Below are 72089 nucleotides of genomic sequence, written 5' to 3'. Positions count from 1 at the left end.
TGCTGTCACGAATCTGGGAAAAATTCTCTGTAGGTAACTCAGAAAATTATGCCAATTTACGTGAGTGATCCTTAGATATGTACGCAACTTTCATTCAATTTGAGCATTTTCATTTGAGCAAGTCTGGTGCCTCAATAAAATTCGTCAATACGAACTGTTCTGTTTTGACAGATTCTGCCTTTTATTTCGCATTGCCTGTTTTGTTATGTTCGATGGATATTTCGATTCCATTGACTTTCAGTAGCTTTGTGAAATGTCCAGAAGTGTTAAGAATGATTATGTCACCTCTGAACATGTATATTTTGATTGTGCACTAACCCTCTAATGAGTTGTTTTGAGTTTGGTGTGGAGGAAGTTTTCAAGGATCAATAGAGGGAGATGATACAACATGATCAAGGAGAGTGAAAGCTCTAAGCTTGGGGATGCCCCGGAGGTTCACCCCTGCATATATCAAGAAGACTCAAGCGTCTAAGCTTGGGGATGCCCAAGGCATCCCCTTCTTCATCGACAACATTATCAGGTTCCTCCCCTGAAACTATATTTTTATTCCATCACATCTTATGTGCTTTGCTTGGAGCGTCGGTTTGTTTTTGTTTTTGTTTTGTTTGAATAAAATGGATCCTAGCATTCTTTGTGTGGGAGAGAGACACGCTCCGCTGTAGCATATGGACAAATATGTCCTTAGGCTTTACTCATAATATTCATGGCGAAGTTTCTTCTTCGTTAAATTGTTATATGGTTGGAATTGGAAAATGATACATGTAGTAATTTGCTATAATGTCTTGGATAATGTGATACTTGGCAATTGTTGTGCTCATGTTTAAGCTCTTGCATCATATACTTTGCACCCATTAATGAAGAAATACATAGAGCATGCTAAAATTTGGTTTGCATATTTGGTCTCTCTAAGGTCTAGATAATTTCTAGTATTGAGTTTGAACAACAAGGAAGACGGTGTAGAGTCTTATAATGTTTACAATATGTCTTTTATGTGAGTTTTTCTGCACCGGTTCATCCTTGTGTTTGTTTCAAATAAGCCTTGCTAGCCTAAACCTTGTATCAAGAGGGAATACTTCTCATGCATCCAAAATACTTGAGCCAACCACTATGCCATTTGTGTCCACCATACTTACCTACTACATGGTATTTCTACGCCATTCCAAAGTAAATTGCTTGAGTGCTACCTTTAAAATTTCCATTCTTCACCTTTACAATATATAGCTCATGGGACAAATAGCCTAAAAACTATTGTGGTATTGAATATGTACTTATGCACTTTATCTCTTATTAAGTTGCTTGTTGTGCGATAACCATGTTCCTGGGGACGCCATCAACTACTCTTTGTTGAATATCATGTGAGTTGCTATGCATGTCCGTCTTGTCTGAAGTAAGGGAGATTTACCACCTTTATGTTTAAAGCGTGCATATTGTTAGAGAAGAACATTGGGCCGCTAACTAAAGCCATGATCCATGGTGGAAGTTTCAGTTTTGGACATATATCCTCAATCTCATATGAGAAAATTAATTGTTGCTACATGCTTATGCATAAAAGAGGAGTCCATTATCTGTTGTCTATGTTGTCCCGGTATGGATGTCTAAGTTGAGAATAATCAATAGCGAGAAATCCAATGCGAGCTTTCTCCTTAGACCTTTGTACAGGCGGCATAGAGGTACCCCTTTGTGACACTTGGTTAAAACATGTGCATTGCGATAATCCTGGTAATCCAAGCTAATTAGGACAAGGTGCGGGCACTATTAGTATACTATGCATGAGGCTTGCAACTTGTAAGATATAATTTACATGACACATATGCTTTATTACTACCGTTGACAAAATTGTTTCTTGTTTTCAAAATCAAAGCTCTAGCACAAATATAGCAATCGATGCTTTCCTCTTTGAAGGACCTTTCTTCTACTTTTGTGTTGAGTCAGTTCACCTATTTCTCTCCACCTCAAGAAGCAAACACTTGTGTGAACTGTGCATTGATTCCTACATACTTGCATATTGCACTTGTTATATTACTTTATGTTGACAATATCCATGAGATATACATGTTACAAGTTGAAAGCAACCGCTGAAACTTCATCTTCCTTTGTGTTGCTTCAATACCTCTACTATGAATTATTGCTTTATGAGTTAACTCTTATGCAAGACTTATTGATGCTTGTCTTGAAGTACTATTCATGAAAAGTCTTTGCTATATGATTCACTTGTTTACTCATGTCATTTACATTGTTTGATCGCTGCATTCACTACATATGCTTACAATAGTATGATCAAGGTTATGATGGCATGTCACTCCAGAAATTATCTTTGTTTATCGTTTACCTGCTCGGGACGAGCAGAAACTAAGCTTGGGGATGCTGATACGTCTCCGACGTATCGATAATTTCTTATGTTCCATGCCACATTATTGATGATATCTACATGTTTTATGAATACTTTATGTCATATTTATGCATTTTCTGGAACTAACCTATTAACAAGATGCCGAAGTGCCGATTCTTTGTTTTACGCTGTTTTTGGTTTCAGAAATCCTAGTAAGGAAATATTCTCGGAATTGGACGAAATCAACGCCCAGGGTCCTATTTTGCCACGAAGCTTCCAGAAGACCGAAGAGTCAACGAAGTGGGGCCACGAGGTGGCCAGGAGGGCAGGCGGCGCGGCCCAAGCCCTGGTCGCGCCGACCTGTCTCCTGGGCCCCTCGCGATGCCCCCTGACCTACCCTTCCGCCTACAAATAGCCTTCGTCGCGAAACCCCCAGTACCGAGAGCCACGATACAGAAAACCTTCCAGAGACGCCGCCGCCGCCAATCCCATCTCGGGGGATTCAGGAGATCGCCTCCGGCACCCTGCCGGAGAGGGGAATCATCTCCCGGAGGACTCTACACCGCCATGGTCGCCTCCGGAGTGATGTGTGAGTAGTTCACCCCTGGACTATGGGTCCATAGCAGTAGCTAGATGGTTGTCTTCTCCTCATTGTGCTTAATTGTCGGGTCTTGTGAGCTACCGAACATGATCAAGATCATCTATCTGTAATTCTATATGTTGTGTTTGTTGGGATCCGATGAATAGAGAATACCATGTTATGTTGATTATCAATTTATATCTATGTGTTGTTTATGATCTTGCATGCTCTCCGTTATTAGTAGAGGCTCTGGCCAAGTTTTTACTCTTAACTCCAAGAGGGGGCATTTATGCTCGATAGTGGGTTCATGTCTCCGTGAATCTGGGGAAGTGACATAAATCTCTAAGATTATGGATGTGTTGTTGCCACTAGGGATAAAACATTGATGCTATGTCCGAGGATGTAGTTATTGATTACATTACGCGCAATACTTAATGCAATTGTCTGTTGTTAGCAACTTAATACTGGAGGGGGTTCGCATGATAACCTGAAGGTGGACTTTTTAGGCATAGATGCATGCTGGATAGCGGTCTATGTACTTTGTCGTAATGCCCAATTAAATCTCACTATACTCATCATAATATGTATGTGCATGGTCATGCCCTCTTTATTTGTCAATTGCCCAACTGTAATTTGTTCACCCAACATGCTGTTTATCTTATGGGAGAGACACCTCTAGTGAACTGTGGACCCCGGTCCAATTCTCTATACTGAAATACAATCTACTGCAATACTGTTCTACTGTTTTCTGCAAACAATCATCATCCACACTATACATCTAATCCTTTGTTACAGCAAGCCGGTGAGATTGACAACCTCGCTATTTCGTTGGGGCAAAGTACTTGGTTTGTGTTGTGCAGGTTCCACGTTGGCGCCGGAATCCCTGGTGTTGCGCCGCACTACATCTCGCCGCCATCAACCTTCAACGTGCTTCTTGGCTCCTACTGGTTCGATTAAACCTTGGTTTCATACTGAGGGAAAACTTGCCGCTGTACGCATCACACCTTCCTCTTGGGGTTCCCAACGGTCGCGTGCTGTACGCGTATCAAGACTGTTTTCTGGCGCCGTTGCCGTGGACCTGAAGAAAAGTTACATCACAGGGATCTCTAACTCCCACGTCAACTTTGCGCCAGCAACTGTTCAAACTCTTGTTACAAGCTGGGCTGCTCGGTTGCGATCATGGAGTTCAACTGACACGGCAGTCGACTCAAAGCATCCGCTACCACATTGGCCTTGTCGGGGTGGTAGTGAATCTCCATGTCGTAATCCTTGATCAATTCGATCCATCGGTGTTGTCTCATGTTCAGTTCCTTCTGGGTGAAGATATATTTCAGGCTCTTGTGGTCGGAGTAGATCTCGCATCGATTACCCATGAGGTAATGACGCCAAACTTTCAAGGCTAGGACCACGGCTGCAAGCTCGAGGTCATGGGTTGGGTAGTTCTGTTCATGTTGCTTTAGCTGTCTTGAAAGGTAGGATACAACTTTGCCTTCTTGCACAAGTACACATCCAAGACCGGTCTTGGAGGCGTCGCAATATACGTCAAAGGGCTTGGTGATGTCTGGCATGATCAGGATTGGGGCTGTTGTCAGTCTACTCTTGAGCTGTTGAAAGCTCTCTTCACATTTGTCAGTCCACTCAAACTTCTTGTCCTTCTTCAACAGTTGGGTCATTGGTCGAGCGATGCTCGAAAAGCCTTCTACAAATCTGTGGTAATATCCGGCTAATCCAAGAAAAGCGCAGACCTCGGTTTGGGTGGTTGGGGCTTGCCATTCCATAACGGTTTTGATCTTGGCGGGATCTACGGCAATTCCTCCTGCTGACAAGATATGTCCCAGGAATCCTACTTCCTCCAACCAAAACTCACACTTGCTGAACTTGGCATACAACTGGTGGTGCCTAAGGGTTTCTAGGACAGTCTCCAAATGCTGTTCATGTTCCTCTTCGGACTTGGAGTATACCAGAATGTCATCGATGAAGACAACGACAAACTTGTCCAAAAAGTTCATGAAGATCTTATTCATGAGATTCATGAAATAAGCGGGGGCATTGGTTAGTCCAAACGACATGACGTTGTACTCATACAACCCATATCTAGTGGTGAAGGCAGTTTTTGGAATGTCGGTGGCTCAGATCTTCAGCTGATGATATCCAGTTCTAAGATCTATCTTGGAGAAAACTTTGGCTCCGGTTAGTTGATCAAACAAGTCTTCTATCTTGGGTAGGGGGTATTTGTTTTTGATGGTGACATTGTTAAGCTTACGATAGTCCGTACATAAACAATTTGCACCATCCTTCTTGTCCACAAACAAAACTGGGGATCTCCAGGGGGATGCACTAGGTCTAATCAGACCTTTGGCTAACATATCAATTTGTTTCTTCAGCTCCACAAGCTCTGTTGCATTCATGCTGTAGGCTCTCTGGGCTATGGGTCCCGTTCCGGGGATTAACTCGATGATGAACTCGATATCCCGATCCGGGGGCATACCGGGTAGATCATCCGAAAACACATCAGGGTAGCGACAAACGACCCTGATTTGATCCAGAGTTGGCTTGGATACACTTTGGTTGCAGGTAAATTTTCTGGGTAGTCTTTCAGAGACATGTTCTACTATGATACCGGTGCTGCTAGTCATGGTGATGGCTTTCTTTGCACAGTCTATCAAACCATTGTGTTTTGACATCCAGTCCATTCCTAGTACGACTTCCAAACCTTTGGTTCCCAGAATGATTAGATTGGCATAGAAATCTACATCATGGATTTTGATGGGTACGTTTTTGCAAAAATTTCTGGCTTTGGTGGTTGATCCGGGGATTTGAACTATCATAACATGCTTCAAACTGAGGGGTTGAATTTTACTTGTTGATGCAAAGTCTTCAGTGACAAAAGAATGAGACGCTCCGGAATCAAACAACACTCTGGGAGGGATGTGGTTGACAGAAAACATACCCAGTACAACATCTGGTGCTTCCTGGGCTTCTTCGGCGTTCATGTGGTAGAGACGGCCGTTGCGGTTATTGGGGTTGTTGGGGGCGAACTTCTTGCCGGTGGAGACACGGCGTTGCTGCTGAGCAGGTGCAGCGGTGTTGCCTGCGAGCTTGGCGAGCCTCTTGGGACACTCGTTGGAGTAGTGCCCCACTACACCACACTCATAACAAGTGATGGTGGCCTTGTCCTTGGTCGCAACGGGGATGGCGTTGCTTCCGGTTCTGGGAGCGGTGTTGGTGTTGTTGTTGTTGTTGTTGGGGGCTCTGGGCGGAGCGCGGTTGTAGTTGTTGTTGTTGTTGTTGTTGTAGCCTCCTGGCTTGGAGTTTCCTCCACTCCGGTTCTGATAACCGGGGCGCGAGTTCTGCATCGGGGGTTTGTTGTTGTTTCTCGGAGTGAAACCTCCACTTGAGCTGGGGCGATACTTTTGGGCATTGCTAGACCCACTTTGATGCATCATGCGGCGCTTGCGGTTCTCATTGGCTTGGTTCAGCTTGCCCTCCATCTGGATGGCGGAGTCAACAAGGGCTTCAAGGTCGGCGAAGGGGATGTTGACGAGGACAGTCTGCATCTCATCATGCAGTCCGTTCAGGAATCTCTCCTTCCTCTTCTCGGTGGTGTCGGTCTCATCGGGGGCATACCTTGACAGTGTAAGGAACTTGTCGCGGTATTCTACCACCGTCATGCGACCTTGCTTCAGTTCTCGGAACTCATCCCTCATCTTTTTGATAAGACCCGGGGGTACATGGTACTTGCTGAACTTGAGCTTGAAATCCTCCCAAGACATGAACTGACCTCCGTTCATGGCACGGGTGCTTGTCCACCAAGCGCGGGCTGGTCCGGCGAGATAGTGGGTTGCAAATAGCACCTTCTCGTTTGCTTCCACTCCGGCTACTTCCAAGTTGTTCTCCATAGTCTGGAGCCAGTCGTCGGCGTCGAGGGGTTCCTCCGTCTTGCTAAACACCGGAGGGTTGGTGTTCTGAAAGTTCTTGAGCTTGGATCCGGGGTGGTCATGATTTCCAGGGCCTTGATTGGCAATGTTCTGCAAGGCTGCGATGTTGGCTTGGCGTTCAGCTCTTTCTGTCTCCCTATCGGCAAGCAGGGTTTACAGCAGTTGCATCATTGCATCGTTGGTGCGATTGGGAGGGGCCATCTAAAGATAGAGAAGATCATAAGATAAGAGGGAAATTTCTATGGTTTATTTTGGGTAAGTTTGAAAACATTTGAAACTTGTAATCTTTTCATGACAAACATAACATTCATTCATTCATCACATAGTACAAACTAACACACACATACTACCATGGTTTTAAGAACCATTCTCATGCTACGATACAAAGGACGGGATACAACTCACACCTACATAAGTGAAACTAGTGCAACTACTCCTCATCCTCGACGTCGATCGGGACGTAGTCGTCAGGTCCTGCCTCCAGGAACTCGTAGTCCTCCTCCACGGTGAACTCGTCCTCCTCAAAGTCGTCGTCGTCGCTCAGGAAGGCTCCTCCTCCCTGAAGGTCGATACCTCCGTCGTCGTCCTCCATCTCTCTAAGCTGATCCTCCTGGGCCTTGACAGTGGCCTCAAGTGCTGCGATCTTGGCGCGAAGGCGCACAATCGTAGCGTCCTTCTTGGCACGCTGCTGGCGAAGGGCCTTGCGGTCGTTGTTGAGCAGCTTGATCGCCTCACCCTGCTCGACGATGTGAGCATGGGTCTGGTTCGCGTAAACGCGAGTGGCGTCGAGGTCCTTCTGAGTCTGGTAGAGCATGAAGTCCAGGTGCTCAGCATGGTGCCTCAACTGCGGGTGCGGCTGCAGCTCCATAGGCACTCCCATGGCATCACGCCTCACGAGATGCGTGAAGCGCGAAGCGAGGATGCGCACCACGTTCTGTCCATAGTGGCGCGCAAGTGCCTCCTGAAGGCCACGTGCGAGTCCATCGAGCCAGTTGCTCTCGCGGAAGGAGAAGAGGATCCTCTCCGAGGTGGGAGGCTCCATCTTGCCCCTCAAGTCGGCAGTGATGATCCACTGCAACTCTCCTCCATGAGTGTCGTCCACCTGAATCCCGTGGAACTCAGGGTGCGGGCGCTCGAGGAAGTCCGAAAGTGCGTTGAGGTCGTGTTCGAAGATCAAGCTCCATCCGTTCCCAAGCTGGTAAAACTTGGTGCTGATGGGTTCATTCGGCTCCATCTGAAAGAGAATTGGATGAGTAAGTTAGAGAGTGCAAAGTGTGGCAAAATTTTAAGTAGATTCAAATAAGATAGAACATGATTCATCAAATTTTTGGAAAAGTCTCAAAGACAAGAGTGTAAGTAACTTTTCACAAATATGCTTTTCATTTGATTTCAAAATTAAGTTTTTCAGAACGCCCATTCTAACTAACGTCTTCTAAGGTCAAACAATGGCTCTGATACCAACTTGTCAACACCCGGATTTCTAAGTCCGAATGCCTATTATGTCATACATCGCAATCCCAAGAATATTGTTGTTGCGAGGCATAATAGTTAAGTATCACAGTCATCATTCATTACAAACCATCATGTCTTACAATTGGAATCACATCATCCATATTACACGAATAGTTGATCTATTAATCAACGAACAAACACAAGTTCATAGCGGAAGCGTAAGATACAAGGACTCTCTAGTCCATAGGCCAACGCTTGACGTCGGAAGACTCCTAGTTGTCGTAGGCGTCCTGCTGGTCATCTCCTTGTTCATCATCATACTCTGGCCATTTGAATAGCCAGGGACAAAGCCGTGAGTACTTCAAGTACTCGCAAACTAATACTAGTGTAAGTGCTAGACATTTCTAGTAAGGTTTGCTAAGCTCTAGGTTATTTGCATAAAGCCAATTTTAGTTCACAAGTATTTGAGAAAAGCTTATTCAAGTGCTAACTAACTCAAGTGGGAACATTAGTGTCATTCCCACCATTCAAGTGGTGATTTCAATTCAGTTCACCACTTCACAATTCATTTCACCATCATTTTCAAGAATTTGACATCGGAAACTGTATGGCCTTTCCAACCGTCCGTAACCGTGGACGCGGCTATTCGAATAGATTGACACTCTGCAGAGGTTGCACACTTGTGCCACAACATTTGATTTCATCCGTCGGGATTACCCCGAATCATCGTAACACAGTACGCGGATCATCAACCATAACCTTTCACTTATAAATCCTAGTATGAGCACCTCTCCCCATGAGCTTGGCCTCCCAGTGAAGACCAACTGTAGTCCTGGGAACTGCACAGGGCTTGGCCGTACAATTCACCTCAATTCACATCATTTCTCAACAACAAAGACAGCCTCAAGCGTAACCCCTATGATGTGTGTTCAGAGGGAACCCATACTAAAATGCATAAACTTCCAGTTAAGCCCTACCCATAATCAGGTATTGTGGGGGTACTCAATATTGGAAAGGTATCGCATTCAAACCAATATCAGTTTTATCAAAAATCACCATCTTCTCTTTGTCATATTCACATTCAAAAATCATTCAATGGAATGCTTCATCATTCCAAGGTTTCAAAATTCAATTCAAGTCACATTGTTCCCATCTAGAGTAGTCAAGTTTTAATTCATTAGCACTAGCTCTAAATTATGAGGGGTGCTATCTTGCTTTGCTTGATGGGGACTAACTTTACTACTCTAGTAAACTTCTTTCACTTTGACCAAAGTTAACTATAAAAGTAACTCTTGGAAAACAACAAGTAAAACTTGTATGGTAAAAACTTGGGGTAGGCCTATGGTAAGAAAAGGTAAGACTAATGGTGCCTTGCCCCAAAGGGTTTTGCACTTTGCAAGAATATTAGCTTGCCTTGGTAGTTCTCAAAGTTCTCCTCCTCCTCCTCTTGGTAGCAACCTTCTTCCTCCGGGTATTCTCCGGTGCTAGCGTCTAAATTTAAATACGAGTATAATCACTCCACTAATTCAATGGCTATTCCATACATCACATATAATCACACAAACTATTCTAAGCACAGAATTAATCTAATTAAGGGGCATTGGTGGTGTTGCTTGAGGAGATTTAATTTCCTTTTATTTAATATGTAAATGATAGTTTCCATAGGGTTCTTGAGAAATAATTTCCTCTCATTGATATCTTCTTTAGATTTAATTTCTCAAACAATCACACATGAACTTATATTGACCTAAGTCAAACATTCATTATCATCATTTGAGAAAATGATTTAAATGAGGTAGACCACCTCATACCGTTTAATAATGCTACAAATGATTTAAATCTCCAAGTAATTCATATAAGAGAGTTTGGCCAGGGGTCCAAACATCACATGAATTCATTTGGGACAAGATTTAAATGAGGTACAATACTTCATATGATTTGCATAATAGTTTTGGACAATATCACTTAGATAAACTAGCCATATTGTCCATTAATTAAACTAGGGCATGATCATGCAAAGTGACCACACCATTTTCTTGCATAAATAATTAGTGTAAGTCAAATGTGAGCTATTGGAGTTGGAATTAACTTAATATCTATTTTGATTGATTTTTAATAATTATTTGAATAGGGAAAAGTCCCTGCCTTCATCTTTTTATCAGATTAATTCTACACATTATCTTGACATGGGACAAGTGGCATATTGTAGATCTTTTTCATAGCTTTCCAACAATATGAAATTTGCTAAATTTGGCCAAGCCAAACAGATTCTATGGATTTTCAAAGTTGGAGCCAGTATTGAATTTAACTGGATTTGAATTAAATTGGATTTGAATAAATGGGCTGGCGGGAAATGAACTTGGGCCGAAATGATTCAAAAAAAACAGAGAAATCCAACCCAGCAGCGCATCTCGTGCGAGTGGGCCGTCTGACGAGGTGGGGGCCACTCGTCAGCCTCTATTCAAAACCCGAATCGGTACGGGGGCAAACAGACGTTGGATTAGAGCAAGATCGGACTGCGCTGGTGCGTCGTCTTCTCCGGCGAGATCGAGCCACTGGCGCGGCGAGCCTAGGGGGTCGGAGGGCTCACCGAGGCTCCAGCAAGGGTGGGCAGTGTGCGTGATGAAGTTGTGGACGACGGCGAAGCAGCTGGTAGCAGTGGCGGAGCTCGAGGTGGCCTGGATCAATGGCGATTGCTCCAGGGCTTCCGCGGCTCCGAGCTTGCGATTGGCCTTGCTACGACGAAGATCGAGGTGGCTAAGGGGTTGAGGAGAGGCAGTGGAGGATGGGGAACGAGATGGTGCGCTCCATTGCTTCCAGGGAACGCTCTATTTATAGAGGCGAGCAGGTGGTGCGGGGCAGTGTGGTGGTCGACATGGGCGCGGCGATTCCGGCGAGGTGTTGGGCTAGGCAACGGTGCGGCTGCGTTCTCCTCGTCCAGGCGAAGCTGTAGGTAGCAACGGCACGGTCGGGCGGCGTCTGTGGGCGACGCATTGCCTCCGTGTCGTCGGGCGGCGCTCACGGGATTTTCTTCTCCGTCTCCAGCAGCGGCGGTCCAGGTTCTGGTCGTGAGCATGTCTGGTGGCGTCGTGGTGTCACGGCGGTGCTCAACGTCCAGCAAGCGGGGCCAGGGCGAATGCGAGCGAGTGGAACGGCGCGTGGCCAGTGGCGTCCACGCGTGACGCGAGCGGCATCTGGCGGAGACCGTGGCGCGCGATCTCCGGCGAGGCTACGTCGTCTACGGCGAGGTGGTCGGTGCTAGTTGAGGTAGAGGAGCACGGTGGCAACGTTTGACACCAGGGCCAAGGTGGTGAGTGAAGGAGAGGAGGGGTGGCTCGGCATGGTGGCGCCATGGCCGGCATGGCCATGCACATGTGAGCTAGCCTCTCCTCCTTAGGTTTACTATGTGCCATTAAGGGTGAGAGGGGGCAGGGGAACCATTTAGAGTAGGTTGGGGTAGATTAGGGTTGAGGTAGATCACTATTTGAAATAGTGTGTAATAGTTCCATATTTGGAAATTGTGAAATTTTGTCCAAATTTGATTGAATTCAAATGGTGGCAAGATTTGAATTGTGTGTGTTTGTTGAGTTAGAAATGACCAGAGAAGATGAGGTGTGGTGGTGGAATTGTTGAATTCAAAGAATTGCAATTTTGGCTAAGTGTGAGATTGTTCCACTTAATAAAATGTTGCAACTTTGGATGAGCATAGCATTTGATCTAGAAAGAATTTGGCATGGTGATCTTTACAAAAAGTGTTCACCTTGAGGTTGTCTTGGATGAGGTGCAAAGAGTTAGCAAGGTTTAGTTTGAAAAATTTGAATTGCAGGGGCTCAAAGTAGTGATCAGACTATAATTGGCAGATTTGACCATTATCATATGTGAGCCAAATTTGAATTTAAAATCCATTTGATTTGTGTTTCTTTGATTCCAAAAGTTGTAATAAGTGTTTAGTAACATTATTCAACTAATGGTGAAGACCAGATTGGTCTAGGGTCAAAATTTATAAAAATGGCATAGAGCCATATGTGAGGGTTTTAGGGTTTTTCTTTTATTTGATTTTCTTTCTCTTTTTGATTTATTTGGTTGGTGATCTTCTCATGATCACTTTAGGGTTTTAGGGTATAGCATATACACATAATAACAATCACCATGGCATATCACTCAAATGCACAAGTCCTATGCAGGGCACTATATGCACTTTGAAAAGTTTTTGTTGGTTTGAAATTTTGCTCTCTGGAATCTTCTAACTTTCTTTTTATTGAAATTTGGGATGTTAGAAGTGGGGAGGAGGACGAGGACGAGGCTGGAGATGAAGGAGTGGAGGAGGGGGCCTGAGTTGAAGGAGGAGGGAGTGGAAGAGGAGGCCGGAGTTGCATGAGGAGGATGCCTGAGTGGAGGAGGCTGAAGTGGAGGAGGAGGCATGAGTGGAGGAGGCTGAAGTGGAGGAGGAGGAGGAGGGAGTGAAGGAGTAGTAGAGAAGGAGGAGAGAGAGGAGAGGATGGAGGAAATGTATGGAGGGGGGTGAGGATAAGGGTAAAGGGTGGCCGCACATTTGAAATTTTGAAGGAGGGAAACTTAACAGTGACGCACCACAAGGCCCAATGCGTCTGTGTTACCTTTTTTGTGAAGTTTTTTTCCTGAAAACTAAAACATGAAAAACTCCTGTTTTAGTTTTGATTTTTGGAAATCTAAAAATTGGCTAAACTACTGACGATCGTTGAATTTGGATGTAAAATTTTCCGTAAATACATTTTTATCGGAGGTGGTATGCAATCAGAAAAGTCGTTTTACCGACACATAGCGACATTTTGCAAAAAAGAAAGTCAAAATTCATGTTTGTTAATTTCTCTTGCAACTATGTACATCCTGGTTATGCAGAGAACGGGTGTAATTGCTTATTTAGGTAATAAAGCGTCCATTATCGAAAAAAGCTAGAGACGTTGGATGCAAGAAGCCTTCTCCTTCCTGTGTCTTATTCCGTGCATCCCGTGTATGCATATTGCAACAGCAGCCACAGTAATATGAACAACCGAGCTACAAGATCTAACAAGTCTAAGATCCAAGTTCTTGGTGAAATGAAAAATCTTCTCTGTAGATGTGTAGTTGTGCGACATTCTTCTTCATTTTGGTTGCCCATGCTCGGTTGTTTCAGGCTAGACATATGTTTGGATGATTGTAATTCTTGCTTGTGTATCAACACACCGAGATATAATGTCTATGTTTTCTCAAAGCCGTAGTTTTTTTCCAAAGCTAGTGATGTAAGGGTATTTCACCCTTATCCATTATTTTGGTAACGATGTCACCGTGCTAAAGTATTTGGCCTAATATGTTTATAAGTACAATCTCAGGTATTAGGCAATGAGGCGTAAATGGTGTATCAAAGGAACAAGAAGGCTAAAGGTGACCCCCCATTTCAACAACAATCAAAAAGGGGTTACAGGAGAAATCCGGTCACCTGCCCGGTCCAACCGGGCCAGCAACCGGCCAGTCCGGCGTGGTGGCCGGTCAACCGGGCGGCAACCGGGCTCCGAAGGAGGAGCCAGAAGATCCGGTTTGCGCCCGGTCAACCGGGCTCTCGACCGGCGGGTCCGGTGCTCCGTCCGGTCCACCGGGCGGCAACCGGGCGCCAACCGGCCGCCAACCGGAGGAGCTCCAGGACCAGCAAAAGGCGTCCGGTCTCTGGCCCGGTCAGACCGGCCTCTCCGCCGGGCTGTCCGGTCTGTGGCCCGGTCAGACCGGGTTCGTCGAGGAAAAGCTGAGGTGGCAAGTGACAACGGCCATATTTCGAAGAACACTATAAATAGCCCTTCTCCTACCTCTAGACAGTTAGGCACTACACTACAAACTGTTCTTGAGCTCTCTCTCTCATACTCCATTGCTAGAAACACCAAAAGCCTCAGATCTCCCTCCTCCTCCACCCAAACTCAAATCCCTCCGGGGAATCATTAGAGGAGGACCCGATCTACCGTTCTACCAAGCCAAATCTCATTCCCCCTTGTATTCATTGAGAAGCTTGCTTCCTAGGGTTCCTTGGAAACCCTAGGTAGGCAAGAGGAGTCCGGAAGCATCCGGGCTGTGGATTTGCTCCGGGCAAGATTGTGAAGGTTTGGAGGCTACCTCAAAGTCTACCACAAGTGAGTGAGCTATTCCTTCGTGGGATAGGCTCCGGAGAATAGGGTGAGCCTTCGTGGCGCGGGGAATCCTTCGTGGGACCTCCACTCCTCCAAACGTGACGTACCTTGTTGCAAAGCAAGGGAACACGGGAATACATCCTCGTCTCCGCGTGCTATCGGTTATCTCTAACCGAACTCCTTACTTGTGATTTAACTGCATGTGAGAGCCTTCGTGCTCGAGTTAGTTGTATCCTCATATAGGTTGTTTCACCTAGTTTGCATTAGGCTCATCTTTATATTCCGCAAAGCCTAATATTGCAAAGAAAGAATTAAAATTTGTAGAAACCTATTCACCCCCCCCCTCTAGGTTTACCATCTCTATACTTTCAATTGGTATCAGAGCCTGGACTCTTATTAAGGGCTTCACCGCCTTAAGAGTGAGATGGATAAACTCTTCGAGGGTCTAGATGAAGACTCTAACCTTTCGGTTAAAGAGATGAAATCTAGATTCTTGGCATATGAGGCCGAGAAGAAGAAAAAGGAGGATGAGCTACAAAACCAAATGGCAGAAATGACTGCCATGCTTAAGAACCTAACTGCGGGTGGAACTTCTAGTGGGGCTTCGGTCTCTAAGGAGTCCTACCATGATGTTAACTATAACTATCCTAGAAACACTTCACCCATGCCTCATATAAACCATAGTGGGACCGTTCCCCATTACGATGGAACTCACTTTCCACATTGGAAATCTGCTATGGAATCTCATATTCGCAGCTGCAGTGTGGAGCTATGGGAGCTCATTGTTCATGGACATCCGGAGCCACAAGATCCCACTCGGTTGACCTCCACCGAGTTCTACAACCGTCAACTCAATGCATCCGCACGTGACAAGATTAGAAGTGGAATCAACCGCAAGCTTCTTGATCAAGTCGATGACATTGTCTCCGCTAAAGAGTTGTGGGATCGGATCGTAGTACTACAAGAGGGAACCGATTTGATCCAATCAGCTCTCTATGAGACCGCAAAGCAAGAGGCCTACCAATTCATGATTCGAGATGGAGAATCCATATTTGATGCCTATGCTAGGCTTGGTGCTCTGAAAGTAAGGGTCAAGGGACTTGGTGTTGAGAAGTACAATGACGGATTTGAGATGAACGAAGCCTTCATAAAATCCAAGGTCATTGCTATGATTGCCGTCAAACAAGAAGACACCAACCTTGGACTCAACTTGCAAATCATGACCAAGAGTGCCGATCTCAACTCCGATGATCTAGTCTCCTATGTGGCCGCCAATGAAAGCATGGCCAAAGCCGGAAAGAGGCTCAAGGCAATGAACCGTGTTGATGAAGCCTCACACAATCATGAAGCATCACACAACCTTGCTCTCAAAGCTAGAGCCGACCATGAAAGCAAAGAAGACTATGAGATTGAAGAAGATGAAGAGATGACTTCAACTAGTGACATTGCTACCGACTTTGCTTTCTTTGCCAAGAAGTACAAGGCAAAGTTCCCAATGCTCCTCAATGACAAGAAGAAGAAGAGAACTTGCTACAATTGTGATGAAGATAACCACTTTGCAAATGAGTGCCCTTATGAGAAAAGGGTAGACAAGCCAAAGTTCATCAAAGGGGTCAAGCCAAGATTGAAGCCGAACCCAATCAACGATCGGTACAAGAAGAACAAGGGAAGAGCTTTTGTTGGGGCCGAGTACTTGTCCGATGAAGAAGAGGAAGATGAGGAGAAGGAGGCCGGAGTGGCCGGTTTAGCATACTCTAAGCCCGGGTCACTCTTCACATATGACTACTCCAAAGATTACTCCACGGAGAATGATGTTGGCTCTTCCTTCATGGCAAGAACAACTCAAGATGATGACTCCGATGACTCTCCCTCCTCTCCAATCATTGGCTCGTGTCTTATGGCAAGGGAAACCAAGGTAATGGAACCTCCACCTTCCCTATCTAGTGTTCTTGATGATGAAAACGAAGATCAAGAAGAATTAACTATGCTTAAGGAACTCTATGATGTTAGATGCACCCTTCGTGGTGAAGCTCTTGTCAAGTTTGATTTCTTGATGGACTCACTCAAAGAAAAGGATGAGTCCATTGAGGAATTAGAATATCAATTGAATGAGAAGGAACGGAGATTCAATCTCCTAAGACAAGAGCTAAAAACCGAAAGGTGCATATCTCAAAGCCTTAAGCAACAAATTGAAACTTATGAACTTGATAAAGTTAAGGACCTAGAAACTATTGATAGGGCTCAATTATTGACCCAAGCGCTCAATGCTTCAAAGGAGGAGCTTGAAGTTGCTCATGCTTCTCTCACTAGGGATCTTGACCACCTTGAAAGAGCTAACAAGCTTGTCAAGGATGAGCTCAAGAAACTTGGAGAGAATCATGATCTACTTCAAGAATCCTACAAAAAGGCTCTTGGATCAATGAAGGATCCCATTGATGTTGAAAAGCTTGCTTGTTCCTCCATTTCCTTTACTAGTGAGCATGCTAAACTTGTTGAGGAACATGTTCGTTTACAAGAGGAACTTTCTTTGCATGTTGAGACCAATGCATATCTTGAGTCCTTGGTGACCAAATATGGTCTTGACTATCATCCTAATGAATCTTCTTGTGAGCAAGCATCTATTCTTGAGGAAAATGTTAGGCTAACAAAGGAACTTGCAAAGTTCACCACCGCCAAGAACAAGATGGGATTGGATGACCTCTTGAGTAAGCAAAGGTCAAACAATCAAAAGTATGGACTTGGATATACTCCCAAGTCGCACAAGAAGAACAACTACAAGAAGGAGAAACCCGCTCAAGATAAGAACAAGAAGGTCACTAACAATGGCAAAGCCTCAAAGGGCAAAGCCACTAGTGGTGCCCACACGGGACCAAACGATCACTATGCATTATTTGTTGATTATTATGGTGATGTCTATGCTAACTATGTTGGCCCTCCTAATGGCTATGCTTATAGAGAGTACTCAATTTGGGTACCAAAAGATATTGTTGCCATTGCAAAGGAACCCATTAATCGATGGGTTCCTAAATCCTCTACTTGATCTTGTAGGGGTATTCCTCCGGTGGTCCAAAATGGGTGTTTGATAGTGGATGCACCAATCATATGACCGGAGGAAAAGGTGTGCTTGATCAATTCATTGAAGATATCCACAAGAAGTCAAGCATTACCTTTGGTGACAACTCAAAGGGAAAGGTACTTGGGTATGGCAAGGTAGCAATCTCTAAGGACTTGTGCCTTGAGACGGTTATGCTTGTTGAACACCTTGGCTATAACTTACTTTCTATATATCATCTTGCCGATGCCGGGTACAATTCATATTTCACTAAATATTATGTGCAAGTCTTTAGGAGTGACAATCTCAAATTGGTCCTTGTTGGATTTGTGGAGAACAACCTTTATGTGGTTGACCTCTCGAAAGAGAGCCCCTCCTTTTCCACATGTCTAATGGCGGCCAAGCATGACGAAGGATGGTTGTGGCATCGCCGCCTTGGTCATGTTAACATGAGAAATCTTAAACAACTCCTAAAGGGTGAGCATATTGTGGGACTAACCGGTGTTTCCTTTGAGAAAGATCGTGTTTGTAGTGCATGTGTAGCCGGAAAGCAACTCAAGAAGAAGCATCCCATCAAGAGTATTGTTACCACATCTAGGCCTTTGGAGCTCCTTCATTTGGACCTCTTTGGGCCATCACACTATGATACTCTTGGTGGAAGCAAGTATGGACTTGTCATTGTTGATGATTACTCAAGATACTCTTGGGTCTTTCTCCTTAAGTCTAAGGACGAGACCCATAGAGAGTTCATCACCTTCGCCAAGAAAGCTCAACGTATGTATGAATCCGAGATCAAGGCAATTAGGACCGACAATGGCACCGAGTTCAAGAACTACACTATGCAAGAGTTTGTGGATGATGAGGGCATCAAGCATGAGTTTTCGGCGCCATACACCCCTCAACAAAACGGTGTTGTTGAAAGGAAGAACCGGACTATCATTGAGATGGCAAGAACCATGTTGAGTGAATTCAACTCACCCCACAACCGGCTCTTCCTCCGTCCCCTCCACAACAAAACCCCATACGAGCTCCTTACCGGTAACAAGCCTAATGTCATGTATATTCGTGTCTTTGGATGCAAATGCCTTGTTAAGAACAACAAAGGAAAGCTCGGTAAATTTGAAACTAGAACCATAGAGGGTATATTTGTTGGATATGCGGAGAACTCTCACGCCTATAGATACTACAACCGGTCCTCCGGGACTATTGAAGTATCTTGTGACGTGGTGTTCTTGGAGGATAATGGCTCCCAAGTGGAGCAAGTTGTTCCATGTGTTGCAGGTAATGATGTTGATCCATCTAGTGCCATCAAGCATATGGGCATTGGACACATCCGGCCCATGGAGGTTCATAATGATGATCAAGATGATGGAGTAGATGTCTCAAGCACGCCACAAGTAGAGCCTAGCTCAACTCAAGCCGAACCATCAAGAGCAACTCAAGAACCATCCTCCACTCAAGATGAGTCTCAATCCGAAGAACAAGAAGAAGATCCTCATTCCATGGAGCAAGATCATGATGACGATCAAGAAACATCCTCAACTCATGATCAAGCTCAAGTGGTCCCTCATGATCAAGTACTTGCAAGAGATGAATTCATTGATCATGAAGGAACCATTCGGAAGATCAAGGCCGCTACAAGGGCAAGTGACATGAAAGTGGATCAAGTCCTTGGTAGCATCTCAAGAGGAGTGGTAACTCGTAGACACCATGCATTACTTATCACTTATTGTCAACATCATGCTTTTGTGTCTAGTTTTGAACCACTTAAGGTACATGAAGCCTTGGTTGATCCGGATTGGGTAATTGCCATGCAAGAAGAATTGGAGTGTTTCACTCGTAATGAAGTATGGTCTCTAGTTGAGAGACCCAAGGATCATCACATCAATGTCATTGGGACCAAATGGGTATTCAAGAACAAGCAAGATGAGAACGGCATTGTTATACGAAACAAAGCAAGGTTAGTGGCGCAAGGGTTTGCCCAAATAGAAGGTATGGATTTTGAGGATACCTTTGCGCCGGTAGCCCGTCTTGAAGCTATTCGTCTCTTGCTTGCATTTGCATCTTTCCACAATTTCAAATTATATCAAATGGATGTGAAAAGTGCATTTTTGAATGGTCCCCTAAAAGAAACCGCATATGTGGCTCAACCCCGGGTTTCGAAGACCCATGCCGACCCAACCACGTGTATTTACTCCATAAGGCACTCTACGGTCTCAAGCAAGCTCCACGTGCTTGGTATGAGTTCCTTAGGGATTTCTTACTACATGATGGGTTTTGCATGGGTACGGTCGATTCCACCCTTTTCACCAAGCGGGTTAAAGGGGGTGGCCTCTTTATATGTCAAATATATGTTGATGATATTATTTTTGGTGGAACTAACCCCAATCATAACAAAGCTTTTGAGCTATTGATGACTAGGAAATTTGAGATGTCCATGATGGGAGAGTTGAAGTTCTTTCTAGGCTTCCAAGTGAGGCAACTTGCAAAAGGCACCTTCATCTCTCAAGAAAAGTATGTGAAGGACATGCTCAAGAAATTCAACATGACCAATGCAAGTCCAATGAAGACACCCATGCCCGTAAAGGGGCAACTTGGTTCATGTGACGGTGAGAAGGATGTGGACATAAAGGTATACCGCTCCATGATAGGATCCTTGCTCTACCTTTGTGCCTCTAGGCCGGATATCATGCTAAGTGTAGGGATGTGTGCTCGTTTTCAATCCGCTCCCAAGGAGAGCCATTTAGTGGCGGTCAAACGGATACTAAGATACCTTGTTCTCACTCCTACTCTCGGGCTATGGTATCCAAAGGGGTCAACCTTTGAACTCATTGGCTATTCGGATTCCGATTGGGCCGGTGATAAGGTTGATCGGAAGTCTACCTCCGGGGCTTGCCAATTTATTGGCCGGTCATTGGTGAGTTGGTCATCCAAGAAACAAAACTCCACCGCCCTATCCACCGCCGAAGCCGAATACATATCCGCGGCATCTTGTTGCACTCAATTGTTATGGATGAAGCAAACCTTGAAAGACTATGGTGTGTCTCTTGGTACGGTGCCTCTTCTTTGTGACAATGAAAGTGCAATAAAGATCGCCAACAACCCGGTTCAACATTGTCGCACCAAACATATTGACATTCGCCATCACTTCCTACGTGATCATGTTGCCAATAAGGATATTGATCTCACTCATGTGGGAACAACCTACCAATTGGCGGATATTTTCACTAAGCCTTTGGATGAAGCCCGCTTTGTTAACTTGAGAGGAGAACTTGGTATTCTTGATCCTAAAAACTTGGATTGATTAACTTCTTGCTCTATATTCTTGCATTTATCTTGCTATCTAGCCTAGAGGCATAGCACATGTGGGGATAGTCATCTTACCATGTCTTGGTATGATGCATACCTATGTGTGCAACATAAATAGACCCAATGTCATTATATGGACCCAAGCATGTCTCTTCGAGGTCTCATGACATTTGCGCTTTCACATAGGGGGAGTAATCCCCCGCCCCTCATTGAGCCTTCATTACCACTTGATTTGACTATATAAGGCCAAATGATCTTATTTCAAAATAACTTATGATTCTTGATATACACTTCGAATCATGCCCATTGTTGCTATTCACATCTTGTTTGGATTTTCTCTCCAATGGGTATGCCTAGAGAACTTTGTGTTTCCAACCCCATGTCTATGCTCATCTCATCATCATCTATCTATCTATATGTACATGTCATCATTTGAGCACTTACACACACTTACACACAGCATAGGGGCAAAAACGAGGCAAAATTAGACAATGCAGGCTGGCCGGTCGCTGGCCCGGTCGGACCGGGTCCCTGACCAGGATGGTCCGGTCGGCCGGGCGGCAACCGGAGTTTGGACCGGGTCAGCCGCTCACCAGCCCGCTCCGACCGGAGAACAGACCGGTCGCGCGGCCCACTATATATTGGGAAGAGATACCCCTTGGGGTCTTCTTCCCCATTGTTCCCCAATCCCCAACCTCCATGGCCGGCGCCCTCAACACCTCCACCAAGATCTAGGCACTTCCCACCACAAGAACTTCCCCAAACTTCACCACATCATAGATCGGGGCCATTGGAACATCTCCACCGAAGGATTTGGTCCCTCTCCAACTAAGCTTGGGAATTTTTGGAGTTCTTGGGTTCCAAGCCCTACCTTGTGTTCTTCTTGTTCTCTTGATCAAGGAGGACAATGTCTTCGGGTAATGTACTCTCCTTTCCTCCCTAAGTTCTAGTCCTCCTCACACATTGCAAGTTCTTGCCAAAATTTGAGGAAACCTTAGGGTTAGGTTTAGGGTTTGCAAGTCCTCATGCCTTTAGAGTGTCTCTCAACACAAAGCACATTCTCCACTCTATTGCTATAGCATGTACTCAAGTTTTTCGAGTTTTTGCATGAATTTGTGGTAGAAATCTGGGCACAACATCCCAAATCGACAAACCCGGTCTGACGCCCGGTCGACCGGCCGCTCAACCGGCCGGCCCGGCGTGTGGCCCGGTCAACCGATGCAAACCGGACCATCCGGTCTGCTGCCCGGTTTGACCGGCCTGTGCGCTGGTTGCCCAGTTTTCGCACAAATCTCATCACTACACTTGGGTATATGCTATGCTTTTTGGATTCCCTCTTATTGATGACATGTACACTTACCCCACTGCTATCCTTGCTATATTTTCTCATTCACAGGAAGTTGGAGTGGTGAGCCATCACGTGGCCAAGTTGCCAAGCGAGGTCGGACGGCTGATCCTCCCCGCCGTTCTAGTAGCCGTGCACCCCCCCAAGCTCAGCAAGGTGCGACACTGGCAGCTCAGCTCGGGGCAGAACCAAGTCTGTTGCTACCAAGCGCAAGGATAAGAATGTTGTCCAAGAGGATGATGAGGTAGTACCAACCATCAATGTTGGGGCTGCAAACCGTCTTGAGTGGCAGGAATGGAGGACACTGAATCCATATCGCTTTGAGAGGCCAACTTACACTCGTTCGGACAAGGCATTACGGACCAACACACAAGCAGCCCTGCGGGAGGGTTTCTATGATTCTCATGAGTTTATGAAGCATGGGAATATTGTATCACCCAAGGCTATCAATCTGAAGAACTTGCCTTGCACGAAGCCACCAAGTATCGGTTTGTGGTTCAAACCTTGAGGAGTCTGGGATTGTATGACCTTGTGTGCCTCAAGCTTTGATGATACTCAAGATGATCCTACCTTTTGTCCCCTCCTTGTCCGTCAGTTTCACTGCACTGTCTTCTTCCATGAGGATGAAGCCCGCACCCTCACTTGGATGACCGGCAAGACAAAGTACTCATGCTCCTACTCTCAGTTCCGTGCAGCTATGGGTTGTGGTGATGACAGTGATCCAGGGTACAAGATTCATTCACGGTCCAGGCTTACTAGGGGTGACATCTCTTTCTGCTATCCTGCAAACCCTACGCCTGGACCTCCCACCATCTCTGGGATGTACTACTCCTATTTGGTACTTGCCAAGCTGTTCCGGGAAAACCTCATCAGCAAGTCTGGAGACCACAGTGAAGTCCGGAACTATCACCTCAACTTGATGTACTATTGTCATCCCGACGGGGTGAGGAAGATTGATGGCTGTGACCTTATCTACCGTGAATCGAAGAGGGCAATTATGGACCGCATGACTCCCAACTACGCCCAATATGTTCAGCGGCTCATCAACTACATTGTTCCTGCTCCTCGGAACGTTATTGGTGAGAAAGTCATCATGGATACATTCAAGTTCCCCATTCAGGAGGCCACTCGTGAAGACGTTCCCTCCATGATGCCCACCGCTGAGCGCCGCTCCAAGGCACACCATGATCATGATGCTAGCTCCAGTCACACTCAGCGCTCCCAGCATGGGGCCGCTCGTTTCTTCACATGCATGTTCCAAATGTGCAAGAGAACCCATGATGTTGCCCATCAGACCCATAACATGACCCAAGAGACACGGAGGCGCCAGAATGAATTCATGGCCTCAAGGAACCACCCTGTTCCTCCTCCTGGCCCTGAGATGGAGCCTGTGATTGCACCTCAGTGGGAGATGCCTCTTCTTACCGATGAGATGCTCCAGAACTTTGACTTCTCAGTGTACGCTCATGGTGCTCTCCCTAGGCCTGCTCGTGCTCCTCCTGCTGACTATGCTGATGCTGAGCGTGATGATGATGCGGGAAATGATAATGCCGGTGATGATGATGCCCGTGATGATGATGCACGCGAGAGCTCCTCCTCGCTTGGGTTTGGTCACTACTGATGGGTGCGATAGCATCTCTCCTCTTTTCTTCGCCTTTTTGGTGTTCCGATGCCAAAGGGGGAGAAGAGAGTAGAGTCTAGAGTAGAGTCTAGACCACGGGGTTCTTTGCCACAAGCCATGGGAGTTGCTTTACTTGGATTTTATATGGCTTGTGCTAGTTTACTTTGAGTTTTCCAAGAACCATTTGCTATTCGTGTATGGATATGTATGGATGACTATTATGTGTGCTACTCCATGTTAGGATGATTATGCTATGCTTATATATCTTGATATGCACATCTCCATACCATGCTTGTTTCCTAAAGATATTGGGGGAGCTTCTCATGTTTCTCAAATGGTGCACTTTGCATTCAAACGCAAATTCTCCAAGTGCACACATTATGGGGGAGCTTTCGTAATATCTTATATGGAATCAAGGTTTAGAGCTTATCATAATATCTATTTGTGACTCTAGCTCGGTTTGTCATCGTATACCAAAAAGGGGGAGATTGTAAGGGTATTTCACCCTTATCCATTATTTTGGTAACGATGTCACCGTGCTAAAGTATTTGGCCTAATATGTTTATAAGTACAATCTCAGGTATTAGGCAATGAGGCGTAAATGGTGTATCAAAGGAACAAGAAGGCTAAAGGTGACCCCCCATTTCAACAACAATCAAAAAGGGGTTACAGGAGAAATCCGGTCACCTGCCCGGTCCAACCGGGCCAGCAACCGGCCAGTCCGGCGTGGTGGCCGGTCAACCGGGCGGGCAACCGGGCTCCGAAGAGGAGCCAGAAGATCCGGTTTGCGCCCGGTCAACCGGGCTCTCGACCGGCGGGTCCGGTGCTCCGTCCGGTCCACCGGGCGGCAGCCGGCGCCAACCGGCCGCCAACCGGAGGAGCTCCAGACCAGCAAAAGGCGTCCGGTCTCTGGCCGGTCAGACCGGCCTCTCCGCCGGGCTGTCCGGTCTGTGGCCGATCGGACCGGGTTCGTCGAGGAAAAGCTGAGGTGGCAAGTGACAACGGCCATATTTCGAAGAACACTATAAATAGCCCTTCTCCTACCTCTAGACAGTTAGGCACTACACTACAAACTGTTCTTGAGCTCTCTCTCTCATACTCCATTGCTAGAAACACCAAAAGCCTCAGATCTCCCTCCTCCTCCACCCAAACTCAAATCCCTCCGGGGAATCATTAGAGGAGGACCCGATCTACCGTTCTACCAAGCCAAATCTCATTCCCCCTTGTATTCATTGAGAAGCTTGCTTCCTAGGGTTCCTTGGAAACCCTAGGTAGGCAAGAGGAGTCCGGAAGCATCCGGGCTGTGGATTTGCTCCGGGCAAGATTGTGAAGGTTTGGAGGCTACCTCAAAGTCTACCACAAGTGAGTGAGCTATTCCTTCGTGGGATAGGCTCCGGAGAATAGGGTGAGCCTTCGTGGCGCGGGGAATCCTTCGTGGGACCTCCACTCCTCCAAACGTGACGTACCTTGTTGCAAAGCAAGGGAACACGGGAATACATCCTCGTCTCCGCGTGCTATCGGTTATCTCTAACCGAACTCCTTACTTGTGATTTAACTGCATGTGAGAGCCTTCGTGCTCGAGTTAGTTGTATCCTCATATAGGTTGTTTCACCTAGTTTGCATTAGGCTCATCTTTATATTCCGCAAAGCCTAATATTGCAAAGAAAGAATTAAAATTTGTAGAAACCTATTCACCCCCCCCTCTAGGTTTACCATCTCTATACTTTCAAGTGAAAATAGTTGTTTGGATTGTGCCGGAATAACTTTTATTTGTTAGTCAATTTGTTCAAACTTTGACTAACTACACAGGGAAACATAGCATCATTTATGACCCTCAATTTTTATCATTACATTAGCCTTGAAATGTACTTTCATAATATACCAAATTCTACAGGTTAGTCGAAAAATTTAAAAATTGATTAGTACCTCTCCATTCCACTTCATTACAATGAAATAAGGCGCACTTTTTTCAGATTTGTCTATAACTAAAAATTAATAGGTATATAAGACATATTGGATATATAATTAGTATTACTAGAAAGTGTTTTTCAATGATAATCTAACAATATCACTTGTACTATACTGTGGAGATATTAAGCTCATTTCATTTCATCACATCAAATTTTGTCTTAAATTACGGATGCGCTCAAGGATGGCAATGGGCAAGGTATGGGCAGGGTAGAGCAATACCATACCATACCCGTATAGTCGATGGGTACAAACTTCTACCCATACCCGTGCCCATGGGTATAAAAATTTACCCATACCCATACCCGGCGCGTACCCGTACCCATTGGGTACCCGGTGGGTAGGTTAAATTGTACACAAGTCACTCGCAATTTTACATTTATCAATAATAAATTCGATTAAAAAAATAAATTATCTCAACTCGATAACAAGTAGTTTAGTACATAACAATTAAAAAATATGAAAATCTTATTCTCATAAAGTAACTCATAAGTAAACAAAAATAGACGTGTCACGTAAGAAATTGACAATAAACGGGCAGGGTATGGGTATACCCGCGGGTACAAAGCTATACCCGTGCCCTACCCATGACTTAACGGGTAGGGTATGGGTACTACCCATGGGCATGAAAGTGTACCCATACCCTGCCCATGCGGGTACGGTACCCGCGGGTACCCGTACCCGTGGGTAAAATTGCCATCCTTAGATACGCTCACGAAGGGACGTATAGACACTATGGGAAAGACTGACGTTGTCGTGCGGCACTTTGCACGGCAAAGGCCGCTATACGCACGGCAAAGGCTTTGCCGTGCGTGCACGCACGGCAAAGGCTGCCCGGCAAAGTGAGCGACGGCAAAGGCAACGTTGCCGTGCGCACCGCTTATCTGCACGACAAAGACCGTTGCCGTGCGCCCTATTCTTTGCCGTGCGTGCGATACTTTGCCGTGCGGCAGAGCGTTGCCGTGCGTGCGAGACTTTGCCGTGCGCGGTAATATTGCCGTGCGTCTCCTCCTTTGCAGTGCGTGGTAACGTTGTCGTGCGCTGTTTCTTTGCCGTGCCCTTAGCTTTGCCGTGCGGCAGAAGGCCAGCCCGCACGGCAAAGGCCTTTGCAGCAGACCCTCCAGGACCTCCCAGGCGACACAGGTGAGCGCCACGTGGCCCCTTTGCGCGGAGAAATCTAGGGGGGTATATGTCCTAAACAAACCTAAAAGAATGAAAAAAGTACATTGGTGCACCCTCGCGCGGAGAAATCTAGGGGGGTAGACCCGCCGGGGCACACGTTCCGCTGTTTTGGGGGGAGGAGGGGGAGAACGACCGCCGGAGCACCGGAACCCCACCAAATCTTGCATGTGGGCCTATGCTATGTGTCAAAGTGTGGTGCAAGGTGTAATGGTGCAAAAGTAGCTCCCCTAAACCCTAGACCCTAGCCCTAACCCTACGCCGAACCCTAACCAGTAGATCAGGCTCACCGTCGATCGTGTGATAATGGCTCGAGCTGCGGGTGTATGTGCCAAAGGGTCCCAATCTTGGTTCTCCATGTGTATATGTCCTAAAAAACATAAAAGAATGAAAAAGTACATTGGTGCACCCTCGCGCGGAGAAATCTAGGGGGTAGACCCGCCGGGGCACACGTTCACCTCTTTTGGGGGAGGAGGGGGAGAACGACCGTCGGAGCACCGGAACCCCACCAAATCTTGCATGTGGGCCTATGCTATGTGTCAAAGTGTGGTGCAAGGTGTAATGGTGCAAAAGTAGCTCCCCTAAACCCTAGACCCTAGCCCTAACCCTACGCCGAACCCTAACCAGTAGATCAGGCACACCGTCGATCGTGTGATAATGGCTCGAGCTGCGGGTGTATGTGCCAAGGGTCCCAATCTTGGTTCTCCATGTGTATATGTCCTAAACAAACCTAAAAGAATGAAAAAGTACATTTGTGCACCCTCGCGCGGAGAAATCTAGGGGGTAGACCCGCCAGGGCACACGTTCCGCTGTTTTGGGGGGAGGAGGGGGAGAACGACCGCCGGAGCACCGGAACCCCACCAAATCTTGCATGTGGGCCTATGCTATGTGTGAAAGTGTGGTGCAAGGTGTGATTCACCAAATGGTGCATGGCATGGATCCCCGGTCTGACATTCCTCACCTTCGGGCGATAACACTTAACAGATTCCTGGACGTGTACGGTGAAGTGTCCCGCCGCGGGTATATCAGGGGCTAGACTGTGCCAAAGGGTGCCACACATGGTTTTCCATATGTCCATGGACTAAACAAACCTAAACCTATGAAAAGGTATATTGGTGGAACCTCGCGCGGAGAAATCTAGGGGGTAGACCATCCGGGGCCCACAGACAGCCGTTTTTAGGGGGGAATGACCCCCGGAGCACCGGAATGCCACCAAAACTTGCAAGTGGACCTAAAACCTAACCCTAACAAACCTAAAAGAATGAAAAAGTACATTGTGCACCCTCGCGCGGAGAAATCTACGGGGGTAGACCCACCGTCCCGCTGTTTTTGGGGGAAGGAGGGGACCGGTCGCCGGAGCACCGGAACCCTGATATATGTGGGGGATGAACATGGAGACTAATTTTGTATTGCACATAGTGTAATAAATAGTCATCTAAAAGAAAAACTAATTAACAAAATAAATATAAGTAGTAGATGAAATAAAATAGTTAGAAAAACAAATAAAATGTATATTAGCGCACGACAAAGGGAGCAGCGCACGGCAAAGGACCCTTTGCCGTGCAACTGGTCTGTCTGCACGGCAAAGGGCGAGACACGGCAGTGCCCAGGCCTTTGCCGTGCACTGTTTCTTTGCCGTGCGGCTTGCAGGGACTTTGCCGTCCGACTATCATTGCCGTGCGCTGCTCCCAGACTTTGCCGTGAGATATTGCTTTGCCGTGCGCCAAGTCTTTCTTTGCCGTGCGCTGCTCCCAGACTTTGCCGTGTGTGTTGTCGTTGCCGTGCGGTCTGCTTGCTGCGCACGGCAAAGAAATCTTTGCCGTGCAGCGGCTCACGGCAAATATAGGCTCCGCAGCGCCTGATTTTCCCGTAGTGAGACGATACAAGTCGAATTGGAATACGGTCCTACTCCACCGAACAAGCTAGAACAGCGCCGTTGCGACGCCATGTGTCAAATGGACCTCTTTCGCGCCGCCTACACTCACTCTGACACGCGTGGCAGACAACGCCCAAAAAAGCACAACCATGTGGCACAAACTGACTGCCCGGCCCCACACAAACGCCGAGAAGTGCGACTGGCCGCTTCAAACAGTCGAAGTTCAAGATCCCGTCGCCGCCGTTGCAGTCGCAGGCAAGCTACTCCTAGCTAGCTGCTACTTCTGCTGCTCGACACCATGGACGGGTGGCACAACAGCTTCGCCGGCAACGGCAGGAAAGAGCTCATGCACAGCCTGGGCGTGGGCGGCGGCGCCAAGGAAGCGTCGCCGCTGCCCGACCTGTGGACAGGCGGCCTCGTCTGCGCCTTCGAGTTCGTCCGCGGCCACGGCTTCGGTAGCCCGCCCAACCTCTCCCGGAACAACTCCTCGCAGTATCCCAAGGACCTCTCAGCCATGGATCCCAAAACACTGTGTTTGGGGGACGGCGAGGAGCCGAGGCCACGTTGCAAGCAGCACGGGACGGCGTCGCCAGCGGCAGCGGAGTGCTACTGGGCGCCTATCGGGTGGAGGAGGATAACGGAGCTGGTGGAGATGGTGGAGGGTGACTACGCGGCGTGGGACGGGCAGGGGATGAGCGGCCTCATGGACGGCTGCGACGACGGTCAGTGCTGCGACATAACGGTCGCCGACGTTGCCGCGCCGTACTGGCAGCGGCCTGCGGGGCCAACCTGGTGGTGCCACGTCACGGCAGGGCACCCGGCGGTGGACGCGTGGCTCGCCGGCGCGCGGTGGCTGCACCCGGCGATCCGCGTGGCTCTCAGGGACGAGAGCATGCTCATCAGTGAGAAGATGAAGCACCTGCTCTATGAGGTGAATTGTAACTACTTTGGCTTGGCTTATTTTCTTTTGTATAGGTTTGTCACAACTTACAGTTAGCTGTAGCTTCTTTCAGGTCCCAGTTAGAGTTGCAGGAGGCTTGCTCTTCGAGCTATTGGGTCAGTCTGTTGGCGATCCAGCTGGTGACGAAGATGATATTCCCATTGTGCTCCGTGCATGGCAAGCTCAGAATTTTCTTATAACAGCCCTTCATGTGAAAGGTTCTGCGCATAACATTAACGTTATAGGTGTCACAGAGGTTCAGGTAGACATTTGCAGTAAACAGTTTCGGTCAGAAACCATCTTTATTCGGTCAATTTTCCTCTTCACCTGCATGGTCTTGCTCTCTTCAGGAGCTTCTTTCTGCCGGTGGAAGCACAGCTCCTAAAAGTATTCATGAAGTTATAGCGCATTTGGCCTCCCGGCTTGCTCGATGGGACGACAGGTAAAACCAAATGTTTGAGGAACACAGCTACTCAGTGGTCTAGAATTCTAGTTACCAGTTGTTGTAAATTATGCTCAAGGCATTATGTTTACATATCACAGGTTGTGGCGCAAATATGTGTTTGGTGAAGCTGATGAAATTGAACTCAAATTTGTAAACAGGTAAGTTATATTGTTTGGTTTCCCCAAATCTCTTTCATCTCCGCTGACAGCATGAGCATGTGCAGGAGAAACCAAGAAGACCTGAACCTTCTGTGCATAATATTTAACCAGGACATTAGAAGATTAGCTACTCAGGTATTTTTATTCAGACAGAATAAATTCAGAAGAATACACAGTGTGTATCATGAACACATCTTTACTGTTTAATTCATTTACTCAATAGGTTATCAGAGTGAAATGGTCACTGCATGCTAGAGAGGAGATAATATTTGAGCTGCTCCAGTATCTGAGGGGTAACACCACAAAGTCCTTACTTGAAGCTATCAGGAAAGACACAAGACAAATGATTGAAGAGCAAGAGGCCGTCCGTGGTCGGTTGTTCACCATCCAGGATGTGATGCAGAGCACTGTGCGTGCCTGGTTGCAGGTAAATATTTTGGAAGACTCTTCTTCAGGGTTCTGGGTTTTGATCAAATAGGAAATTCTGAATCCTTGAGCATTCATCTTGAACCACGGTGTACTTATGACAGAAAAATGTACTACTGTGAGATAAATGGTGCTATGAAATACTTGGAAATATTAAAAAAAATACTTACGTGTACGGAACCAACATAGATGCAGTATATGAGTGGGAAGCATGTAATCTTTTTTCTCATTGCTCACTCCAAATCTGCGTGCAAGTACAATTATTGTAAGACTTTCAACTGTGTACAAGAGAAATGTTAACCAAACTCTGTTGCTCTGATACTCAGGACAGGAGCCTTCGCATTACGCATAACCTGACCATTTTTGGTGGGTGTGGCCTCATTCTGTCCATCATCACCGGATTGTTTGGAATCAATGTCGACGGGATACCGGGAGCTAAAAACACTCCATACGCTTTTGCCTTGTTTTCTGGTCTGCTCTTCCTGATAGGGGTCCTGTTGATCATTCTCGGGATCATCTACTTCGGGCTGCAGAAACCAATCAGCGATGAGCAGGTGGAGGTGAGAAAGTTGGAGCTCCAGCAGCTAGTCTCCATGTTCCAGCACGAGGCCGAAACACATGCCAAAGTGAGAGAAGGCGTCTTGAGGAGCGACTTGCCTCCTAAAGCTGCTGATCTCATCTATGATAAAGGTAATTCTTGTGTTAGTATTACCCCCAACATCTAAAATCGCAACGTTATATATGGCCATACTAATTTTTTTTTACAAATCCATCAGTGCGTAAATTTGGAAGGTACTTCTCATTCAAAGCGAAGAGTGAGCCAACGCTCCAAGGTTACCACTTGGTTTCCCTTTGCACCCTGTAGTAGCATGATGTGAGGTTAGGGCATCCATCCACCTGACTAATTTCTCACCATGCAAAGTGAAATTGCTCATTGCTGATTTTACTTGACCCATGCAGGCGAAGATATAGGAGCAGATGCGAATGCGGTAGGCTCGTCGCAACGTGCCCGGCTCTGAAGAAACTCTGGGACGTGATGCAGATCAGGGCCCTTGACCTGCAACCTGAAGGCGCTCTAGAATCTACGTGAACGAGGTATTACTAGCTATGGGTGTAGTTTTTTGTTGGGCAATCATTCCCATCGTGATCAGGTGCCACTCACATGGCCAGAGCCTAGAGTTGTCGATGTGATTGTTAATTTTGTTTCTCATTCAATGGGCAGCGACAGTGAAGTCCTTGGAAATGTAACTTTCCAGGTGTTACTACTTGCATCAAATGTCAAATGTTTCTTGGTAGTCATGTTTGCGGAATTAGATCTATGTATCTCTTCAAGCGTTGTGGACTCAAGTCCTGCCCGGTGGCATCAGCTATCAGATTTATGTTCTGAGCGTATTCAATTCAAAGCTCCAAAAAAATATCGGTAAGCCTATTTAGCATTAGCAGTAGCAGACTTGCGTAAACGGACGTTGAGCGACTGTTTGCGTCCGCCGTGATCGGAAATGTGTCTGGGCCCTCCCGGGCGACGCAAAGTGACCGGGTCATCCGCGGCGATGCAAACCTGGTCCAAATATGCGCCTTGGATGTGTCTCTGCGGACGCTGCACGGACGCGGAAAGTGTTCGCTCGCGTCTGGCGGACGTTTCGTCGGGCCCGTCTGGCAGCGACCTTGCGTCGATGCGTCTTCTCAGGCGCGCCAGCGACTGGCATCGCTGCGTCGCTTCGGCAGTCTGCGCTACGTTAATGGCGATGCCTCGGCTGCCGAGCGGCCGCCACCCACCTCCGCCAACGAAATTAATGGTGACGCCACGTGTCCCACGGCTGTCTCCTGCTCCGGCCTATATAAAGAGGACGCGCGTTCTTCTTCCTCATCCACTCCTGCAAGCAAACCCTAGCCGCCACGAGCTTCGCCGTAGCGCCGCCTAGCTCTTCCTGCGACGCAACCAGGTCCGCGAGGAAGTCCATGGCGGGACCTGGTGGCCAGCGAGGCGGTTGAGGCCGCGAGCCTGGACGCCCCCGGGGCCGTGGCCGGGGCAGGGGCCGCCGTGGTGGAGCAGCTACGACACCACGGTCGCCGTCGCTTTCGCCCTCCTCTTCTTCGCAGGAGGACCGCTGCTTCGAGTTCCTCCTCCGCATCGACGACGATCCACTCGGCATCAAGCGGATCCCGAACAAGTTCGCCGAGTTCGTCGATGGCGTCGAGCCGACGTAGTTGCAGTTACGGGAGGCCAGCTGAAACTTCTACTTGTGGAATGTCGAGGTATTGTTCAACGGCTGGGCAAGATGTACCTGCACACGTGGTGGGACAAGTTCGCCCTCGAGCTCGAGCCCGACTGCCAGCTCACCTTCCTCTACGAGGGTGATGGCGAGATGACCGTCAAGGTGTTCGACGACACAGCGTGCCGTAGGCACTATCACACCGGCGAATTAGGCATTTGTTTGTTGCACGTCCAGGGCCTGCACATACACATATAGTATGTATTAGTAATATATACAGGGTTGGGGCCCCTGGATATTTGGGGCCTAGGGAGACGGCACTGCCTGCCCCCCTAGGGCCAGCCCTGTCCACATGCAAGCGCCAACTGGGGGATCCTCCCCTACACAGCCAGCAACCTCGCGTACAACCTCGTGATGTCGTCCACCGCCCCGTGCAGCAACGACATGTCCCACTCTCTGATCAGAACCTTCCAGCTCTGCATATGACTAAACATCCGATAAAATACATCAGCTAGGTTCCCAACCATCTTTTCTTCAGTGATTAGTTTGTTGCGAATAGTCCACATGTACAGTGTCCAGCACTGGGCCACGAAAGTGAACCAAACTAGCTTATGAAGGGGGCCATACAGGCCCTGGGCGATCACAATGAACTCTCCTGCCCCTGCGGGGTTCCAGCTGCAATGTAGGAGTTCTCTAACCCTGGCCCACATCATCCTAGCGATGGGGAAAGAGAAGATGTGGTTGCAATCTTCAATCTCAGACCACAAGGAGGACAACCCATTAGAGGGCCGTGCTGCTTGGCAATCTTCTCACGGGACGGGAGACATCCCCTGATGAGCTGCCAGAGAAACACCTTGACCTTTAGGTGGGACCCTGGTGCAACAAACTTCCCTGAAGCAAGTGACTGCCGCCCCCTGCGACAAACTGAGGTAGACCGATCTTGGGGAGAAGGTCCCGATGGCTCGAGACCAAGACACCTTGTTCTCGTCGTTAGATGTGTGCCAGCCCACGACTTCCCGACATATGTTCTCCCACTCAACCACCTCCGCAAGCCCAAACTAGCATACATCAAACTTTTCAGAATCCATACATATGCAATGCATCAAACTAGCAGTCTAGCGTAATTTAGTACTCTGACATTTAGCATTGTATTAATATTGTCCTCAAAGGGCCTCAACCAGAAGATGTAGCTCTCCATCATCTCTTTCATGATAGAAGAAAAGGACATTGTCATCCTTATTTAACTTGTACCTTCTCACAACCTTGTCCCATCTAGTTTTAAAGATTTCATTGTTTGTCTCGGCTCCCATCATCATCCTAACTTACATTGGCTTCATGTCGGGCATGTGTGAAACATAGACATCAACAGGGTCATGAAGAATATTCTTCACGCACTGGTGCACACTGTTGGAGATATGTCCAAGAGACAATAATAAAAGTTTTTATTATTATATCTTAGTGTTCATGTTTACATCCCATGCTATAATTGTATTAACAGGAAAAATTAATACTTGTGTGTTTTCTAAACATAAAAGAGTTCCTAGTAAGTATCTTGTTAAACTAGCTTGTTGGTTAATAGATGATCATGGTTTTCTGATCATAAACATCGGATGTTATTAATAACAAGATCATATCATTAGGTGAATGATCTGATGGACATACACCCATAGTAAGGGTGTGTTTGGTGGCCTGAGTCAACCCAGAAAATCTCACCTCATCCCACTTTTACCAACTGAGACTGTGTTTGTTAGGTTGAGTGGGGCGGGTAGAGCTTAGCCCACCTCATGCGAATAAGGTCTCCCAGCCTGGCCAGGTTGTGAAGCTCAAGCCGAGCTTCACAACCCAGCTTGGCTGAGTCCATCCCGCAGATTGTCTCGAAAATCACACAGCCCACCCCTAGACCCAAGCCCGTCTCCCGCACCGCACCCGCACACTCCCGAGCATCTCTCCAGCACCCGCTCCCGCTCCCTCGCCCCTCCTCTGGTCGCCGGCCGCCTCCGCTCCCCCATGGCCGCCGGCCTTGATACGTCACAAACGTATCTTTAATTTCTTATGTTCCATGCTAGTTTTATGACAATACTCACATGTTTTATATACACTTTATATCATTTTGATGCATTTTCCGGCACTAACCTATTAATAAGATGCCGAAGCGCCAGTTCCTGTTTTCTGCTGTTTTTGGTTTCAGAAATCCTACATAGGAAATATTCTCGGAATTGGACGAAACAAAAGCCCACGGTCTTATTTTCCACGGAGCCTTCGGATACGTCTCCAACGTATCTATAATTTCTGATGTTCCATGCTTGTTTTATGACAATACCTACATGTTTTGTTCACACTTTATGATGATTTTATGCGTTTTCCGGAACTAACCTATTGACGAGATGCAGTGCCAGTTCCCGTTTTCTGCTGTTTTTGGTTTCAGAAATCCTAGTAAAGAAATATTCTCGGAATTGGACGAAATCAACGCCCAGAGTCTTAAAATTCCACGAAGCTTCCTGAACACCCGAGAGGGACCAGAGGGGGGCCACAGGGCCACCAGATGACAGGGCGGCGCGGCCCAAGGGGGGGCGCGCCCCCCTATGGTGTCACCGCCTCGTCAGCCTTCCGACTCCGCCTCTTCGCCTATTTAAAGGTCCCTGACCTAAATCTTCGATACGGAAAAGCCACGGTACGAGAAACCTTCCAGAGCCGCCGCCATCGCGAAGCCAAGATCTGGGGGACAGAAGTCTCTGTTCCGGCACGCTGCCGGGATGGGGAAGTGCCCCCGGAAGGCATCTCCATCGACATCACCGCCATCTTCATCACCGCTGCTGTCTCCCATGAGGAGGGAGTAGTTCTCCCTCGAGGCTGAGGGCTCCGCTGTAGCTATGTGGTTCATCTCTCTCTTTGTGTTCTAGTTGAATATCGTCTATGTGCTACTCTAGTGATGTTATTAAAGTAGTCTATTCCTCCTCCATGATGTAATGTTGACAGTGTGTGCATCATGAAATACTTGGTATATGCTATGATTGTGATCTCTTGTAGATTATGAAGTTAACTATTACTATGATGTTATTGATGCAATCTATCCCCCTTTCATAGTCTGTCGGTGACGGTGTGCATGCTATGTTAGTACTCGGTATAATTGCGTTGGTCTATCATGCACTCTAAGGTTATTTAAATATGAATATCGAATATTGTGGAGCTTGTTAACTCCGGCATTGAGGGTTCTTGTAGCCCTACACAATTAGTGGTGTTCATCATCCAACAAGAGAGTGTAGAGTATAGCATTTATCTATTTATTTTGTTATGTGATCAATGTTGAGAGTGTCCACTAGTGAAAGTACGATCCCTAGGCCTTGTTTCCGAATACTGCAATCATCGCTTGTTTACTGTTCTACTGCATCTGTACTGCCTGCAATATTACCACCATCAACCACACGCCAGTTGTAGCAGCAAGCTATTTTCTGGTGCCGTTACTACTGCTCATATTCATTCATACCACCTGTATTTCACTATCTCTTCGCCGAACTAGTGCACCTATACACCTGACAAGTGTATTAGGTGTGTTAGGGACACAAGAGACTTCTTGCTTTGTGGTTGCAGGGTTGCTTGAGAGGGATATCTTTGACCTCTTCCTCCCTAAGTTCGATAAACCTTGGGTGATCCACTTAAGGGAAAACTTGCTGCTGTTCTACAAACCTCTACTCTTGGAGGCCCAACACTGTCTACAGGAAAAGGAGTGTGCGTAGACATCAAGCTATTTCTGGCGCCGTTGCCGGGGATCGAAAGGTAAAAGGCACTCACACTCCGGTCCCAGGTAACTAAGTTATTTTCTGGTACCATTGTAAGTGCTCGAAGCTATTTCCTTTAGATCCTGCAATTACATCTTTTTGTTTCTTGTTTTACACTAGTTTGGCATAGTGGAAAGCAAGAGTGAGCTTTTAAAATTATTTCCTGAGTTAAGATATGGATGGTTTGATGCAAAAATTAAAAAACCCATGGAACACATTAGTATGAATACTTTGAACACCATTGTTGCTAATGATATGGAAAATTCTAAGCTTGGGGAAGCTGGTTTTGATGAGCATGATCTTTTTAGTCCCCCAAGCATTGAGGAGAAAATTTACTTTGATGATACTTTGCCTCCTATTTATGATGATTATAATGATAATAGTCTTTTGATGCCGCCTGTTATGGAGGATAAATTTGATTATGATTACAATATGCCTCCTATATTTGATGATGAGAATAATAATGATAGCTACTTTGTTGAATTTGCTCCCACTACAACTACTAAAATTGATTATGCTTATGTGGAGAGTAATAATTTTATGCATGAGACTCATGATAAGAATGCTTTATGTGATAGTTATATTGTTGAGTTTTCTCATGATGCTACTGGATATTATTATGAGAGAGGAAAATATGGTTGTAGAAATTTTCATGTTACTAAAACACCTCTCTTTTTGCTGAAAATCTTGAAGTTGCACTTGTCTAGTTTTCCTATGCTTATCGCATTATGCCTACATAACTTGTTTATTTACAAGATTCCTTTTCATAGGAAGCATGTTAGGCTTAAATGTGTTTTGAATTTGCTTCTTGATGCTCTCTTTTGCTTCAAATACTATTTTTTGAGAGTGCATCATCAAAACTGTTGAGCCCATCTTAATGGCTATAAAGAAAGAACTTCTTGGGAGATAACCCATGTGTTTATTTTGCTACAGTAATTTTGTTTTATATTTGTGTCTTGGAAGTTGTTACTACTGTAGCAACCTCTCCTTATCTTATTTTATTGCATTGTTGTGCCAAGTAAAGTCTTTGATAGTAAGGTTCATACTAGATTTGGATTACTGCGCAGAAACAGATTTCTTTGCTAAACACGAATCTGGGCAAAATTCTCTGTAGGTAACTCAGCAAATTATGCCAATTTACGTGAGTGATCCTCAGATATGTACGCAACTTTCATTCAATTTGAGCATTTTCATTTGAGCAAGTCTGGTGCCTCAATAAAATTCATCTTTACGGACTGTTCTGTTTTGACAGATTCTGCCTTTTATTTCGCATTGCTTCTTTTGCTATGTTGGATGGATTTCTCTGTTCCATTGACTTCCAGTAGCTTTGAGAAATGTCCAGAAGTGTTAAGAATGATTGTGTCACCTCTGAACATGTGAATTTTTATCATGCACTAACCCTCTAATGAGTTTGTTTCGAGTTTGGTGTGGAGGAAGTTTTCAAGGGTCAAGAGAGGAGGATGATACAATATGATCAAGAAGAGTGAAAGCTCTAAGCTTGGGGATGCCCCGGTGGTTCACCCCTCTATATTTCAAGAAGACTCAAGCGTCTAAGCTTGGGGATGCCCAAGGCATCCCATTCTTCATCGACAAATTATCAGGTTCCTTCTCTTGAAACTATATTTTTATTCGGTCACATCTTATGTACTTTTCTTGGAGCATCTGTTTGTTTGTTTCTATTTTTGTTTTTGTTTGAATAAATGATTGTTTGGGAGAGAGACACGCTCCGCTGGTTCGTATGAACACATGTGTTCTTAGTTTTTAATGTTCATGGCGAAGGATGAAACTGCTTCGTTAATTGTTATATGGTTGGAAACGGAAAATGCTACATGTAGTAATTGGTAAAATGTCTTGAATAATTTGATACTTGGCAATCGTTGTGCTCATGTTTAAGCTCTTGCATCATATACTTTGCACCTACTAATGAAGAAATACATAGAGCTTGCTAAAATTTGGTTTGCATAATTGGTCTCTCTAAGGTCTAGATAATTTCTAGTAAAGTGTTTTGAACAACAAGGAAGACGGTGTAAAGTCTTATAATGTTTATAATATGTATTTTATGTGAGTTTTGCTGCACCGCTTCATCCTTGTGTTTGTTTCAAATAAACCTTGCTAGCCTAAGCCTTGTATCGAGAGGAAATACTTCTCATGCATCCAAAATCCTTGAGCCAACCACTATGCCATTTGTGTCCACCATACCTACCTACTACATGGTATTTCTCCGCCATTCCAAAGTAAATTGCTTGAGTGCTACCTTTAAACAATTCAAAGTTTATTACCTCTGATTTGTGTCAATGTTTTATAGCTCATGAGGAAGTATGTGGTGTTTATCTTTCAATCTTGTTGGGCAACTTTCACCAATGGACTAGTGGCTTCATCCGTTTATCCAATAATTTTGCAAAAAGAGCTGGCAATGGGATTCCCAGTCCCAAATTAATTAACTTAAATAGACACTCCTCCATGGTATGTGATTGTTGGACGGCACCCAAAGGATTCGGTTAGCCATGGCTTGAGAAAGCAAAGGTGGGGAGGAGTGTCATCATAATAAAACTAAAATAAAAAGGCACTCCTTCATGGTATGAGATTGTTGGCAGGCACCCGAGGATTCGGTTAGCCATGGTTTGTGAAAGAAAGGTTCGAAGGAGTGCCACACAAAAATAAAAATAAAATGGGAGCCGCTCTTTGAAGGTTTGTCTGGCAAGGGGGTTAGAGTGCCCACTACCGTTCGTTGACAACAACAAACACCTCTCAAAATTCTACTTTTATGCTCTCTTTATGTTTTCAAAACCAAAGCTCTAGCACAAATATAGCAATCAATGCTTCCCTCTGCGAAGGGCCTTTCTTTTACTTTTATGTTGAGTCAGTTCACCTATTTCTCTCCACCTCAAGAAGCAAACACTTGTGTGAACTGTGCATTGATTCCTACATACTTGCATATTGCACTTGTTATATTACTTTACATTGACAATATCCATGAGATATACATGTTACAAGTTGAAAGCAACCGCTGAAACTTAATCTTCCTTTGTGTTGCTTCAATACCTTTACTTTGATTTATTTCTTTATGAGTTAACTCTTATGCAAGACTTATTGATGCTTGTCTTGAAGTACTATTCATGAAAAGTCTTTGCTTTATGATTCAGTTGTTTACTCATGTCATTTACCATTGTTTTGATCGCTGCATTCATTACATATGCTTACAATAGTATGATCAAGGTTATGATGGCATGTCACTCCAGAAATTATCTTTGTTATCGTTCACCTGCTCGGGACGAGCAGAAACTAATCTTGGGGATGCTGATACGTCTCCGACGTATCGATAATTTCTTATGTTCCATGCCACATTATTGATGATATCTACATGTTTTATGCATACTTTATGTCATATTTATGTGTTTTCCGGAACTAACCTATTGACGAGATGCCGAAGGGCCAGTTGCTGTTTTCTGCTGTTTTTGGTTTCAGAAATCCTTGTAAGGAAATATTCTCGGAATCGGACGAAATCAACGCCCAGCATCTTAGAATTGGACGAAGCTTCCAGAACACCCGAGAGAGGCCAGAGGGGGGCCACTGGGCCACCAGACACCAGGGTGGCGCGGCCCAGGCCTTGGCCGCGCCCCCCCTAGTGTGTCACCGCCTCGTCGACCCTCCGACTCCGCCTCTTCGCCTATAAGAAGCCCCTCGACCTAAAACCCCGATACGGAAAAGCCACGGTACGAGAAACCTTCAAGAGCCGCCGCCATCGCGAAGCCAAGATCTGGGGGACAGGAGTCTCTGTTCCGGCACGCCGCCGGGACGGGAAAGTGCCCCCGGAAGGCTTCTCCATCGACACCGCTGCCATCTCCACCGCCATCTTCATCACCGCTGATGTCTCCCATGAGGAGGGAGTAGTTCTCTATCGAGGCTCTGGGCTGTACCGGTAGCTATGTGGTTCATCTCTCTCCCTATGTACTTCAATACAATAATCTCATGAGCTGCCTTACATGATTGAGATTCATATGATGATGCTTGTAATCTAGATGTCATTATGCTAGTCAAGTGGATTTTACTTATGTGATCTCCGGAGACTCCTTGTCCCACGTGTGTAAAGGTGACAGTGTGTGCACCGTGTGGGTCTCTTAGGCTATATTTCACAGAATACTTATTCACTGTTATGAATAGCATAGTGAAGTGCTTATTTATATCCCTTTATGATTGCAATGTGCTTTGTATCACAATTTATCTGTGTGCTACTCTAGTGATGTTATTAAAGTAGTCTATTCCTCCTGCACGGTGTAATGGTGACAGTGTGTGCATCGTGTAGTACTTGGCGTAGGTTATGATTGTAATCTCTTGTAGATTATGAAGTTAACTATTGCTATGATAGTATTGATGTGATCTATGCCTCCTTTCGTAGCGTGAAGGTGACAGTGTGCATGCTATGTTAGTACTTGGTTTGGTTATGTTGATCTGTCATGCACTCTAAGGTTATTTAAATATGAACATCGAATATTGTGGAGCTTGTTAACTCCGGCAATGAGGGTTCGTGTAATCCTACACAGTTAGTGGTGTTCATCATCCAACAAGAGAGTGTAGAGTCTAGCATCTATCTATTTATTCTGTTATGTGATCAATGTTGAGAGTGTCCACTAGTGAAAGTATAATCCCTAGGCCTTGTTCCTAAATACTGCTATCGCTGCTTGTTTACTATTCTACTGCATCTGTACTGCCCGCAATATTACCACCATCACCCACACGCCAGTCCTGGGCAGCAAAGCACTTTTCTGGCGCCGTTACTACTGCTCATACTTATTCATACCACCTGTATTTCACTATCTCTTCGCCGAACTAGTGCACCTATTAGGTGTGTTGGGGACACAAGAGACTTCTTGCTTTGTGGTTGCAGGGTTGCATGAGAGGGATATCTTTGACCTCTTCCTCCCTGAGATCGATAAACCTTGGGTGATCCACTTAAGGGAAACTTGCTGCTGTTCTACAAACCTCTGCCCTTGGAGGCCCAACACTGTCTACAAGAATAGAAGCTCCCGTAGACATCAAGGGACCATAGGGGGGCCACAGGGCCACCAGATGACAGGGCGGCGCGGCCCAAGGGGGGGGCGCCCCCTATGGTGTCACCGCCTCGTCAGCCTTCCGACTCCGCCTCTTCGCCTATTTAAAGGTCCCTGACCTAAATCTTCGATACGAAAAAGCCACGGTACGAGAAACCTTCCAGAGCCGCCGCCATCGCGAAGCCAAGATCTGGGGGACAGAAGTCTCTGTTCCGGCATGCCGCCCAGACGGGGAAGTGCCCCCGGAAGGCATCTCCATCGACATCACCGCCATCTTCATCACCGCTGCTGTCTCCCATGAGGAGGGAGTAGTTCTCCCTCGAGGCTGAGGGTTCCGCTGTAGCTATGTGGTTCATCTCTCTCTCTTTGTGATCTAGTTGAATATCATCTATGTGCTACTCTAGTGATGTTATTAAAGTAGTCTATTCCTCCTCCATGATGTAATGTTGATAGTGTGTGCATCATGCAGTACTTGGTATATGCTATGATTGTGATCTCTTGTAGATTATGAAGTTAACTATTACTATGATGTTATTGATGCAATCTATCCCCCTTTCATAGTCTGTCGGTGACGGTGTGCATGCTATGTTAGTACTCAATATAATTGCGTTGGTCTATCATGCACTCTAAGGTTATTTAAATATGAATATCAAATATTGTGGAGCTTGTTAACTCCGGCATTGAGGGTTCTTGTAGCCCTACACAATTAGTGGTGTTCATCATCCAACAAGAGAGTGTAGAGTATATCATTTATCTATTTATTTCATTATGTGATCAATGTTGAGAGTGTCCACTAGTGAAAGTACGATCCCTAGGCCTTGTTTCCAAATACTGCAATCATCGCTTGTTTACTGTTCTACTGCATCTGTACTGCCTGCAATATTACCACCATCAACCACACGCCAGTTGTAGCAGCAAGCTATTTTCTGGTGCCGTTACTACTGCTCATATTCATTCATACCACCTGTATTTCACTATCTCTTCGCCGAACTAGTGCACCTATACACCTGACAAATGTATTAGGTGTGTTGGGGACACAAGAGACTTCTTGCTTTGTGGTTGCAGGGTTGCTTGAGAGGGATATCTTTGACCTCTTCCTCCCTGAGTTCGATAAACCTTGGGTGATCCACTTAAGGGAAAACTTGCTGCTGTTCTACAAACCTCTGCTCTTGGAGGCCCAACACTGTCTAAAGGAAAAGGAGTGTGCGTAGACATCACCTTCCAGAACACCGAAGAGGAGACGGAGAGGGGGCACGAGGCGGCCACACCATAGGGGGGCGCGGCCCCACCCCTGGCCGCGCCACCTTATGGGGTGGGCCCCTTGAGCGTCCCCCGACTCTGCCCCTTCGCCTATATAATCTCTCCGTCGCCAAAACCCTAGTACCGAGAGCCACGATATGAGAAAAGTTCCAGAGACGCCGCCGCCAATCCCATCTCGGGGGATTCAGGAGATCGCCTCCGGCACCCTGCTGGAGAGGGGAATCATCACCCGGAGGACTCTACATCACCATGATCGCCTCCGGACTGATGCGTGAGTAGTTCATCCTTGGACTATGGGTCCATAGCAGTAGCTAGATGGTTGTCTTCTCCTCTTGTGCTATCATGTTTAGATCTTGTGAGCTGCCTATCATGATCAATATCATCTATTTGTAATGCTACATGTTGTGTTTGTTGGGATCCGATGAATAGGGAATACTATGTCAAGTTGATTATTGATCTATGATATATGTGTTGTTTATGATCTTGCATGCTCTCCGTTGCTAGTAGAGGCTCTGGCCAAGTTGATACTTGTGACTCCAAGAGGGATTATTTATGCTCGATAGTGGGTTCATGCCTCCATTGAATGCAGGACAAGTGATGAAAGTTCTAAGGTTATGGATGTGCTGTTGCCACTAGGGATAAAACAACAATGCTTTGTCTAAGGATATTTGTATTGTTTATATTACGCACAGTACTTAATGCAATTGTCTGTTGTTTGCAACTTAAAACTGGAAGGGGTGCGGATGCTAACCCGAAGGTGGACTTTTTAGGCATAGATGCATGCTGGATAGCGGTCTATGTTCTTTGTCGTAATGCCCTAAGTAAATCTCATATTACTCATCATGATATGTATGTGCATTGTTATGCCCTCTCTATTTGTCAATTGCCCAACTGTAATTTGTTCACCCAACATGCTATTTCTTATTGGAGAGACACCACTAGTGAACTGTGGACCCCGGTCCATTCTTTTACATCTGAAAAACAATCTACTGCAATCATTGTTCTCTGCTGTTCTTTGCAAACAAACATCATTCTCCACACCATACGTTTAATCCTTTGTTTTCAGCAAGCCGGTGAGATTGACAACCTCACTGTTAAGTTGGGGCAAAGTATTTTTATTGTGTTGTGCAGGTTCCACGTTGGCGTCGGAATCCCTGGTGTTGCGCCGCCCTACACTCCTTCACCAACAACCTTCACGTGGCCTTCATCTCCTACTGGTTCGATAACCTTGGTTTCTTACTGAGGGAAAACTTGCTGTTGTACGCATCACACCCTCCTCTTGGGGTTCCCAACGGACGTGTGCTTCACGCGTCATCAAGCTCTTTTTCTGGCGCCGTTGCCGGGGAGATCAAGACACACTGTAAGGGGAGTCTCTCACACCCAATCTCTTTACTTTGTTTATTGTCTTGCTTTATTTTATTTTCTGTCTTGTTTGCTTTCTTTATATCGAAAACACAAAAAAATTAGTTACTTGTTTTACTTTACTTAATTTAGTTTGTTTAATTACTTTTATTATTGCTAAAATGAGTAATCCTGAAGTTGAAGTTCGTTCGTTTAAGCAACAAGGGGGAGAAAGTTTTAAAGATGCTTGGTATAGAATTAGTGATGCTCATCATAGGTGCACTAAGAAAAACTCCACTATTATCCTCCTTAGGAACTTTCTAGGAACTCCTGCTTTAGAAGCTAGTTGCATTATTGAGAGTCTAGTTGGAATACCACCTGTTAATGAAGTTAAAATTGAAATCTCTCTTGAGGATGTCATGAAAAAGTTGGAGGCCATAGAGAAAAATCTTCCAAGTGTTGAAACTAAATTGGGAATATTACTTGATAATACTGATAAACTTGATAAATCTCTAGGAGGAATTAATGAAAGAATTGCTGTTTTAGAAATTTGTGCTATCCGTGATAATCAAACCCATAGGATTGGTGAACTTGAAGAAGCTATGGGAACCTTGGGTTCAACTTTTTCTTCTCTTGAGTTTAAGGAGAAAGCTTATGTGGGTAAGGAGCAAAAGTTCATGTATGTCCCTAAGATGCCTAAGCCAAAGAATCATTATAAGCTTAAAATTGATAAAACCCTTAGTACCACTATGGGAAATTTAGATAATGGAGCATCTAAGATACCTATTGCGACAAGTTGTGTTTTTAAGAAAAATTATGATGTTGATGCTTCTTCTCTTGATATTACTTGATTTACACTTTCTGCGCCTAACTGAAAGGCGTTAAAGAAAAGCGCTTATGGGAGACAACCCATTATTTTATTTCTGCAATTTTTGTTTTATATTTGAGTCAAGGTGCTTGTTACTACTGTAGCAATACTTTGTATCTTTACTTTATTGCATTGTTGTGCCAAGTAAAGTTTTTGATAGTAAGGTTGATACTAGATTTGGATTTCTGCGCAGAAACAGATTTTTAGCTGTCACGAATTTGAGTTGATCTATCTGTTGGAGAGTCTAAAAAATCTGCAAAAATTCATGAGTAATCCTCAGATATGTTCGCAACTTTCATTCAAATTGAGCTTCTTCATCTGAGCATGTTAAGTGCCTCGAAAAAATTCGTCTTTACAGGCTATTCTGTTTTGACAGATTCTGCCTTTTATTTCACATTGCCTCCTTTACTGTGTTTGAGTGGATTTCTTTGCTCCATTAAATTTCAGTAGCCTTGGGTAATGTCCAGAAGTGTTTGAATGATTGTGTTCTCTCTGAACATGTGAATTTTTGATTATGCAATAACTCCCTAATGAGATTGTTTTGAGTTTGGTGTGGAGGAAGTTTTCAAGGATCAAGAGAGGAGGATGATATAATATGGTCAAGAAGAGTTAAAAGTCTAAGCTTGGGGATGCCCCCGTGGTTCATCCCTGCATATTTCAAGAAGACTCAAGCATCTAAGCTTGGGGATGCCCAAGGCATCCCCTTCTTCATCAACAACTTATCAGGTCACCTCTAGTGAAACTATATTTTTATTCCGTCACATCTTCTGTGCTTTACTTGGAGCGTCTGTGTGCTTTCATTTTTGTTTTGTTATTTTTATTCTCCGAATAAAATCGGATCCTAGCAATCCTTGTGGGAGAAAGACACGCTCCGCTTGTTCATATGAACACTGGTGTTCTTAGCTTTACTTTTAATGTTCATGGCGAAGGTTGAAAGCCGTTTCATCTATTGTTATTTGGTTGGAAACAGAAAATGCTTCATGTGGTAATTGGTATATTGTCTTGAATAATTTGATACTTGGAAATTGTTTTGAGTTCTCAAGAAGATCATGTTTAAGCTCTTGGATCATGTAGTTTAAACCTATTAGTGGAGAACTACCGTAGAGCTTGTTGAAATTTGGTTTGCATGATTGGTCTCTCTAAAGTCTACATATTTTCTGGTAAAAGTGTTTGAACAACAAGGAAGACAGTGTAGAGTCTTATAATGCTTGCAATATGTTCTTATGTAAGTTTTGCTGTACCGGTTCATACTTGTGTTTGCTTCAAACAACCTTGCTAGCCAAAGCCTTGTACTGAGAGGGAATGCTTCTCGTGCATCCAAAACCTTGAGCCAAAACCTATGCCATTTGTGTCCACCATAACTACCTATTATGTGGTATTTTTCTGCCATTCCAAAGTAAATTGCTTGCGTGCTACCTTTAGAAATTTCATTCCTTGTCTTTGCAATACATAGCTCATGGGAAAGTAGCCTAAAAACTATTGTGGTGATGAATATGTCGCTTATGTATCTTATTTCTTATAAGTTGCTTGTTGAGCGGTAACCATGTTTCTGGGGACGCCATCAACCTGTTACACCTTTGTTGAATATCATGTGAGTTGATATGCATGTTCGTCTTGTCTGAAGTAAGGGAGATTTTCCATGAGTTGAATGGTTTGAGTATGCATACTGTTAGAGAAGAACATTGGGCCGCCAACCAAAGCCATGCAGCATGGTGGAAGTTTCAGCTTGGACATTAATCCTCAAATCTCTTATGAAAATATTATCTGTTGTTGAATGCTTAAAGCATAAAAGAGGAGTCCATTATCTATTTTCTATGTTGTCCCGGTATGGATGTCCTCAAGTTGAGATCTATCAAAATCGAGAAATCAATGCGATTTACCTCCTTGGACCTTTGTACAGGTGGCATAGAGGTACCCCTTTGTGACACTTGGTTTAAACATATGTAATGCAATGATAATCCATGGAAATCCGAGGTAATTAGGATAAGGTGCGAGCACTATTGGTATTCGATGCATGAGGCTTGCAACTTATAGGAGGTTTTATGCATAACACATATGAATTATTACTACCGTTGACAAAATTGTTTCCATGTTTTCAAAATAAAAAGCTCTAGCACATGAGTAATCCCTGCTTTCCTCTGCGAAGGGCCTTTCTTTTATTTTATGGTGAGTCAGTTTACCTACTTCTTTCTATCTTAGAAGCAAACACTTGTGTCAACTGTGTGCATTGATTCTTACATACTTGCTTATTTTCACTCATCATATTACTTTGTGTTGACAATTATCCATGAGATATACATGTTGAAAGTTGAAAGCAACTGCTGAAACTTATATCTTCGTTTGTGTTGCTTCAAAACCTTCTATTAAGAATCTATTGTTTTATGAGTTAACTCTTATGCAAGACTTGTTGATGCTTGTCTTGAAAGTACTATTCATGAAAAGTCTTTGCTATATGATTCAGTTGTTTAGTCATTATCTCTACCATTGCTTTGAATCACTTCATTCATCTCATATGCTTTACAATAGTATTGATCAAGATTATGATAGTAGCATGTCACTTCAGAAATTATCCTTGTTATCGTTTACCTACTCGAGGGCGAGTAGGAACTAAGCTTGGGGATGCTTGATACGTCTCAAACGTATCTTTAATTTCTTATGTTCCATGCTAGTTTTATGACAATACTCACATGTTTTATATACACTTTATATCATTTTGATGCATTTTCCGGCACTAACCTATTAACAAGATGCCGAAGCGCCAGTTCCTGTTTTCTGCTGTTTTTTGTTTCAAAAATCCTACACAGGAAATATTCTCGGAATTGGACGAAACAAAAGCCCACGGTCTTATTTTCCACGGAGCCTTCCAGAACACCGAAGAGGAGACGGAGAGGGGGCACGAGGCAGCCACACCATAGGGGGGCGCGGACCCACCCCTGGCCGCGTCGCCTTATGGGGTGGGCCCCTCGAGCGTCCCCCGACTCTGCCCCTTCGCCTATATAATCTCTCCGTCCCCAAAACCCTAGTACCGAGAGCCACGATACGAGAAAAGTTCCAGAGACGCCGCCGCCGCCAATCCCATCTCGGGGGATTCAGGAGATCGCCTTCGGCACCCTACCGGAGAGGGGAATCATCACCCGGAGGACTCTACATCACCATGATCGCCTCCGGACTGATGCATGAGTAGTTCATCCTTGGACTATGGGTCTATAGCAGTAGCTAGATGGTTGTCTTCTCCTCTTGTGATATCATGTTTAGATCTTGTGAGCTGCCTATCGTGATCAAGATCATCTATTTGTAATGCTACATGTTGTGTTTGTTGGGATCCGATGAATATGGAATACTATGTCAAGTTGATTATTGATCTATCATATATGTGTTGTTTATGATCTTGCATGCTCTTCGTTGCTAGTAGAGGCTTTGGCCAAGTTGATACTTGTGACTCCAAGAGGGAGTATTTATGCTCGATAGTGGGTTCATGCCTCCATTGAATCTGGGACAATGACAGAAAGTTCTAAGGTTATGGATGTTCTGTTGCCACTAGGGATAAAACAGCAATGCTTTGTCTAAGGATATTTGTATTGTTTACATTACGCACAGTACTTAATGCAATTGTCTGTTGTTTGCAACTTAATACTGGAAGGGGTGTGAATGCTAACCCGAAGGTGGACTTTTTAGGCATAGATGCATGCTGGATAGCGGTCTATGTTCTTTGTCGTAATGCCCTAAGTAAATCTCATATTACTCATCATGATATGTATGTGCATTGTTATGCCATCTCTATTTGTCAATTGCCCAACTGTAATTTGTTCACCCAACATGCTATCTCTTATTGAAGAGACACCACTAGTGAACTGTGGACCCCGGTCCACTCTTTTACATCTGAAATACAATCTACTGCAATCATTGTTCTCTGCTGTTCTTTGCAAACAAACATCATTCTCCACACCATACGTTTAATCCTTTGTTTTCAGGAAGCCGGTGAGATTCACAACCTCACTGTTAAGTTGGGGCAAAGTATTTTGATTGTGTTGTGCAGGTTCCACGTTGGCGCCGGAATCCCTGGTGTTGCGCCGCACTACACTCCTTCACCAACAACCTTCACGTGGCCTTCATATCCTACTGGTTCGATAACCTTGGTTTCTTACTGAGGAAAAACTTGCTGCTGTACGCATCACACCTTCCTCTTGGGGTTCCCAACGGACGTGTGCTTCACGCGTCATCAGGTCTCAGCCGCTCCTCCCATGGCCGTCGGCCTCCCCTGGCGCCCCTCCCTTGGACGCCTCTCCCCTAGCGCCCTCCCTTCGCGCAGGACCGGCCGCCAGCGACTCGACCACCCTTACCACTCGCCGGCGACCAGGCGGTCGGGAATCTGAGATCCTCGACCCGACCAACCACCCTCAGCTGTGCAGAAGCCCTCATGGCCGCCGCAGTCACCCCTCGCTGCTCTGGTCGCCGCCCGTCGTCGCGCCTCCCTGCCCTGGTCGCTGCCCGCCGGCGCCCCTCCCATGGCCGCTGCCCTCTGCGGCCCCTTCCATGACCGCCGCCGCCCCTTCCATGGCCCCCGACCGCCACCGTTTCTCCGCTATCCGCCGGCTGCCGGTTGACTCCTCCATGAACTACAGCACGTCCATGGCGTGAGATGCGATTTTGAGGGCCCGATTGCTTTTCTATCTCTTTGTTCCAGGGCCTTTGTGCTAAAAAGTTGGATCATTTTGTAAAACTGCTGTAAGCCATGCTCACCTCATCACAAATTGTACCAAACACCATCTCATATGAGCATAGCTCAACACATACGAGGTTGCCAAACATGTGAGGAGTCTCACCTCAACTTAGCTAGGATGAGCATGTATGATAAGAGATATATATTCTGAGTTGGCCCAGGCTACCAAACACACCCTAAGTGTAGCATATGATCAAGTCATTAAGTTCGTTGTGCTTCAAGCTTTAAGATACATAGTAACCTAATCCTTCGACCATGAGATCATGTTAATCACCTACACCGGATGGATGCTTTGATGACATCAAACACTACTTCGTAAATGGGTAGTTATAAAGGTGGCATTAACTGTTTGGAAAGTATAGGTTGAAGTGTGTGGATCAATAGTAGGATTTGTCCATCCAAATGATGGATAGATATACTCTGGACCCTCTCGGTGGAATTTCATTCAACTAGCTTGCAAGCATGTGACTGGCTCACAAGGGATGTCATATCACGGTACGAGTAAAGTGTACTTATCGCTAACAAGGTTGAACTAGGTATAGAAATACCGACGATCAAACTTCGGATAAGTAAAATATCGCGAGACAAAGGGAATCGGTATCGTATGAAAATTGTTCTTTCGATCACCAAGTCATCGTTGAATATGTGGGAGCTATTATGGATTTTTAGGTACCGCTATTAGTTATTGATCGGAGAAGAGTCTCGATCATGTCTGCATAGTTCACGAACCGTAGGGTGACACACTTAAGGTTCGATGTTTTTTTAAGTAGATATGGAATATGGAATGGAGTTCAAATATTGTTCAGAGTCTCGGATAGGATCTAGGACATCACGAGGAGTTCCGGATAGGTCCGGAGAATAAGATTCATATATAGGAAGTCACGTTCCAAATTTGAAAATGGTCTGGTGAATTTATGGAAGGTTCTAGAATCATCCGAAACAATTCACTATGCAGGTGGAGTCCCAGAGGGACTCCACCCGCCCTAGCCAATTCACCAAGTGGGAAGGTGGAGTCCATGGTGGACTGCACCATGGTGGCCAGCCAACAAGAGAAGGAAAGAGAGAAATCCCTTTCCCTCTAGGATTTCAATTTTGGTAAGTTTGGGAGTTGGACTCCAAAGTGGTTTTTGGGGAACCCTAGATTTTCCACCTATGTATAGAGGAGGAGAGGGGGGAGGGGCTGGACACATAAAAGCAGCCGCACCGAGGCCGGCACCCCAAGCCCCCTCTCTCACAAACCCTAGCTCTTCTTCCTCATACATCTCCCGCACGGCGACTGTGAAGCCCTACAGGAGATCTCCACCACCACCGTCACCACGCCGTCGTGCTGGCGGGATTCCGAGGAGGATCTACTACATCCGCTGCCCGCTGGAATGGGGGAGGACGTCTTCATCGACACCGTACATGTGACCGAGTGCGGAGCTGCTGCCCGACTGTAGCACCGTCAAGATCTTCTGCACGCTTTTGAAAGAGGCAAGTCATCGACTACATCAACCACGAGATTTATCTCGTTAACTCTTAGCGATCTTCGAGGGTATGTTGATCTTCACCTCGTTTCTACCATCTACTAGATTAGATCTTGGCTTATTATTCGTTCTTGCAATAGGAAATTTTTATTTTCTATGCTACGAATCCCTACACAGTCGGCTTTAAATGTCTGTGGTACAAAGAATTGAAGATGAGCGTACTTCTGCTTACTAAATAATTAAATATATCACAAGCTTGTTCATGTTTAAAAATATATCATGATCCTCTTACCAGTTTGCACCTCTTTCTCATGACAAATAAATAGGACATTCTAAAGACATAGTACTTGATTTTGGTGGAAAATTAGGATCACACCAATCTAAAAGAAAGCTCACATCATCTTCTGTCAGATACATGTCGTTTTTAAACAGGCACTGCTTATCAAAGTCTGTGGAACTCCTGTGTTGAGGTTCTGATGCAACACAGAGAATTATGGTATCATTGGAAAGCAGATTAGGACACAGATTAGAGAGGTGAGCATATGTATCTTACATTAACTTGCCAAACTATTCAAACTACTTATGGGTCTATATTCTCTACATGCATGGAATGTTATACTACTACACATTATTATACTATATATAAAATAGTTTAAATTTTCATGTTCATACCTCTAAACACAAGCTTCTCATCAGTGGGCCCTTCAACCGATGAAGCGCATAAATCATTGTCCTCCTAAAGAGCATTATTGCATCATCATAGGAGGTTCCCATCTGTTAAGCAAATACAAAAATTATTTATCATGATCTAAAGTTAAATATAATCAAATAGAGAAATCAAGAGATTGGAAACAGAAACACAGTTCTTGTTATATTATATTAATCATATTCATATGTGTAAACAGTTTGAGCACATATACTTGTTAGATATTGTGTGGATTCGAAGTCACAATTTCTAGCAATTGTTATCTTGTTCATCTAAGCTATTAAAAAGCATCAATATTTATGAAATTTGAAATTCACCGAATAAAGAAGATGTGCAAGCAAACAATATGCATGATTTGAGATGCAACCAAACAAGATGCAAGCAATATTTCTGGATTTGAAATTCACTTTTCTGATTCTGCATCTTCCTTGTATATCCTGGCTAGTATGATTGCTATAGTGAGCCATCAAATGGCATTTTGTCAAAAAGGGTTAACCTTGTCAATGCCCATAATGATGGACTTGGGTTTCTAGGAAGGAGAACGCTAGAGAATCAACAAACCGGTCAGCCAAACTTGGCAGCCGACGAAAAGTATGATCAAGGGTGAATCTCCGAGATTGTATTATGCAAGATCTAGGCTTACAGGTGTATCATGTAGTTGGATCTATCCCCCTCGGTGGATCCTCGTATGCCTTTATATACTAGGCTAGGTCTCAGAGTCCACCTCGAGAAGTAATTACCTCGTATAAGTCGGTCACCCGATATGGGCCTAACTTTCCTATTCTTATATGTATTGGGCTTCGACTCCATGTCGGTTTCTTCATGGGCCTTCACCTATTCCTTTCTGGACTTTGTACGAAGGATGATAATACTGAGTACCTGATATGGTATACCCATATCAGTAGTCCCCGAGACTCTACTCTACAGATCATGATTGTCTTACCTTCGTGCAAAAACACGGCTTCCAGACATTCCGCGACAGACGCGGTCCAGGATTCTTATTTATCGGATGCCTTGTTTGGTTGTTGGATTACCAAAATTAATGGGTTGAACTCATTTTTGGATGTATGCTCCCTCGATGGAAGTGAGGACGAAGTAATATTCGTTAAGTGTTTACCACTTCAACATGTATTCAAAGCTTTGAATAAATTTCGCTTCATTTGTCTTATCTTCATTGCTTATCGGGTGCGCATCCAGCGCTTCCGATGGGAGTATCCCCCGAGTCTATACTCGAGTATTTGTAGTCGAGTATAGGCTCACAACCTACATTGTCAAGTATACTGAAACAAAAATTGTTACCTGAATTATTCATTTCTATCGGGTGCGCATCTAGTGCTCCCGATGGGAGTAGCCCTCGAGGCTATACTCGAGTACTTGTTGTCGAGTATAGGCTCGAAGAATGTCCATTCACTTCATGCAGGCTATTCAACGTTTTATCGGGTGCGCGTTCAGTGCTCCTAATAGGAGTAGCCCCCGAGGCTATACTCGAGTACTTGTAGTCGAGTATAGGCTTAGAACACACACATCCGAGAGTTTCTTGAGTCACATGTGGATTTTCCCTTAGCTTTTTCGATTTTCAAACAAGACCATGACGTCATTTCCGACAATCACTGTTCAAAAAATCGGCCGAGATACCGATTTACCGCCCGATTTATCGTGAATCAGGTGGTAACCGATAAGATTTTAGCATATCGGCTAATTTATCATTGCACCGATATATCGGCCGATTTTCTATCTGGGAGCTTATATTTCGTCTGATTTTCACTCCGGTGACCGATATTTTGGCCGGTTGTAAATGAAATTTCGCTGAAATTCGGTATGGCTGTCGATATTTTCGTCCTATGGTCTTGTAGAATTGTGCATTAGCTCAAATTTTCCATTTTTATTGATTGAAATGCAAAGAATCAAGGTAATTCTTCTACTCAATACTCCAATATTGTTTTTACATACCATATTATAGAAAATTTTGTGCTGGAAATTAGGATTTACAAAAAAATAAGCCGATAAATGGACGACCGATAAAATCGATTAATCGGCCGATAAGCGATTAATCTCCATTTTGAGGCTGACCGATAAGTTAAGATTAACGATTTCATGAACATTGCCGACAATGATGGCATGTTCGACTGCACTCTACAGAGATGCTTTGGCGTGCCCAGTAAATTCTGGGACCATCATCATGATGATGTATGGTGGCGTTCACCACATCTTTGATTTGACCCCCACGACCGCACGAAAACCGAGGCGTTCGCGGGCGACGCGGTAACTTCCGCTTTTTTCGTGGCGCGTGGAGTTAGTGCGGTGAATGCCTCCTTATTCCGCGGACACGTGGTGCCCTAGATGTCGTTCACATGAGGCGTCGTTTTGATCGGACGGCTTATGCGTCCACTCTAGGTGATATAAACGTGGAGATTTCACCGTGGGGAGTCATTCTTCCCCCTTGCGCTATTCATCTTTCTTGCCTTCTTCCTCGCGCTGCCGCTTGTTCAGCAAACACTACGCTCCTCAAAACTCCGTCGGCCGTTGCTCCTCTAAGCGCCATGGGAAAATCCAAGGGCAAGCGCACGGCTGGAAGCGATGCTCCGACGAAGAAGGGCCGCTCCAGCGCATGGGCACCGTAAACCTTCTCCGTCAATGACCTGAAGAAGCTTCACGCCGTCGGCCTTCTCGTTGCGGCGACGGAGGTCATGATGCCCACCGAGGAGGCCCTGCCACGGCCCGCATCTAGCTTTAGGGTAATGTTTAACCAGTTTCTCTATCGCGGCTTATCTCTTCCTGGAGACGAATTTCTGCGTCGGCTTCTGTTTGTGTATGGTGTGTAGCTTCATCAGCTCACACCCAATCTCGAATTGCATTTTTTGTCACACTCTGTGAGTGTTTCCTTGTCATTGACCCCGATCGGGGTCTCTTGTGTCACCTTTTCTCTATCCGATGCAATGTGCCGAGGAACGCCGTCCACGACGTCAGTGGTGCCATCATCTCTCCTAGGGCTAAAGACAACTACTTCGACCTTCGGCTCCGTGACTCCGTCCAGTACTCGCGGAAAAGTGGTTCTACATCATAGATGAGGAAACCGCTGATCAAAATTATGGGCTTGCACCTTTCGACTCCACCGCCGAGGTGCAGAAACTGAAGACATGGGACCTACCTTGACAGACGCCGAGCTAAAGAAAACTGAACCCTTGGTCAAGAAGATCAAGACCCTTCAAAAGGGACAATGGTAAAGAGTTATCTGGCCTCCAGCTCATTGCTTATTTTCTTCGGCTCTGCGTCAAGCCTCTACAAGCCAGGGCCTCACAGATGTGGAATTATTCTGGTTCCTCTGACGGAACTCGAGTATCCCAAGAAGATGTTTCTGAAGAAGATGTGAAGACGATGGTGCGTCTGCTAACGACTCTTACAACATCAAATGATGTTCCTATCACATGTCGCGCCGACGCATTCAACAAGGATCACCCGACTCCCCAGGTAATCATTGTTGCGCGTATTCTTCAATCCTTCCAGTATTTTCTTTTTCTTATTCTTGACCGGCTTCTCAGGACCATCTTTTTCCTTCATCACTACCACAAGTTAACGAGGGCGGCGCAGTTCCTGAAGCAACTCCCGTCACGGAGAGTGAAGCAGCCGAAACAACTACCTCTTGTGGCGTCGAATTAGAGGATGATGCTGACTCCGAAGCTTATCACACGAAGGCTTATCCTCCCTCCGCGACTTCGCGTGGGGAGAAGGAGGTTGAGAAGAAAAGGAAGAGGCTTGAAGATAAAGATTCCGAATCATCGGGTGAATCCCACCCAATACTTGTTACTCCTCGAGTAGCGGTGTCTTCTTCTCCAGATATCGAGGACCCCTTTGGTTTGGTACAAGTTATTAGCTTCTAAGTTTTAATCCCCTTTGATTTTCCTTTCGACTTTCTAACTCCTTTGTTGACTGCGAGTTTCTGCAGTGGCGGAGAGTCGCCTCCCAAGCATCATCTTGAGGCACACATAAGCCTGAAGGATTTTGTTGTGGCCCCCGTTTTGCCAGAAGGCACTGTGGACTCGACAAAGCCTCCAAAGCCCTCCTAGAAGCCTCATTCTCCGGCGAGGAAGAAAGCCAAGACTTCGGGTGCCCTCAAGGGTATTATGATATCTTCTATTCCATCATCGCCTCCACGATACCATGCAAGTTGAAAACTTTTTGATTCTCCCCTGATATTTATTTTATGCATGATCTCGCGTCTTATGTTGTCCTATGATGTAGCCCTTCACCCAAGAGATGGTCGGGGTGACCACCCGATTCATCGGTGACAAGGGATTAACTTATCAATGCCTACGGATTGTAGACTAGGGTTTAGTTGGAAGTAGAGGGCAAGTAGATCTCGAGGGTTTCAGCCGAAAAGTACTCGACGATTAAGAAACTAGGGTTATGTTGAAAATGGATTCGATCCTCTCTTTGTCCCTCGACTCCCCTTATATAGGAGGCGGAGCCGAGGGTAACGTGTTACACAAGATTACAGATTCCAGGAGACTCTCTGAGTTCAACCCGTAAAGTTACAAACTCTATATTTCCTAATACAACTCTATCTTTCCTTAAAACTAATTGGGCTTCCAAAACTTCATATTCTTTGTCTTGTAGGCCTTCACTAAACCCCGGGTACTATCTTCGGCAGGCCCATTGGGGATGCCTATGTCAGTAGCCCCCGAGATTTTGCTTGAATCGTAGATTAAGGAAAAATCTCCAACTTTATAATCATCACTTAATTTCTTCGAATTAACATATTTCTTTGAATAAAGTCATATATTGTACCGGGATAACGGTAATTGGGGCTAGTTCATCTGACGGATCAGGTACTAGTTAACTGCTCTAGTGGAAATCCGCAAAAACCTACTTCAAGATCACGTCCCTGGACATGATCTCGGGATACTGGCGTAACTCGACATGTGCCGCTTAAGGTCTTACCATATGCCGAGTTCCAGTCATGTTTTATCGGGTACCTAACGCGTCCGTTAGGATTTTTCTTCGTATCTGTTGATACGGAAAAAAAGTAGCAAACCGACGTCAGAGACGGTGCTACGCCGCTCAGGACGGATCCGGGGACTTAACTTCACAGAGTTTTGCGGCATTCAGAGATTATTCGCAACTGAGGCGCTCTGAGAATATATTGTCGAGTGCTTTTTCGGCTGTTGGAATAACACATTTTATTGAGTCAACGGATGACTTATCTTGTCTTCCCGATGGGAGTATATGAAGAGTTATTTGTATAACTCGAAATATGCTCATTATAATCTTTATAATTTCATCGGGCACGCGAGCAGCGTTCCCGATGGGAGTAGCCCCCGAGGCTACAGCCGAGAACTTGTACTTGGTTGTAGGCTCAACATTTTTACGCATCATGTCGCTATATTGTCATCTTTTTTGAGTTCTTTTGTTTTTCTCGGGTGCGCGACCAGCGCTCTCCCGATGGGAGTAGCCCCCGAGACTATGGACAAATGCTCGCATTTGATCATAGGCTCTCGCCATTTCTATTTTGCCATACCTGAAATTTCCTTTTTCAAAAGTAGCCCCCGAGCATTTGATCAAAAACTTGTATTTGACCAAAGGTTCTCGAATTTATCATCACTTGTATTTTACCACCATTCTTCACATCACTGCTGTCGAGACTTTCCTTTGTCAAAGTGACATCAGTGCTGATGATAGCCACGACCCCTATATCGGGAAAATACGAGTTTTGTCCTGTCACTGACCGGTGGACCCAAAATCTGCGGCAGTTTGACACGTCGCGCAAGTTGGGGACACACGTCCTCCGCTTTTCCTGGCACGCGCACTGTAGCGTCTGTCCTGTTCCTTCACAGTAAAAATACACATTTACCCCTTAGCCACGTGTAAAGCATCAAGCTCATAACCACTCCATCCAACGGTGCGTCGATTCGCAAGGTTCCTATAAAAAACCCTTCTTCTTCCTCTGTTCTCCCCTTCTCTGCGTCGCGCCTCTGAGCATTCTCTTTCCAAAATCCCCATTGCCAAAAACGCTCATGCGCCCGTGCTTACTTCCCTGCCGTAATCCATCCAATTGCATGCCGCCGCGATCAAGGCTTGCCAAGCACACTTCCCCCATGGCAACGGAAGAGCTGCAGTTCTCCCAGTGGGAGAGATCTAAGATCTCCAATCAAGATGTGAACATGCTCAAGAAGCTCGGATTCATGAAGCAAGAGAAGACGCTGATCTTCCCCGGCGAGGAGAGCTACCCCACGCCACGCACTGGATACCGGGTAACCTTCGTTGACCATGTCATCCGTGGTTTAGCTACTCCGATCCACGAATTTCTCCGTGGATTTCTCTTTGTTTAGGGTCTGCAACTTCATCACCTCACCCCCAATTCCATCCTCCACATATCTATCTTTATCACCCTCTGTGAATGCTTTCTCGGGACCCCTCCCAACTGGGGCCTGTGGAAACGCATATTCCTTATCCGCCGCAATAGCTCCCACACCACCGCCTATAATGTAGGTGGTGTAGTCATATGCGTCCGCCAAGATGTCGAATATTTCGATGTCAAATTCACTGACTCTGTTCAAGGGTGGCGCAAAAGATGGCTTTACATCCATGAAGAGCATAACGACGCCCAAGAATACAATGTCGCTCCTTTTGACGGTGCCGAAAAAATCTTTCATCGCCATCATGGGACGCTGAAGCTTCTGATGCAGAAAAAACGGCGACAGATGCGCTTATGAAGCAAATCCACGAAATCCAGAATACCCGTGGCAAAGAACTGTCGGTATTCAGATTACCGCGTACTTCCTTAGGATTAGGGTGCAGCCTCTTCAGGATCGCAAGAACCCCCTCTGGTTGTATGCTGGCGCCAAAGATGTGGATCGTTTCTCCAAGGATTTGTCGGTGAAAGACTTGGAGAAGCTTGTTAGGAAAATTTCATCACTGAGCAAGAAGGACGCCGCTCCATCCTCTTGCCGCGTGGAACCATACAGCAGTGTCAACGCCCTCCCCAAGGTAAACTTTGTCGACTACTATTTTTCCCTTCCGAATTTTTAACATTTGTCGACTACTATTTTGCTGACTTCCCTGTTGTAACTTGTTATCGATGTATTTTTGTCTTCTGTAGAAACATCAGTTTTTATCTTCTCTTCCCCCTCTTCCTGAAGGCGGAGAAGTCGAAGAACGAAACATCATCGCCGACGAAAACCAGGGCACTTCTCGCCCCGAGAGCGAAGTTGCGGGTTCTCACAAATCTGCAGCTTCCTCTGAAAGAGAAGCTGAATCTGAGGCCTCCGAATCTACGCACTCCCTCCCGTCTACTGTTTCTCCAAGGAACAAAAGAAAAAGGGATGAAGTTACAGACTCCGGCACCTCCAAAGCCGGCAAATCTCCTGCCGAAGAAGTTGTTCCCGAAGAAGAGGGGACAACTTTCAACCCTTACGATGATGCCCTTGTCAGCTCGTAAGTTATTATCACCGCCACTTTTTTTATGCACCCGATGTTTTGCCTGTGAATCGTTTCTTATATTATTTCCTTATGCTCAGTGGCGACGAGGAAGAAGATCCTCCTGTTAACGTGATGGCTCTAACGAGTACGTCTCGTACATTAGTGATCTCCGAATCCCGTCCTACTACAGATGAAACCTCACCTCCTGAACAAGTCACAGGACATTCGACTCCTGTCGGGAGCCCCCGTGCCCCTTCACCGAAGAAGGCGAGGATTGAGTTGGGTAGAGAAGCAAGTCTGTTGACTGGTAGCTCAGCAACTCCTTCGATGGATGATGTAAGGCCTTCTTTTATTCACTCTTCTCGAACTTTTCAACCCTTTCGGCCCTCCTTTGTTTTTGTTTGCTGCCGAGCTTTTTATTTCCTATGTTGATTTTACTCCTCCATTTTTCCTTGTCAGCCTTTAATGAAGGAATTTATTTGTCTTGGTACCCAATTCATTGGGTACTGTGACCATGCTAATAAGCTGGAAGACATTCTCTTCTTTCCTCTTTCCATTGAGTAGATGCTCCTCTTCTATTTTGTCATAACTTATGTCATCCTTTATTTTGTTAGAATCTCTTTCTGAGGCGAATAAGCGCGCTGATGATCTTGCTCGCAAGCTTGAACAAAGTGAAAAAGCTCGCGACAAGGCTGAATAAGATGCTGCCGCCGTCGAGGATCTTCGAAAGAAGCTCCATGACACGGAAAATGCCTTGAGCGAAAACACGGCTCGGCAGTCTGCTCGCGAGGAAAACATCATCACTCGCTTGGAGTCGCAGAACTAGCGCTTCCTTAGTAAGTGCTTTAACTATTTTGATTCATTATAAATGTTTGCTTTTCCATGCGTTTCTTGACAACTCGAAGATTTTGTTTCAGCAGGAAAAACGCACCAAGATTTTGAGCTGGAAACTCCTGAAGATGACTGCCTTCTGGACGCGCTGTTTCTCCTGGAAATTCATGGAGACGAAGTTCGCCAAAGCATCACTAATGCTAGGTCGGGGTTGTCGTGGCTTTTTCCCTACTTTTTCGCGAAGAAAGAAGAGCCCAACACTTTTGCTGCCCTGACCAGGTGCTTCATCCCCAAGGAAGATCTTGGGCTGAGCCTCCGCGAAGAAGGTTTGAAGATTGGCGTTGAAGGCACCATCGCATTGGTTGCTGACAGCCAACAGAACGTCGACTGGGCAAAGGTTGGCGATGCGAAGAAGATGGAGACGAAGAGGTGGCAATCCTTGATTAAGGCTGCCAAGCCTAACTCGAAGAAGATCCTCTCCTTCCTCGGATGCAAACTAACTCCTTCCCCTAGTTCGTCGAAGCCGGAGGTCAAGTAGACCGTCTTGTCTTTGATTTTGCCTTTGTTTTCTTCTTTTGTTGCTCTCGCCGTAGTAGCTTTTGCGACAGCTTACCGCTGATTCACTAGGGATCTTATTTTGTAATGCTCATGTAAATATCCACAATGAATTAATACAATGCTATCTTTGCCAAGTTATTGATGTCGAAATATTTCTCTCCAGTTGGTTTTTGACAACTATACCACGGTGCCTTGTTCTTCGGATACATTACCGGCCGCGGCCTACCCGAGAAAAACCCCCGTTGACGAGTTTACTGGAGGTTCTTCAAGTGCTGCACAGAATGAGGAGTTGAACGAGCTTCGACAACAACTTCAGTCGATGAAGAAACAAGCTCTCGTGATAATGGAACAGTCTCGAAAATCTTCGGAAAGGGAGACATTTGCTCTTCAACAAGCTCAGGAAGCCCTAGTGTTGAAGGAAGCCGCAGTTATTGAAGCTGCCGAAGCTGCCTCACGGGATAATCATATGCTGCAACTGATGAACGACGCCAGCTTGGATATGGCGGGTACACTTCTTGAACTTGCCCATATTTGACTGTATTCTTTCTGTTTTCTCTTTCTCGCTGATGCTTCTGTTTGATAGGTTCTTTTTTGGATACTGCTGCCAAAGATCAACGTGTTGAGGCTCGGTCTGACGTGCTTCTCTGGCTTGCACGGGAGCATGTTCTAATTTCTAGGCTACACCTGAACGCACCCGACAAATCGTCAGATTTCAGGTTCGCGCGTGCCAAGTCCGCGATTTTCTCGACTTCTGCATAAGAACATTATCTGTAGTTTATAACACCATGTTTCCACGCAACTCTCCCCCAGAAACTCTTCCTGCTTTGATGGACAAATTCCGGGATGCCCCTCGAATCCACGAATTTGTGCGAGCCCAACTGTCTGCTGGGGCAAGATTTGCCATGATTATGATGCAGGTATGCTACCCGAAGCTGGACATGTCCCAAATTGTCGCCAAGTGTCAAGCTAAACTGACTAGGAGGAGGAGGAACATTAACAAAATCAACGATGTTGTGACCCCTGTAGCGGAAGAGATGATGGACGAATTACTTCGACTTGATGCCGAATTCTTCGTAAGAGGCAGCTATGCTGAACATAGGACTGTTGCTGCAAGCAATGAGGGTGTAAACATAGATGATATACTTGGGCAGAACTAAAACTTTTCTTTTCCTTTGTCGAGTTTTCTTTAATAGTAAAGACATATATATTGCAAGCATAATGTATATTGTAAAATATCTTGTACGTTTTTTCTTTTACCAAGCCCCCGACCGTTTTGTCGGCTGGTGCCTATATCTTTATTGACGTGCAAACTATTTTTATGCCAAGACGAATAACTGTTTTGTGTAGAAGTCTATATTTTTTTTGCGGGTTACGAGCCCCCTAGCCTGTCGAAAAAAGATGTATATCACCTATATCTTTATTATATTGCAGCACCGCAAGCTCGCCTCATTAAAAACCTTTCAGCCCCACTCGGTGCCCTGAAAGGAAAAGAGTGCATCTGAAAACTTGCGGGCGTTTCAGTACATTGTATGTTTACAGAGAGGACTATATTTCGACTTCAAGCGTAAAAACGCCTAAGTTGCGCCACGTTCCAGGGATTTGGCTCAGCGACTCCTGTCTTTTTGTCCTTTATTCTGTACGCTCCTCCCTCAATTACTTCAGTGACGATGTATGGGCCAACCCATGGCGACTCGAGTTTCTCATGGCTATTTTGCATGAGCCGAAGAACTAAGTCGCCTACCTGGAAGGATCTTGGTCGCAAACGTCGACTGTGGTAGTTTTTCAGATCTTGCTGGTACTTGGTGACTCGTGACAGTACTTCGTCTCGAGCTTCATCAAGCGCGTCGACATCGTCCTCTAGTGCCTTTCTTGAAGTTTCTTCGTCATACTCCGCCACTCTCGGAGAATTGTGTTCTATTTCTATTGGCAACACTGCTTCAGCTCCGTGAACCAGAAAAAAATGGTGTTTCCTGTGTCGTTGTATTTGGTGTTGTTCGGATACTCCGTAGAACACTGGGCAACTCTTCTGGCCATGTGTGTCGAGCTTTTTCCAATGGTGTGAGTAGACGTTTCTTCATGCCGTTGCAGATGATACCGTTTGCTTTCTCGACTTGCCCATTAGTTTGCGGGTGCGCAACTGATGCAAAGTGTAGTTTGATGCCTACCTCTGCGCAATAAGCTTTGAATTCCTTGGATGTGAAATTGCTGCCGTTGTTTGTGACTATTCTATGAGGGACTCCAAACCGAAAGATAATGCTTTTCACGAACTTGATTGCAGATGATGCATCTGGTGAGTTTATTGGCTTTGCTTCTATCCACTTTGTGAACTTGTCGACAGCTACGAGCATATACTCGTATCCTCCTGGCCAGGCCTTGTGCAATTTTTCCACCATATCGAGACCCCATTGAGCAAAGGGCCATGACATTGGTATTGGCATCAACTCTGCTGCTGGAGAGTGCGGTTTTGCGGCAAACCTTTGGCACGCATCACAAGTGCGCACTATGTCCTTTGCATCCTCGATTGTTGTTAGCCAATAAAACCCTGCTCTGAAAACCTTGGCTGTTATAGCTCGACTGCTTGCGTGGTGTCCGCATACTCCTTCATGTACATCTTTCAAGATTAGCCTTCCCTCCTCGGGTGTGACGCATCTTTGTAACACTCCCAAAATACTTCGTTTATATAGCTCTCCTTTGACCACAGTAAAGGCTTTAGAACGTCTGATAACTCGCCTTGCTTCAACTGGATCGTCGGGTATTTCTTTCCTTAGGATGTATGCTATGTATGCTTGCATCCAAGAAATTTGTACCATCATCACTATGTCTGGTTCCTCTTCTTCTTCCAGTGATACTATTTTAGCCCCCAAGGGTTTCTCATCCTTCTCCTTCTTCTGCTGTTTCTTCGGTTTGGTAGATCTCTCAGCTATCTCCTCCCAAAACACGGCAGGTGGAATCGCGAGGCATTGCAACCCGATGTTTGCGATAACATCGGCTTCATCGTTGCTGAGCCTGCTGATATGATTTACTTTGCACCCGTCGAATAACTTCTCGAGCTCGTTATACACCTCTTTATATGCTATCATGCTATCATTGACTGCGTCGCATTGATTCATCACTTGTTGGGCCACCAACTGTGAGTCGCCAAAGATTTTTAGTCGGGTTGCTCCACAAGCTTTCGCCATCTTCATCCCGTGTATGAGTGCTTCATACTCTGCTTCATTATTGGATGCGTTTGGAAACGTCATCCGCAACACATACTTCAACTTGTCACCTTGGGGTGATACTAATATCACGCCTGCTCCTGCTCCTTCTGAACTCTTGGACCCGTCGAAGTTCATAGTCCAGGTTCTCGACAAATCTAGAGGTCCCGTGTTTTGTAGCTCCATCCATTTTGCGATGAAGTCTGGCAGGATCTGCGACTTTATTGCTTTTCTTTTCTCGTATGTGATGTCCTGAGGGGAAAGTTCTATTCCCCAAAGGGAGACACGACCCGTGGCTTCTGGATTGTTTAGTATGTTGGATAAAGGCGCTTCATTGACCACTATTATCGGATGTGCCGAAAAATAGTGTCGTCGTTTTCTTGCGGTTGTAAATACTCCATATGCCAACTTCTGATACTGCGGGTACCTCTGTTTTGAAGGCGATAAAACTTCGCTGATGAAGTATACCGGCCGTTGTACTCCGTGGAGTTTTCCCTCTTCTTCTCTTTCAACCACAAGGACTGTGCTAACCACCTGGGGTGTGGCTGCTATATATAACAGGAGAGGCTCCTTTTCATTAGGTGCCACCAGTATTGGTGGTGTCGAGATTGTGCGCTTAAGGTCCTCGAAAGCTCTGTCTGCTTCTTCGTTCCACTGAAACTTGTCGCCTTGTTTGATTAAAGCGTAAAATGGCAACGCATTTTCTCCTACCTGGCGACGAATCTGCTTAGAGTTGCGACTCGTCCAGTCAATTGTTGTATTTCCTTCAACTTTGTTGGCTTCCTCATTGTTACGATAGCTTGGATTTTCTCTGGATTATCTTCAATTCCTCTTGCTAAGACGAGGAAACCGAGAAGTTCTCCCGCAGGGACGCCAAAGGAGCACTTTGTCGGGTTCAACTTGAGGCAGAACTTATCGAGGTTGTCGAAAGTTTCCTTCAGATTCTCGATTAAAGTTGACACCTTCTTTGTTGTTATGACGACATCGTCGATGTACACTTGTACTTTTTTACCAATCTGTGTTGCAAGACACTTCTGCATCATCCGCTGGTATGTTGCTCCCGCGTTTTTCAAATCAAAAGGCATTGTTCTGTAGCAGAACACGCCATAAGGTGTTATAAAAGTTGTTTTGACCTCGTCATCTTCTTTTAATCTGATCTGGTTATAACCAGAGTATGCATCCAGGAAGGAAAGACGTTCGCAACCTGCCGTGGAGTCGATAATTTGATCGATCCTTGGGAGGGGAAAGTGATCTTTTGAACAATGTTTACTGAGACACGTGAAGTCGACGCACATGCGAAGGACCTTCGTGTTTTTCTTCGGGACCAATACGGGGTTAGCTACCCACGTGGCCTCTGTGTGTAACTCTTTGATAAAGCCAGCCTCTCTGAGTCTATTGATTTCTGACAACATAGCTTTGCGGTTTGGTTCTGAAAAACGCCGCAAAGGTTGTTTTATTGGCCTCGCCATTGGATCCAAGTTAAGGTGGTGCTCGGCAAGTTCCCTGGGTACTCCTGGCATGTCAGCTGGGCACCATGCGAAGATTTCCCATGCTCACGGAGGAACTCGACGAGCACGCTTTCCTATGCGAGGTCCATGTTTGCTGCGATGGATGTTGTTTTCTTGGTATCTGTCGGGTGGATCTGTACCTCCTTAGAATTCTTGGTAGTGCTAAAGGTTGGTTCCTTGAGCGGCCTCCCCATGTTTGGCAACACATCATAGTCAGTTGTGAGCCTTGATTCCATATACTCTGCTTGCATCCCGAAGGTTTCTGACAGTCGATGAAAATCCTTGTCGCACTTATCAGCTAGCGCAAAACTGCCTTTTACTGTAATTGGTCCCTTAGGTCCAGGGAGCCTCCACAACAAGTATGTGTAATGTGGTACCGCCATAAACCTGGCGTAGGCTGGTCGTCCCAGCAAGGCGTGGTACTATGACGGGAAGTCGACAACCTCAAATTCCAACCTTTCAATCCTGTAATTTTCTCGGGTTCCAAACTGAACTTCGAGATTGATCTTTCCCAGCGGATAGCTCGGCTTGTCCGGTGTGATCCCATGGAAGCGTGTGTCAGTTGGTTTCAAATTTTCTAAGGATATGTTCATCTTCCTCAATGTATCCGCGTACATAAGATTTAGACTGCTGCCTCCATCTATGAATACTCGTGAAACATCGAATCCTGCGATCACCGCTGGCAAAATCAATGCTGATTGCCCTGGTCAAGGAACTTGCTACGGGTGGTCTGCTATGGTGAAGCCAATGTCCTGCCCCGACCAATTTAGGTACTCAATTGTTGGTGGGGGCATCTTTTCTGCCATGAACACTTGTCGCGAAATTACTTTCTGAGCTCTATTGGATGGCCTGGCTTTTTGAATCATCGAAACCGCACCACTGGAGTCGATATAAGGAGGTGGGTTTGGAGCTGCCGCTATTTGTAACTGATGTCGATTTGCATCTGTAATTGCGGGTGCAGGTGGCAGGAGGATCTCGCTTCTTGGCCCCTGAGGGTTTGTAGGTGTTGCATGTGTGTTGGCATGCCCTGCATATCTCTGCATTGCTTGAAAAGTTCGACAATCCTTCTGCAGATGCCCGGACTGCCTTCTTCCATTGTTGTCGAGATAAAAGTGCATTTGGCATGGTCCGTTTAAGAGGTCCTCGGGTGAGACATACGGCCTCTAAAACCTTGGTCCACTATTTTGTCTGTTAGAACGGGAATCATCCTTTTAATCGCTGCTCTGCTCGCCACTCCTCTGATGATCATCTCGATTGTTTCCTCCACTGTTTCCTCGAAAGCTAGCCGATATCTGGACAGGGGCATCATAATTTGAGAACTGCCGAGGAAATCGTCGCCTTTTTTGAAAGTTTCGACTGCGGTCCTCTTCAGGTGACTTATGTCGTTTGTTGTGAACAGCATATTCTCCATCTGCCCACCTATTTGCTATTTCCATTAATGCTGATACTGTCTTTGGGTTGGTTCTCCCCAAGTCTTCAACAAAATCTCCCCGTCGAATTCCAGCCACAAACGCATCTATTGCTCTCTCGTCGGATATGTTCTCTGCCGAGTTTTTGATGATGTTCCACCTCTAGATGTACTTTCTCATTGATTCGTCGTGCTTCTGCCTACAAGCCCTCAACTCCTCTAGTGATGCGGGTTTTTTGCATGTGGATCGGAAATTCTTGACAAATATATCCTCGAAACTATCCCAACTGTCGATGGAACCTGGAGGCAGCTTCTTTATCCATGATCGTGCGGCTCCACTCAGGTGTACTTGAATGCTCTGCATGGATGTTGCTCTAGTTCCACCCATCAGCTTCACCGTCTCGAGATAATCAACTAACCAATCCTCAGGATCTTGCAGGCCGTCGAATTTTTTGTAGTTATCGGGTAGTTTAAACCCTGATGGAACTCGAGTTTTGCGGACTCATCTTGTGAAACACGGGAGCCCACACATATCTTCTTCATTGACCTCTGGTGAGTGCTGGCGTTCCCTTCTGTCTTGTCGTGCCCTATCCACCCTTGCCTGAGTAGCTGCATCTCTTGCCCCACTCATTCTCGCGGGATCTTGTACTGCTGCGGTATGTCGCAGACTATTTTTCCTTGCAGATCCTTTGGGAGGTGTGGTTGCGAATGTTGTTCCCATGGCTCCAACTCCTGCCATGGCCATGTTATACAACGCCTCTCTTGGATCTCCAGGAGGTGGCCTGGATGCGAGTATAAAATCTTGTGTTGCCATGTATCCAGCTTCTGGTGTTTTGGGAATAATGTCCCCCCTTGTGTCTATTGACATAAAGAACATGTCGAGGTTTTGAACTAGATTCTCCCTTTTAGCCTCAGGTATGTTTTGCAGCCGAGATCTTACTCTGTTACGAGCTGCTCTGTGACTATCTCCCGAAGTACCTGATTGTCGGCTCAACTCTTCCCTTCGCCTGCTTGACGCGGAAGCTGCGGCTTGCCTCCTATCTAGCTCAATTTTCTGTTTTTCGAGCTCCCGTCTACACGAGCAAGTCTATATTGGTAAGCTTGTAACTCTTCAGGTGTCGTCGTTACAGTCATTGGCTCTGTGCCATCAATGGCTCTTGTAACTCTGTCCCATACTGCCTGTGGAAATTGCACCATCTCTCGTGTTCCAGGACCAATATATTTAGTCCCCAAACCTCGCGTGAGATCTGCGGGATCGACGTACAGATTTCCCACGTCGTCGAAGTTCTCTGATGTCTCCTCCTGTGGACGACTTGTATCTCCAATTGCATAGATTTGATGATATCTTGAACTTTGATATTTATCGGGATTGGTGACACCGTCATATAGATCAGCGAAGACCTCTCCAACGGATATGGATTGATGTCTACGCACGCTTCTATTCCTGTAGATAGCGTTGGGCCTCCAAGAGCAGAGGTTTGTAGAACAGCAGCAAGTTTCCCTTAAGTGAATCACCCAAGGTTTATCGAACTCAGGGAGGTAGAGGTCAAAGATATCCCTCTCAAGCAACCCTGCAATTACGATACAAGAAGTCTCTTGTGTCCCCAACACACCCAATACACTTGTCAGATGTATAGGTGCACTAGTTCGGCGAAGAGATAGTAAAATACAAGTGATATGGATGAATATGAGTGGTAATAACAATCTGAAATAAATATTGCAGCAAGTAAACATGTAATAGAACTTGTTGGAAACGGTGTTTCAATGCTTAGAAATAAGGCCTAGGGATCATACTTTCATTAGTGGACACTATCAACAATGATCACATAATTAAATAAAGCTCTTCACTTGTGCTACTTTGCTCACACTCTCTTGTTGGATAACAAACACCATTCATTCTGTAGGGCTATAAAAGCACACCTCAAGACAGAGTAAACAAGCTCCACAACATCCGGAGTTCATATTTAAGTAACCTCTAGAGTGCATAATAGACCGTTGCAATTTAGACCGAGTACTAACATAGCATACACACTGTCAACAATAGCTATGAAAGGGGGAATAGATCGCATCAATACTATCATCGTAATAGTTAACTTCATAATCTACAAGAGATTACAATCATAACCTACGCCAAGTACTACATGATGCACACACTGTCAACATTACATAATGGAGGAGGAATAGAGTACTTTAATAACATCACTAGAGTAGCACATAGATTAATAATGATACAAATCTCATGATCACATAAAGATCACACCATCGGAGAGAGAGTTGAACCACATAGCTACCGGTAGAGCCCTCAGCCTCGGGGGAGAACTACTCCCTCCTCATCATGGGAGACAGCAACGGCGATGAAGATGGCGGTGGTGTCGACGGAGATGACTCCGGGGGCAATTCCCCGTTCCGGCGGCGTGCTGGAACAGAGACTTCTGTCCCCCGAAACGGAGTTTCACGATGGCGGCGGCGTCCCTGGAGTCTTTCTGGAGTTTCGTCAATTGGTATAGGGTTTTCACGTCACGAGGGATTATATAGGCGAAGAGGCGGATTCGGAGGGGCCAGGGGGCTCCCTCCCCATAGGCCGGCGCGGCCAGGGGGCCACCCACGCGAGCCTATGGTTTGGAGGCCCTGGGCCTCCTCTCCGGCTCCCCTTCGGTGTTCTGGTCCGTCTCGGTGAATTAAGATATTTGGTCTTTGTTTCGTCGAATTCCGAGAATATTGCTCGAACAACCTTTCTGGAACGAAAAATAGCAGAAAACAGGAACTGGCACTTCGGCATCTTGTTAATAGGTTAGTTCCGGAAAATGCATAAAATCATTATAAAGTGTGAGCAAAACATGTAGGTATTGTCATAAAACTAGCATGGAACATCAGAAATTATATATACGTTGGAGACGTATCAAGCATCCCCAAGCTTAGTTCCTACCCGCCCTCGAGTAGGTAAACGATAACAAGGATAATTTCTGAAGTGACATGCTACTTACATAATCTTGATCATACTATTGTAAAGCATACGAGATGAATGAAGTGATTCGAAGCAATGGTAAAGACAATGAATAAACAACTAAATCATATAGCAAAGACTTTTCATGAATAGTACTTTCAAGACAAGCATCAATAAGACTTGCATAGGAGTTAACTCACAAAGCAATAAATTCTTAGTAGAAAGTTTTGAAGCAACACAAAGGAAGATATAAGTTTCAGCAGTTGCTTTCAACTTCAACATGTATATCTCATGGATGATTGTCAACACAAAGTAATATGATGAATGCAAATAAGCAAATATGTAGGAATCAATGCACACAGTTGACACAAGTGTTTGCTTCTAAGATAGAAATAAGTAGGTAAACTGACTCAACATAAAGTAAAAGAAAGGCCCTTCGCAGAGGGAAGCATGGATTGCTATTTTTGTGCTAGAGCTTTTATTTTGAAAACATAGAAACAATTTTGTCAACGGTAGTAATAATTCATATGTGTTATGCGTAAGACATCTTATAAGTTGCAAGCCTCATGCATAGAATACCAATAGTGCTCGCACCTTGTCCTAATTAGCTTGGATTTACATGGATTATCATTGCATAACATATGTTTCAACCAAGTGTCACAAAGGGGTACCTCTATGCCGCCTGTACAAAGGTCCAAGGAGATAGATCACATTTGATTTCTCGTTTTTGATACATCTCAACTTAGGACATCCATACCGGGACAACATAGAAAACAGATAATGGACTCCTCTTTAATGCATAAGCATTCAACAACAGATAATATTCTCATAAGAGATTGAGGATTAATGTCCAAACTGAAACTTCCACCATGATACATGGCTTTAGTTAGCGGCCCAATGTTCTTCTCTAGCAATATGCATACTCAAACCATTTGATCATGATAAATCACCCTTACTTCAGACAAGACGAACATGCATAGCAACTCACATGATATTCAACAAAGGTGTAATAGTTGATGGCGTCCCCAGAAACATGGTTACCGCTCAACAAGCAACTTATAAGAAATAAGATACATAAGCGACATATTCTTCATCACAATAGTTTTTAAGCTATTTTCCCATGAGCTATATATTGCAAAGACAAGGAATGAAATTTTAAAGGTAGCACTCAAGCAATTTACTTTGGAGTGGCAGATAAATACCATGTAGTAGGTAGGTATGGTGGACACAAATGGCGTAGGTTTTGGCTCAAGGATTTGGATGCACGAGAAGTATTCCCTCTCAATACAAGGCTTTGGGCTAGCAAGGTTGTTCGAAGCAAACACAAGTATGAACCGTTACAGCAAAACTTACATAAGAACATATTGCAAGCATTATAAGACTCTACACTGTCTTCCTTGTTGTTCAAACATCTCACCAGAAAATATCTAGACTTTAGAGAGACCAATCATGCAAACCAAATTTCAACAAGCCCTACAGTATTTCTTCACTGATAGGTGCAAAGTATATGATGCAAGAGCTTAAACATGATCCATATGAGCAAAACAATTGCCAAGTATCAAATTATTCAAGACATTATACCAATTACCACATGAAGCATTTTCTGTTTCCAACCAAATAGCAATGAACGAAGCAGTTTCGTCTTGTCTGAAGTAAGGGCTACTCAAATTCGCCATGAACATTAAAAGTAAAGCTAAGAACACCAGTGTTCATATGAAACAGCGGAGTGTGTCTCTCTCCCACACAAAGAATGCTAGGATCCGATTTTATTCAAACAAAAACAAAAACAAAAACAAAAACATACAGATGCTCCAAGTAAAGCACATAAGATGTGACGGAATAAAAATATAGTTTCACTAGAGGTGACCTGATAAGTTGTCGATGAAGAAGGGGATGCCTTGGGCATCCCCAAGCTTAGATGCTTGAGTCTTCTTGAAATATGCAGGGATGAACCACGGGGGCATCCCCAAGCTTAGAGTTTTCACTCTCCTTGATCATATTGTATCATCCTCCTCTCTTGATCCTTGAAAACTTCCTCCACACCAAACTCAAAACAAACTCATTAGAGGGTTAGTGCATA

The 72089-nt window shown here is 45.3% G+C and overlaps 1 protein-coding gene across 1 annotated transcript; it reads left to right on the top strand.

The window, feature by feature from the left end:
* Positions 1 to 28838: 28838 nt before the first annotated feature.
* Positions 28839 to 32062, top strand: LOC127342838 (uncharacterized). Its single transcript, XM_051368851.2, has 9 exons — positions 28839 to 29711; positions 29794 to 29982; positions 30071 to 30162; positions 30264 to 30323; positions 30389 to 30458; positions 30547 to 30750; positions 31076 to 31439; positions 31526 to 31628; positions 31710 to 32062. The coding sequence occupies exons 1-8, from the start codon at positions 29079 to 29081 to the stop codon at positions 31612 to 31614; spliced, it is 1701 nt and encodes a 566-aa protein (XP_051224811.1). The 5' UTR covers positions 28839 to 29078; the 3' UTR covers positions 31615 to 31628; positions 31710 to 32062.
* Positions 32063 to 72089: the final 40027 nt, after the last annotated feature.

This window comes from Lolium perenne, chromosome 3 (genome assembly GCF_019359855.2).
Source record: "Lolium perenne isolate Kyuss_39 chromosome 3, Kyuss_2.0, whole genome shotgun sequence".
Classification (NCBI taxonomy): Eukaryota; Viridiplantae; Streptophyta; class Magnoliopsida; order Poales; family Poaceae; genus Lolium; species Lolium perenne.
This window is presented reverse-complemented; position numbering and strand designations above follow the sequence as displayed.

Bases quoted from the DNA above. Each gene is read 5' to 3' on its own strand.
- LOC127342838 (XM_051368851.2), top strand. From the start codon at position 29,079: ATGGACGGGTGGCACAACAGCTTCGCCGGCAACGGCAGGAAAGAGCTC. The intron at 29,983-30,070 runs GTAGACATTTGC...TGCTCTCTTCAG, and splicing joins TAGGTGTCACAGAGGTTCAG to GAGCTTCTTTCTGCCGGTGG. The intron at 31,440-31,525 runs GTAATTCTTGTG...CAAATCCATCAG, and splicing joins TGATCTCATCTATGATAAAG to TGCGTAAATTTGGAAGGTAC.